The sequence below is a fragment of the Rhipicephalus sanguineus genome, chromosome 4, assembly GCF_013339695.2.
Source record: "Rhipicephalus sanguineus isolate Rsan-2018 chromosome 4, BIME_Rsan_1.4, whole genome shotgun sequence".
NCBI lineage: Eukaryota > Metazoa > Arthropoda > Arachnida > Ixodida > Ixodidae > Rhipicephalus > Rhipicephalus sanguineus.
Genome location: NC_051179.1, coordinates 105,523,991 through 105,594,998, shown reverse-complemented (window position 1 = coordinate 105,594,998; position 71,008 = coordinate 105,523,991). Strand labels below are relative to the sequence as shown.

General features: G+C 46.6%; 4 protein-coding genes and 4 non-coding genes across 8 annotated transcripts in view; 5 read left to right on the top strand and 3 right to left on the bottom strand.

The window, feature by feature from the left end:
* Window positions 1–732, top strand: part of LOC119391477 (uncharacterized) — a 1,318-nt gene extending 586 nt beyond the window's left edge. Inside the window, exon 1 of the mRNA XM_037659155.2 lies at window positions 1–732. This exon is cut by the window's left edge and continues 586 nt beyond it. Within this exon, the coding sequence (XP_037515083.1) occupies window positions 1–608 (608 nt within the window). The 3' untranslated portion in view covers window positions 609–732.
* A 3,796-nt stretch (window positions 733–4,528) lies between these two features.
* Window positions 4,529–4,600, top strand: Trnae-cuc (transfer RNA glutamic acid (anticodon CUC)). Its single transcript has one exon. It is a non-coding gene; the product is annotated as a tRNA-Glu (tRNA).
* A 108-nt stretch (window positions 4,601–4,708) lies between these two features.
* Trnae-cuc (transfer RNA glutamic acid (anticodon CUC)) lies at window positions 4,709–4,780 on the top strand. Its single transcript has one exon. It is a non-coding gene; the product is annotated as a tRNA-Glu (tRNA).
* Window positions 4,781–4,886: 106 nt separating this feature from the next.
* On the top strand, window positions 4,887–4,958 carry Trnae-cuc (transfer RNA glutamic acid (anticodon CUC)). Its single transcript has one exon. It is a non-coding gene; the product is annotated as a tRNA-Glu (tRNA).
* A 2,819-nt stretch (window positions 4,959–7,777) lies between these two features.
* Trnae-cuc (transfer RNA glutamic acid (anticodon CUC)) lies at window positions 7,778–7,849 on the top strand. The gene has a single exon. It is a non-coding gene; the product is annotated as a tRNA-Glu (tRNA).
* A 28,718-nt stretch (window positions 7,850–36,567) lies between these two features.
* On the bottom strand, window positions 36,568–41,267 carry LOC125758085 (uncharacterized). Its single transcript, XM_049414852.1, has 2 exons — window positions 41,027–41,267; window positions 36,568–36,863 (listed from the first exon to the last, which is right to left on the bottom strand). The coding sequence occupies exons 1-2, from the start codon at window positions 41,252–41,254 to the stop codon at window positions 36,570–36,572; spliced, it is 522 nt and encodes a 173-aa protein (XP_049270809.1). The 5' UTR covers window positions 41,255–41,267; the 3' UTR covers window positions 36,568–36,569.
* Window positions 41,268–41,998: 731 nt separating this feature from the next.
* On the bottom strand, window positions 41,999–48,844 carry LOC119391476 (uncharacterized). Its single transcript, XM_049415295.1, has 4 exons — window positions 48,791–48,844; window positions 45,676–45,905; window positions 43,111–43,240; window positions 41,999–42,088 (listed from the first exon to the last, which is right to left on the bottom strand). The coding sequence occupies exons 1-4, from the start codon at window positions 48,842–48,844 to the stop codon at window positions 41,999–42,001; spliced, it is 504 nt and encodes a 167-aa protein (XP_049271252.1).
* An 8,799-nt stretch (window positions 48,845–57,643) lies between these two features.
* LOC119388913 (uncharacterized) lies at window positions 57,644–60,680 on the bottom strand. The gene is made up of 2 exons (XM_037656272.2): window positions 60,349–60,680; window positions 57,644–57,962 (listed from the first exon to the last, which is right to left on the bottom strand). The coding sequence occupies exons 1-2, from the start codon at window positions 60,678–60,680 to the stop codon at window positions 57,659–57,661; spliced, it is 636 nt and encodes a 211-aa protein (XP_037512200.1). The 3' UTR covers window positions 57,644–57,658.
* Window positions 60,681–71,008: the final 10,328 nt, after the last annotated feature.

The following is a 71,008-nucleotide window of genomic DNA, read 5'->3' as shown; positions in this document are numbered from 1 at the left end:
CACTCGTGCACGTTCCTGGCAGACCACCGCTCTGCCTCCGGTGCCGCGGCACCGGACACATAAGGCGCGAGTGCCGAGTACCACGCTGTGGGCTCTGTCGTCGCTATGGCCACGACGAGACCCAGTGCGTGCGTAGCTACGCCAATGTGACAGGGTCTGGACGAAACGACGCCGTTGACGAGCACCTCATGGACCAGGCTGACGCGGAGGCGACCGTGTCGGGGGGTGGAGACTCAGCGAAACCTGATAGCGAGCCACAGACGGAACTTTCTGAAAAGAAGGTGGGCCGTAAAGACGACGACGCGGCCGCACCCGCCTATGACACGAAGGAAATTGCAGACGCTGACACGGACACCAACAAGACAAGTACCACCGCGAGCACCGCAACTAACAGAGAAGAAAGCCATCAGGAAAGCACCGACATGGATTGCGACCAAAAGACGGTCGTAAAGAGACCGCGTGAACAAACCGAGGAAGACGGCACACCAGACGGAGGCTGCGCAGAAGAACCACTCCCGAAAACGCCGGTTTTCAGGCGACTTCCAATGAAATTCAAACCCAAGGTGCCGCTAGACAAGAGGACGGCACCGCCAGCAGACCCGCCTTAGCGGGGATGCTGACTGCAGACTTCGCGACAGAGCCTGGAACGGACGGGTAGCACAGTGAACTCTGAAAATGTGTGCTGCTGGAGGAGACGCTTGGTCTTCGCCTGAAAAGACGAGACCACCTGACGTGGAGAGTCCGTTGGCCGCAAGTCTTCTTCCTGACGTGATAGGCCCTTCAAACGGTGTGAGTTTTGACCCCCTGCAGTCGGCATTAACGAATTCTGCTGTGGCCCTGAAAGTAGCCACCTTAAATATTCGCGGATTAACTTCTCAAAAACGACAAGCGCAGTTAAAACGAATACTGACTGATAATGACATTGATATTCTAGCGGTGCAAGAATCAAAAATTGACAGCGAAGAACTAACTGAACGGCTGGCGAATAATTACAAAACAAACTATAACATATGTGTGTGTCATGCCAATGGCAGGTCTGGGGGGTGTCTGTTATTTTTAAAACAGTCTATCGGTATTAGTGAGGAAAAAGTCATTACTTCCGATAATGGGCGACTTGTACTTTGCGATTTTACTTTTTGTAAAAAAAAAATGGCGAATAATTTGTGTGTACGCGCCTAATATAGCTTGTGAAAGAAAATGTTTTTTTGACTACGTAGACACTTTTCTAAGATGCGATCGTGCTGTTGTGTTGCTCGATGATTTCAACTGTGTGTGCATGCCCGAAGACAGTGTGAAAAATGTTCCAGTACGCGACAAAAGCGCATTACAGCTTGCTGCAATAACTGATGAATATGGCTTGGTAGATGTAGGGTATGTATTCCGTGGCAGTCATGTGCAGTTTACACATTACCAGCAGCAAAGTCACGCCAGACTGGATAGAATGTATATATCTGGATGTATTGTACCTCTGTGCACAAACTATGCCGTGAAAAACCTTAGTTTCACTGATCACTCTCTCGTAACGATCGAAATTGGCAAGAAAAGAAAAACTACGAAGTTTAACTGGGATTTATGGAAGTTGAATGAAAAACTCTTGGAGGACGAGATGTTTGTGAAAGTAGTAGGCAAGAAAGCTGAAGATGCACTTCGTAATGGAAGCACAAGTTACATAAGCGTCTGGGAGCAATTTAAAAATGAAGTTAAAATGTACGCAATTGAAAGGTCAAGTGTCATAAGATACAAGGAAAAGCAAAAAGAAAAAGAGCTGCAGAGCACACTGGAATATCTACTGAATGCAGATAGCACTATTCCCGGATTGTTTAGCAAAGAAATAAAGGAAGTTAAAAGACAGATGGAATGCATTACGGAAGAACGATATAAAGGGGCAGTAATAAGGGCACGTGCTGAACGTTTCACAATGGGCGAAGTGCCCACAAAACGAGTGCTTGCGGAAGAAAAACGATATGCAACAAAAAAAGAGATTAAAGAAATACGCTACGAAGGCGAGCTTTCTTCGGAGCAGCAAGTTATCGAAAAAGCTTTCCTTGAAACGTACCGAAGACTGTTGGGCGGTAAAACGGAAGTGAAAGACGAATTCATGGAAGCATTTTTGTCACTTATGCCGAAATTGGAAGATGACGTCAGAGATGCGCTGGAAACGCCCATAACGATAGAAGAAGTTGGGCAAGCAATCGATGACCTTAGTAAAGGCAAGTCGCCAGGACCTGATGGCATAGGGGCAGGGTTTTATAAAACTTTCAAAAGTGAAACTACGGTAATGCTTTATCACGTTATTACTGAAGCATATGAAGTTAAGCAACTGCCTCTGTCCTTTAGGGCGAGTCACGTCATACTCATACTAAAAACTGAAGACGCAGAAAAGTTGCAGTGTGTGGAAAACTATAGGCCCATAAGTCTTACGAATGTTGACTATAAAGTTTACATGAAAGTTCTGGCAAAGAGACTACAATCAGTAATTACGAGTATTGTTGGTGCGCACCAGACGTGCGGTATAAAAGGACGAACCATTTTTAACAATATTCACACGGCGAGAACCATTTTAGAATGTTGTGATGCAACTAATGGCCACATAGCGATGATACAATTAGACTTGCAGAAAGCCTTCGACAAAGTGAGTCATGAAATATTATTTGCGCTATTGGATCACACTAATGTTGGTGGAGTAATACGAGAGGGTGTGAGAATGGCATATCAGAACTGCTATGCTAAACTCGTGATCAACAAAAAACTTAGCGCTAGCATAGCTGTGACATCTAGTGTGCGGCAAGGATGCCCTTGTTCCGCTCTGTTATTTGCCATGTACTTAGAACCCTTTTGTTTAAAATTGATGAGCAACACAAAAATAACAGGATACCAGTTCTTGACACATGAGGTAAAAGTTTTAGCGTACGCAGAAGATATCGCGATATTTTGTGAAAATAAGAACAGCATACAGGAGGCGATAAGAGAAGCCAGAACATTTTGTGCCTATACTGGAAGCGCTATCAGCTGGCAAAAGTGTTTGGGTTTTTGGCATGGTGAGTGGAATTCCAAACCAGAGTACTTTGAAGGGATCACATTCACCACCACGCCGTCCAAGTATCTCGGAGTGCCTTTAAAATATTATCAAGAAACCACTGAACAATGGGCTGATGAAACTGAAAACATTCGGACAAAGGCAACCAAGTGGGGAGGATGTGACCTTTCGATCTTTAAGCGCGCAACAGTGTGCAACGTGTTTCTTGTAGCAAAAGTTTTTTACATGCTACAGGTATTATGTATGTCTCGAATATGTGTACAAAGGTTGCACAGAATATTTGCAGTGTTTATTTGGAAGTCTACTTGGGAACGAACTGGCCGAATTAATCTTTTTCACAAGCTTAAGAAAGGGGGAGTGGGATTGTCGCACTTGTTCCTCAAGCAGGTTATTCTAAGATTTTATTACTTAAGGGATCAAAATGATGGATTCTTGCGTGCGGTGATGCAAGTGAGACTACGTGATAAGCTACCACAGTACATTGTATCATCGTATTCTCCAACGCAGGTAGTGGTGAGATGTTTTTTAAAAGAAGTTGTTTATGCCTTTCAGTTCCTCCAAGTGCACTTTTCGTTAGAGTATTTGTCATCGGTAACCAAAAAACAACTGTATAAGGATTTAGTGAATATCATGTGCCCAGTGCCTGTATACCGTAATAGGTATGTATTAGGATCTGAGAAAGATGTGTTTAAACGTATTAACAGAATGCCTGTAAGAGCGTCAACTAAAACCTTCTTCTTTTTGCTACAAACTGGCACGCTCCCCGTTAAACCATGGCTAAAAGATAAGGGATTCTATCTACCATGGGGTGTAAATTGCTTGATATGCAATAAGCCGGAAACAATCGAACACATTTTCTTAGATTGCTTTGATTCTGTGTTCATGTGGGACATCCTCCAGAGAACTTTAAAAAAAGATTTTCCACTTACGCCATTCGGAATACGCTTTTTGCCTTGGGAACAAACAGGGGATGTGCCATGTGATATGATAATGCTAGTAACCATGCACAGTGTCTGGAAAACCAGAATGGATATCAGGCATGAAAATGAAGCACCAAAAGCCGCCAAGGTATACCTTCATGAATACTTGTTGTACATTAGAGATGTGTTATACGAACTTCCTGAGCCACCTGACTGGCTACCCATGATAGAAAAACTGCTCACAGTGAAATATTATTAAATTAGGTACAAGGGACAAGATGTCAGTCCCGTTTTTAAAATGTATATTTGAACATGTTGTGAAGTGTTGAATTCAAAGATAAGAATTCCTATGTAAAGTGTGTCTTGACAAAAGCAGGAAATAAAGAAAAAAAAATAGGCATGGTCTAGTGGCTAGGATACCTGGCTCTCATCCAGGAGGCCCGGGTTCGATTCCCGGTGTCGGAAATTATTTTTAATCTCTTTTCGTCTTTCCCTCTATTTGTGGATGTGGTTTCAACATTTCCTCACATGATTTCGTTTAAGAAGCGCGTTGTTTTGGCCCACCTCCGTCTCCGGCATGGTCTAGTGGCTAGGATACCTGGCTCTCACCCAGGAGGCCCGGGTTCGATTCCCGGTGTCGGAAATAATTTTTTTAATCTCTTTTTGTCTTTCCCTCTATTTGTGGGTGTGGTTTTAACATTTCCTCACATGGTTTCGTTTAAGAAGCGCGTTGTTTTAGCCCACCTCCGTCTCCGGCATGGTCTAGTGGCTAGGATACCTGGCTCTCACCCAGGAGGCCCGGGTTCGATTCCCGGTGCCGGAAATTATCTTTAATATCTTTTTGTCTTTCCCGCTATTTGTGGGTGTGGTTTTAACATTTACTCACTTGGTTTCGTTTGAGAAGCGTGTTGTTTTGGCCCACCTCCGTCTCCGGCATGGTCTAGTGGCTAGGATACCTGGCTCTCACCCAGGAGGCCCGGGTTCGATTCCCAGTGTCGGAAATTATTTTTAATATCTTTGTCTTTCCCTCTATTTGTGGGTGCGGTTTTAATACAGTGAAACCTCGGTCATACGATCACGGCTCATACGAATTTTTCTTTAGTCCCGGCCAACGCCAACGCTTAGCGGAACGCTATTCGAGTAGCTCTTGCCTTTTTTGAGCAATAATATGTGCACCCCGTGAAGGCTAATATACTGTGCCCATCGGCGATGAACGCGGACCAGTTCGGATACCTGCCAAGTCCTGCGGCGTCAGCGGCGGCCGCGTCCAGGAAGCGGACGGGCCCTTACTGCGACTATGACAGCGAGGATGTCCACTCACTGACAGGTGAGGGGTCATCTGATGACGACTTCGAACTTGTATTAAGCCAAGAGGCAAAGAGGCGCAACACCAGGCCCTCTTCATCCCCGAACGTTCCAAATGAAGAAGCGCCGCGAAGGCCCGAGGCCAACACCATCATCTTCATTCCTGCTGTCCCCAACGGCAACATGAAGCGCCTCGACAGGCAATCTGTTTCGGCGCTGCTCGAGGGACTGGTGCCAGATGAAATCATCGACATCAGAGTGAACCCGCGTAAGAATGTCATGGCGATTGATGTTTCGCATGCCGCCGCTCTGAACGTACTACGCAACGTGACAGAGCTGGATGGAATCAACGTCCGCTCCTACATCCCTGTGGGCTCCAACGTCATTGCCGGCGTCTTCTACGACGTTGACGCTACCATGCCCAGCTCCGACTTGTCTGCCCTTGTCAAGCCAGCTAATGAAGCTAGCGTTATCACTAAGGTTACCCGTTTGGGTACCTCACGCTGCGTGAAAATAGATTTTCAAGGCAACTCTCTACCTTCGTACGTAAAGGTGGGTCACTTCCGACACCCTGTGAGACCGTTTGTGCCGAAGCCACTACAATGTCACAACTGCATGAAGCTAGGTCACGTGACAGGCGTATGCGAAAATGAGCGAGTATGTTCTCGCTGCGCTGAAACCCATTCTGCGGACACTTGTATAGTCAATGTTCTCAAGTGTTCGAATTGTAATGGACCTCATGAAGCTTCCTCAAAACAGTGCCCAAAAATGAAAAGAGAAATCTTTGTATTGAAACAAATGGCAAGGAACCATACATCGCATCGCGAGGCTGCCAAAACAGTCAGAAAGCGGCGAAATCGGCGCCGACGTGCATCCAAGAAAACCAATACTTGTGCATCTGCAGCGCCCCTTGAACGCCCTGCTTCACCAACTCCCTTGTCATCCGGACCCTTCGCGGCCGGCACGAAACGAACTGCAGTAAAACGCGCAGTTCCTGGAGATTCCACTTGGCCTCCATTGCCGAAGCCACAGTCACAGAGATTGTCGATGGCCGGTGCAAAGCAGAACAACAAAGAAGGCATGGACACAACTGATGCAGCTTGGCCTACGTTGCCGAAGTCGCAGCAACATGCAGATTCACACTGTACATCGGCAACAGTGCGCACTGAATCTCCGACTGACCAGGTGCCTGAAGAAGACAAACCAATCATCATCGTGCTTCAGTCATTGTTGGACACACTGCGCGTGTTCGTCGGCAAGCTGAAATCCCCCTACGCTCAGTCTGTACAACAAGTACTGGATGTTCTGTGTACAGTACTTGCAAGCCTTCAACAGGCACCATGACACGACTTTCTACAGCGGAACGTATATGCCTGAGATCCTGAGTCCAGTACCATGGAACGCAGCTGTGTTCTTTAAGCTCGCGTGCATTGTTTCTTTTTTGTATGCTCCCTTCTTTCTATCTCCCTTCTTTCTCTCCCTTAATCCCCATTCCCCAGCGTAGGATAGCAAACCGGACGCGCGTCTGGTTAACCTTCCTACCTTTCCTTCCTCTTTCTTCTCCTCCAGTACGGTTGTTTCGAACAGATTTTCACCCCGCGATGTTTGGTACGAACATACGCTGCCGCGCAGGTACGAAGAGGTGCTCTCCGCGCTGTCGCAGAAAACGCGCCTAGCACGTGCGGGCGCAGAAACGCAAGCACCGGCATGCGCGCCGCGCCGCCAATTGGTCAGAAAAATACTTTTCTTACACAGCGATCGGAATAAAGCTTTAGTGACGCGTTGTAGCCTCCGAGATTGTGTGCGCGAATCTTGGAGGCCGTAATGCGCCTTCGTATGCCTTCGCGTTTAGATTACAAGCCATGTCCTCCATGCAAGCGATGTGCTGGTGCATCAGACACCCTATGAAATGTGGACGAGGACCGAACGAAGACACGGGCGACCTTGGCGAAGGAGCTAGGTCTCACAACGTCAACATGCACGACTGTTGGGGACGCACTTGTGCGTGCACGGCCGTAAATCTCTCGAAAAACATCCCCAACACCACCGCGATAAGAAAATAACAACGTAGGACAGCGGTTGTGAAATTTTCTGGCCTCCATCTATCGCACCAATGAGCTCCATAAGTCACTTTCGCCGCAGTACTACAGTGTCATGCGGAAAAGCATACTAGGATTCGGACGGGGCTAATAGCTGTCGCGGGTCTGGTTCAATAATCACACATGCGCGCACGGCCGTATATTTGAGAGTGCAGGTATGATTGTTAAAGTCTAAAAACTTCACTGGCAATCATTCAGAGCTGTTCGTGACTTTACTGCGGCGCTGAAAAAGAATAAATGAAAACGTACACCGGCTTTCTTTTGTCGAATGCAAATTTCTCATACTTTCTGGTGATACGAATTTCGGATTATACGAATATTTTAGGTGACCCCGCGAGATTCGCATCACCGAGGTTTTACTGTATTTCCTCACTTGGTTTCGTATAAGAAGCGCGTTGTTTGAGCCCACCTCAGTCTCCGGCATGGTCTAGTGGCTAGGATACCTGGCTCTCACCCAGGAGGCCCGGGATCGATTCCCGGTGTCGGAATTAATTTTTTATCTCATTTTGTCTTTCCCTCTATTTGCGGGTGTGGTTTTAATATTTCCTCACTTGGTTTCATATAAGAAGCGCGTTTAAACGCTTTTATGTTTCCCTCTATTGTAGGCTTTTAAAAATATTTTTGCACTCCGTTATATATAAAGAGGCGAGGTGTTTAGCTTTTATATTGATATACTTGTTGATGCGGTAGCACAATTAAATAAGGTATCAATTGTACAGATGAAACGTTCAAAAACTCAGGCCTGTGGCTTGGGTCATGCGGGTCTAAACCTAATCTGATCGCTGGCACTGAGGAGTGATGTGTGCCAGCAAAATATCTTTGTTTCCCATTTAGTGCACACATCTCTAATGTATACACTATTTGAAAGAGTGGCCTACAGGCCTTCAGCGCTATGCTAAACCTTGTATGCCAAATGACCTTTTTATTATTGGTAAAGCTGAAGCCTGTAAATAGTTTTCGGCTACAAAATGTTTCTCCGTATTACAAGTGCTCCGCTATGCTAGATCGTACATTCAACTTTTCCCTCCAAAACTTGCAACACGTGTATGTTCATCGCGTTATATATACATGACACGAGACAATCCCGACAGGTCGGTTGGTGCTGGTGAGCTGGGTCTCAAACATCCACACATGTAGCGAATTGCATCTCGCGACTTCTTTTTTCTCAACTGATTCCACTGCATTGTTCGAGCCTTCTTGCGGTGAAACTGGGGAATGTGTTACCTTACCTAGCAGTCGCCTCCAAATTTCCTTGATGACAGTGGCTGTGGGGACTTATAGGATTAGTGTATTTCTCTGTTCCCTTTTTAACAGCGCGGTTCTCGAATGAATATTTGTACCGTGTGTCACGGAAACGTCATTATAAGGATTTAACATGCGTGCTGTTCCTTCCAGCACTATATACTGCAAAATACTTCGGACACTCAGAGTATGATGAGTGCGCAATGAGATCAAGTGCGTGAAATGCTGCTGCCACAACCGACAAAAATGTTTTTCCTTAAGCCTCTGAAGACCTGGCAACATTCGAGAGACATTTTGGTGTCGTCCAATTATTCTCCCCTGTGGGACGTGCCTGAAGCAATTGAGCGTTATTCCATAAGCTGAAGCTTCTTCATTATATCGCGGAAGCCCAGCCTCAAAAGTGGGTTGTCTTTTGCGACTCTAAGGCATCCCTTCAGAGTCTGCAATCAGCATTACGACGAAGGGTGCACGAGCAGTTAGTGAACGAAATGAGAGAAGCTCTTCACCAAGCTTTATCGAAGTGACATGACGTTGTGTTCCAATGGCTGCCGGGACATTGTGGTATTGTGGGTAACAACCTCGCTGATGATGCTGCTCGGTCAGCTCACGAGGATGCCCAGACAACCCCAATACCCTTGTCGAGGACAGACGCTGCAAAGGGTCTACGCTCGTTCGCTGACACCATGACGCAAACTTGGTTGAGTGACCCCAGTGTCTGGAACCGACGCCTGCATGAACTAGACCCATCGAGGAAGCTCCAAGTTCCATCGCACCTCCCCCGCCGTGATGCAACTTTACTGTGCCGCCTGTGGTTAGGAGTAGCTTTCACGAAGGCGTACTCTTTTCGCATTGGAATGGCAGACACCTCAAAATGTGACTCGTGCAATAGCAACGAAACGATAGAACATCTACTGTGTTTCTGTGGACGTTTTGTGAACGAACGAAACGTTCTGCGCGATGCGCTGAACAAGTTAGACAACAGACCGTTTTCCGAAGAGAAGATCCTCGGATCGTGGCCCTACGCATCGCAGGCCAGCAAAGCGACGCGAGCATTACTGCTGTTTTTAAAATCGACCGGCTTAAACGACCGCTTGTAGGCATTCAATGGACAGGTGCATATGTACCCTGACAGTGCCTTCTTCCCTCTTCTTTCTTTCTTTTAATCCCTTCATCGCTTCCCCCCAGAGTAGAGTAGCAAACCGGACGCGCGTCTGGTTAACCTCCCTGCCTTTCCTTCATTTCCTTCCTCCTCCTCCTCATAAGCTGAAGAGATGCAGTCTTGTTTCGGGGTGCGCTCCAATGAACTCTAAAAAAAAAAAAAAGACTTCGTCATAAATAACCATTTCGTGTTCTGCCTCGTGCCAGTTGCACTCTAAAAAAAAGAGTCAAAAGAGGGTCATGGAACCGTGACTCTCTTCGGGTGTCCATATGACCCCTTTTGGAAGGTACAGGCAGAGAAAAAGAGTTATCATTTGGGAAGGAGTCACTGGACCCTCCTGAAGCGCGTTTCGATTGGCTTCGGTATACGGAAGAGCCGCCGTATACGCCGTACATATCGCACGCTCGCCCTTTGGCGCCGTTGTGGCGCCTTGCTCGGCAACGTAGACGGGGTTGGCGCCGGGGTGGCGCGCCGCTCTCCTCTCTCAGTCGTCTCAGTCTCCTGGTCTATTGGAATGCGTTGCGTGGTTGCGTAGGTTGCGCGTCTTTGGTGGTGTTGACGCCGGCTCGAGCCGTGCACGAAGTGACGCTTGAAGGGCGGAATATTCATGGAGCTGCGGACACCGACAACGGGCGCTCACTCCAGTGGCTAGCGTTTGAGGCCTCCTCCTGAAGAGGGGGAGAGCTCACTAGCCGATTGTGCCCCTTCTGCTCCGCCGGACTATTGTGAGCGGCTGCAGTTCCAACGGCTTTTGCGGAAGTGGCACCGGTACAGGCGTCGGTGCTGTAGAAGTGTGACAGTGACTGTGCGGACATCCTCTCTCAAGGGACGGGATGATGTGGTATAGTGGTTTTGGTTCCGGTTTAGGGCAGGTTTTCTTGCCCGGGAAGTACAAGAGTAGGTCTGAAAATTAATAGGCATAAAACAAAAGTAATGTGGAGCAATCTTTGCAGAGAACAGCGCTTTGCGATAGGTGGCGAGACAATGGAAGTTGTAAAGGAGTACGTCTACTTAGGACAGGTAGTAACCGCGGAGCCGAACCATGAGAGTGAAATAACTAGAAGAATAAGGATGGGATGGAGCTCATTCGGCAAGCATTATCAAATCATGAATGGTAATCTACCACTATCCCTCAAGAGGAAGGTATATAACAGCTGCATCTTACCGGTACTTACCTACGGATCAGAAACCTGGAGACTTGCAAAGAGGGTTCAACTTAAATTGAGGACGACGCAGCGAGCGATGGAAAGGAAAATGATAGCTGTAACCTTAAGAGACAGGAAGAGAGCAGAGTGGGTCAGGGAACAAACGTAAGGACATCATAGTTGAAATCATGAAGAAGAAATGGATGTGGGCCGGGCACGTAGCACGTCGGCAGGATAACCGGTGGTCATTAAGGGTAACTGACTGGATTCCAAGAGAGGGCAAACGCGTGAGGGGGAGACAGAAAATTAGGTGGGTAGATGAGATTAAGAAGTTTGTAGGTATAACGTGGCAGCAGAAAGCACAGGACCGGGTTGATTGGCGGAACATGGGAGAGGCCTTTGCCCTGCATTGGGCGTAGACAGGCTGATGATGATCTTTCCCCCAGGGGGCGCCTTGCGAATGCATATGCTAGAGTTACTGTATATGCTACCTTTAGGTAGCAGAGTTGCGCATCTGTCTTCCAAACGCCGCTATTAACTATAGTTCGTAGTCTTGACACGCCAAACATGTCGGTCGCTGACATGGTAATCATGTCGCCTGCAAAAAAACCCAGGCCTGCGCGGAAATCGCAGCACAGTCACAGCGAAAGCTGGATGAGCGGCATTTCTAGGGCCCGTTGTAAACTCTCTTGGGGCTACTAATACAAGTACACTAGCAACGTACCCGCTGAGCCACAAATCATAATTTTTGTGAAGGTGGGAAGCACCAACCACGACATTATTCGTAATTCTGCGTAGAAGCAAGGTACCATCTGCAAGGCATCTTGTGCACTTTGTTGATGCGATGGTTGATGACAATGAAGAATTATGGCTGAGCCCTTTGTAATGGGTTGGAAGCTTTAAACGACCCACTAGTTACGTAATTCGCATTGGGTGAAGCCCGGTCGTTATTTAACTCTCCCCACCACGCTATACATATAACATACGTTAACGTGAGAAGGAGAGAGAGAGGGAATTAACTTTATTGAGACCCTGAGGAAATGGATTATGTGAGCCTTATTGGCTTCCTTGGCAACCAATAGAAGTGAACTTTAGAGGAACCCACTACGCTATAAATCATCACAATTTTTGTGAAGTAGGGAAGCAGCCACTATGCAATTTTTCGTCATTGCATCTTCGAGTTGCCTCGGTATTCCAACACACGTGACTACGACTTTGTTTCCTGTCACGACCGGAACTAGCTGGCGTAGCTCCGGCTGCGAGCGAACTGCCAGAAGTCAGAAAATCGAAGATCCCCACCGATCACAACAATTAATCAAACTAGTTATGAGAAATTTCTGCACTCGCATTTCACTCCTTATCGAAATGATTCATAACCTTTCACAGGCAAACTATGCAATTCGTAATCAGCAACTTTCACACTCTTCTTCCGTCGTAGCATGTACATAACATTGTCATCTACGCTGCTGACTAGTTAGTTTCAATTCACACAAAAGTCCTTTGGGAGTTTCATAATATAATTGCAATTTTAAGGGATAATTTCGTCTGTCGAAGGTTTCAATGTAGGCAACGGAACTACATAAGCGAAGCCACCTGCTAAAGCGCGCTTGTTTGAGTTTGTTCGTACACGCATAAACAGGAAAAACAGCATTGTTATTGGTGAAAGAAAGGACACCAAATGCGATGGCCTTTTTTATCGCAACACTGCCGACGGCATACCGATAAGTAAATATTGGAGCTTTTCATTGAGGCTGTTTATAGGGCTTTATTTTTCCCAACACCTGATACACAAAAACGCTGAATATACTCCATTGGTAACACACGTGCATAGAGCAAAAACAACAACAGCTCGTGGAATGAATTCACAAGAATGCTATTGCACATGTGTTCACTGGCAGGGTGAAGTCTACACGCCTCCTAGAATCTTAAGCTTCAGCCAGTGCACTGCGGGACATAAAATTGTTCGAAGTGCGAGGTAAATCTTTGTGAGCGCTCGACTTGCAAACGCTGATCACACACTCGCCGAAACTCAGCTTTATACAGCACTTGGTCGTCGCAATAAGCAGATATATATTGGTGGTCTCGGTTGCGTAGCAGGACAGATCAAACGCACGATTGCAACGTTACGAGTTTCTCTCGTTGACACTAAGGTGCAATTCGCAAAACAACAACCTGTGGGTGCAGACACGATTGGACAAGAAAAAAATGGTTGGTTCTCCCTTAAGCTAGAGCAGATGTAAGCAAGCTTGCTGTTTTTAGTATCGTTAAAGCGTCATTTACTAATAGAAGGAAAATTGCTATTTCTCTTTAGTGTCGCCTTAATTCCCCTAGTGGACACAAGATAGACTGAATATGACGATGATTTCTATTTTGTCCAGTAGAACACAATTATTAAATGCGAAGCATTTTCTAGCGAACCTCTGGCACTTTGAGCGTTTCTATCTACGTATCTATCTATCTGTCTATCTAGCCGCCTACGTCTGGGTGCTCTCATGATCGCCTCCTTAACTTGGTGTAGACCAAAATTTGCATGGGAGGGTAAGAGGATTTGACGAATATGACTGCCGGATCATGACATGAATAACGTTAAAATCTTGTCGCGTACGTCGTCAAACCCTTTCCACTAGACGCGTGTGGCACATACCCGTTTACCACGGGCCGCGGTGTACGGGTATGCGCCACAGGTGATAGTTTATATCTACCCAGGAGCGGCGAGAACAGACATTGTTAACTTAAATGCTAGAACGTTAAGGAAAACCAACACAGGCAGCGTTGTCTCAACGAATGCAAAGAATGAAAATTAGGATTCAAGCAGGAACCGAACCCAAGCATTCTGCGTTGCAATCAGGTATTCTACCACTGAGCCACGCCAGGTCTATAAATTGCTTTGGAAAAACAGCTTATGCAGGCGTAATAGTGGTGCAACGTCAATTGTGGTTGTGGTGCTGGCTATCTAATTTTACAAGAAAGCATTAAACACTACATGAGACTCCTACGATGTCTACTCCTACGATACAGGCGTCATATCAGATTAACGTCTGTAGTTCCAGTGTTGGCTCCGCTTTTATAGCAGTCTAATAAACATTACGTTTGTATTCCTATGATTCAGCAAGCTATATTGAAGCGTTGCTCGACCCCGGAGTAATTCACTAACGAAAGTTACATATGATATCCACATCACTGCACCGTAAAGTGCACTTAGTCAGCCAGAATGACGCATTGTCCTCTTCATTTCTTTCGAGGCTGGGCGATGGCCTCATGCTGATCGAGGATGATGCCAGATTTATTGACAGCCACTTTGTAGACTAGGCTACGTAGGCCACATACGCCCAGGTAGTCTACAAATACGACAAACACCATCCACTGATGTTGGTCTACGTAGCACTATCCAGGCCTACCAGCCTCGACGGAGTATACCTCACCAACGCGAAGGGTGGCTTCAGGTTCCGACATGTGGCCGGCTCTGTCGACAGACAATTTGTCGACGAAATGACCGAGGCATCCACGAATTCCAACAGCTCTACTATACCACATACTTCACTACACATGGACCCCTCGTCACCACAATCACGACCGGATCCTAAAACATGCCATGACCAGCTGCTGGTGCTCACTGATTACGGTGATGATGTCCTTGTTCAAGAACTGTCAAGAACTTCTTGCACACATGCACGCGGGTTCGTGAAACGTGCGTGCGTACTCGGGACACGTATAAGCACTACATATCACCTTACCGCTTCTGGTGTTGGTAATACCCACGTCGCCATTGGCAGGTTACCCAACCGTAAACAACTGGTTATATAACACATATGCGGCTCTTCAACACATATAAGTGTGCGTATAAAATTTATACAAATCTTTAGCGTCATTTTGTGACGTGTCGCTCAGTAAAAAAAGTTACGCCACAGTCACCTACCCGCCGCATGCTTCGCATAACATCGACTCCCACGGTACGTGGGATCTGCCGAATTTTTGACGACAACCTTCTTTTAAATGCAAGAGTAGGAAGGAAACCCGTTTGGTCTGAAAGAGACATTGTAATGGGAACGGTGAGGTTTTTGAAATTTTTAGGTTGGGAACGCGTACGGTTCCACCTATAGACGAGGCTACTTGCCGGTTTCGAACACACTTTATACACAGATGGAAACAAAAAGCACACACACAGAGCAAACAACGCTAACATAGAACACGGACTGGTTAATAAGTGTCTTTACAGTATCAAGCAGTCAGATAGTCCGACGCAGGATCACCCACTGCATGATAGGTCGTGCTTCATGAGCGAGGCGAGGAGACGCACGCCGACAATTGGAACGACGGCTTCGTCGAGGGCGGCGCTGGCTTGCGAAGGCTGCCGAAGACACCGGAGCCTTGATGCGAAGGGTTGAAGGTGGGTAGAGTGCACACGTCCAGGTGAAGCCCTTAGCTTCAACTTCTGGAACGCGTTGCACAAGTCCGACGCTTGGGCCCGGTCACCCGACTCCGTCACACACCGAACACCATCTGCCCTTCACTCTTCTTCTCCTCTCCCGGACGAGACTCTTCGTGTTCGCGCCTCTTTTGCGCGTGCACCACAGTCGCCGTCCTCTTCGCCTTCTCGCATCTTACGCGGAGGAACCCATTCGCGCGCACGAGGGGCGTAGCCAGAAATTGTTTTTAGTGGGGGTTCAACCATACTTTATGTATGCTCGTGCGTGCGTTTGTATGTGTGCGTGTATGTATACTCAAGCAAAATTCAAAAATTTCGGGGGGGGGGGGGGTGGGGTTTGAATCCCCAACCCCCTCCCTGGCTACGTCCCTGGCGCGCACATCACAGACATGAGGACAATTCAAAACGGGCACGAAGCGCGAAAATTCAATTTAAAAATTGAGATACAATCAAACGTTCTGGCTCCCGCACGGGAGCCTTTTTCACATTGAAATAAGGCGGAAATGTTCGGGTTATATTTGCCTTACGATGTGATGTAGGCAACGTGTGTACACATGTGGGAAGTCTGCTGTGAAGTCTACGGAAACAGCGGAGTTGGTGGCCTCGCCTGGCATGTCTGCAGCCTCCAGCCCGCCTCCCTCCTCGAATCGGCTCCGCTAAACTTTGCTATAACCTTCCTCCTCCTTTCCCTCGTACTGACCCTCATTGCTCCTCAGCCTCGCGTCCTTTCCTACCGCTTGATACACTGCATTATACATATCTATGCTTTACACTACGCACTCAACCTTTGACACCTTCTCACTTTCACATACCTCCTCACCCTCGCTTCCCTCTCCCACCCCTTTATATTCTATACTACACATGGCCATGCCTTACGCACTCCCCTCCTCTTTTACCTCCTCCTCACCCTGACATCTATTTCCAACCCCCTTGCCATAGTATATTATAAATGGCTATGCTATACTTTACCCTATCCCCCTGTTTTCCATTCTCCCCATCCTCGCATTACTGGTCCTCAACCTTATTTCGCTTCTCCACCCCTTCGCTATACTATAGACCTTTTCACAGACGGCTCCCTGGACGCCGCCATAACCCTCTCTGGGCTGCGCTAAACAGGCGTGATCCCCCAAAAATGCACTGTCGAGGCTGTGACGTCAGCCTTTGTACTCCCGTGCGCAGCCCAGCATGGCGGCGTTTTTTTCTCTCCCGTGAAAAGGTCTATACTTTGCTTGAGTACGCATTTATTCACTCTTCTCCAGCCCTCCTACCGTTGCATTGCGTAGCTGTACTCGGCTTTCCTCCTCTCTTAGCGTCTCTCTCCCCTCCTTCGCCAGTTTTTCGCGTTCGGCAGACGGTTTTGCCCCACACTTAAACAGCTCCGCTGTTAAGCGTCATCATCCAGATGCTGTTCTTTCCTTTGGAACGGTGGTGCTGAGAGAGAGAGAGAGAGAGAGCGATGAAAAAAGGAAGGCCGGGAGGTTAACCAGATATTAGCATCTGGTTTGCTACCCGGCACTGGGTGAGGGGAAATAGGGGCAAGAAAGAGGGTCTAGAGAGAGGGAGAGGGGAAAAAAGAGGAGAAAAAAACGCGCGTACACACACAAGATAAAAAACAACAACACACACAGGGACGGCGTTCTGGTTACAATCGCTCAAAAAGGCCGGTCGACCGCAAGAAGAGCAGTAGCGCTTGCATGGCCTTCTTCTGCGACGTTGCGTCTCGTCGATGGCGTAGAATTCTTTCCTCCGACAAAGGTCGGTAATCCAACTTGCTGAGTTTTCCTGTTATGGCTTAGCAGGCGACAACACATCGACCAAAGCTAAGATCTAGGCCAGTGGTTCTCAAATGAGCTTCCAAGAGCCTACTGGTTCCGCGGAGCCCTCTTAAGGGTTCCGCGACGCCATCGCCCGCGCAAAAAAAAAAACAGCTTTTGGAGGCGAGTTTTCAACTATTCTCAGTTCCAGGTCCTGCTCGAGGAACTGCAGCAACATTCTGAACAAGATCACCTCGGCTGCCCCAACGCCTCAATTAAAGCTAAGCCTGCTACATCAGCCTCAATAGCGCTGCATTTTCTTCGCCTGTTCTGGCTTCCTTTTAATGCTGGAGCGAGCGCGTATTAATACGAAGCCCGGGCCGGGCCGTCCGAAGCGTTTTCCGGCGGGCCCGGGCTTGAGGCTGCGGGCCGGGCCGGACTCGGGCCCGCTTATTAAAAGGCCTAAGTCGGGCCTTCGAGCATACGCGAGCGTTATGCATGGCATGGTCAAAGGCATTCCGTGCCACGCTGAAGTGACACGTGCAAAGAGCTGGCTCTTAGTAAAGCTTTATATTTCATCTGCTTTTCGTGGCTGTTCACCGTATATAACGTTAACGCTTTTTATCTTGCTGCAACAAATGATTAATCAGGAGCCTCTTTTAAAAAATTGTGTAATAAATGTTTCCAACGCGAGTGTAGAAAATAGCATTAAAGAAAATGTCCCGGGTTTGCTTCTATCCGCTTTTTCATGTTAGTTGTACACTTCTTTTAAATAAATTTTGTTGTTATGTTTTATTCTCACTATACTGGTATTGTAATGAGTTGCCATGTGCCATATAGGCAACATTTCATCTATATTCCGTGGTACTACGCGCCAAAACCACGATATGATTACGAGGCACGCCGTAGTGGGGACCGGATTAATTTCGACCACCTGGAGTTCTTTAACGTGCTCTTAAAGATAAGTACACGGGTGTTCTTACATTTCGCCCCCATCAAAATGCGGCCGCCATGGCCGCGGGGATCGCACCCGCGTCCGAGGACTTAACAGGAAAACAGCTTAACCGCTGAGCTACCACCGCGGGCAAAGCAACATTTCGGTGCATGTGCACACAGAATTTTCCGTCCGATCGCCCGCTACAAAGCGTCAGACATCATTCTTAATCGTCATCAACAACTAATATCCTCTAGCGGGCCCGGGCCGGACCTGGTCATCAACACGCGCGTCCTGGATAAGTTTAGTAATGAACACACGGGCCCGGGCTTGGAACCATGGGCCCGGGCCGAGCTCGGGCTGGGTTTCGTTATGTACGCCCGGGCCCGGGCCGGGCTCGGGCTTGGGACCACGGGCCCGGGCTGGGTTCGGGCTTTATAAAGCGGGCCCGTGCAGTGCTCTACTGAGAATCACTGATCTAGGTGATGGTGAGCAGAGGTGAACGAGTGATCGGTGTCCTGTGTGTGGGAACGTCTGGCCGTTCTTCGTGCAGAGGACTTCGGGTACAGTGACACGTGCGAATGAAGCTCGAAGGTCTGGCAGAAGCACGGCACGCGGCGAAAGGAAAGTCACGTGGTGTGTCCACGTACACTACAGAAAACATACACTGGGTTATTGCCGGCAGCTGTATGCCCATCTCGGGCTGAGAAAACGGACGAGCATGCTGGACGCAAGAGTAAAGCTGACACTTGCCATGCCTGTGCATCAGATTTGGATTTTCCATAGAAACATCTCTGGTGTATAACGCCGCAATCTTCGCATTATTCTTAGGCCGATCAGCAACTCGAACAATAGGACGATAAAAGAGACACCCAGTAGAGCAGTGACGACTAGTAAAAACGAGGCGAACTCGCTTAATTCAAGAGGACGTGGTTCCACAACATTTTTGTCGTCATAGGCACGCAGATGTTCCATTTTAGCGAAGTCCTCGGGTGTGCGCAGTAGTGACGTTTCAAGTACTCTTCTGATAAACTTGTGCAAAGCATTCTTGCACGGATAACTTTTCTGAACGAGTAGGGACATATATAGTGTACTCAAAGTTTCTGTACATTCCAAAAGTCCACGCTTATAGTACATAAGATACCAATGTGGCAGTCTATACGCAAAGCAGATTCGGTTTGTGAGATGAGCACAGAGGAGGCACTCGGGAAAGTTGGGAACAGTTAAACCCATAGCGTCGTTGTTCCGCACAAACGTGGCGTGCAGCTTTCGGTGAAGGCTGTCCGCCGAGAAGCTGTCTAGCAAGCGCCCATGCAAATACGTCGTTCCCACGACACATGGCGACACTGTGCCTTCGTCAAGAGCGCGTTCGAGTTTTTCAGTGTTGTCAAGCTGCTCCGGAATCGTACGCAGCGTCACTCTGGATGTCAGCTGTCCTCGGAAGTAGTTTGAAAAAGGGAGGATACCCATGAGCCACAGGCCGCACACGAAACCACACACAGTGGCGAAGCGGCCCATACGGGGAACAGTTGAGGACGTCGCATAGAATGCGGCCAGAAGAAAGGAAAACGATACAGTGAGAGAATCGAATGACGACGCTCCAATACGATCCATGTCCGCGGCGACAAGTACGAAGAGTGTTAGTAAGAGTGTCGCCGCTACAAGCAGCAGGGCCACCTTTGATTCCTTCAGTATGGCATAGAAGGACAGCGGTAAAGGAGGCAGGCGTTTTGCGTAAAAGGTTTCGAACCAGAATGTTATTATCGGAGGGATCGCGAAATTATGGTAATTTGCCGCGTTTACTAAGGATATGCTTCCAAACACGTCGACGCTACCGTCAAACATTTGTTGGATGATATCGATTCTACGTCTGTAGAACGTTTTCCTTACTGTAACATTGAGCATGGCTGCAGCTTCAAAAATTATGTCGGCCTGCCATGAATGACAATCTGGCTTAGAACCAAGGTTTAGCGCCACGTGATTGACACACGCAACGTGAATCGCCGTGTTTCTCAGTGCCGTCGATTTCTGAGTATGCTGCGCACTTTCAATTTTGTGCATTTCATTTGGCTTGAAGTAAGAGATGGACAGCCTGAATGTCTTCTGATATCCTTGACCAGCACGACACTGAATGATTACAACAGGAGCTTGACCGCCGAATGTGTGCAGTATTTCACCTTCGTCGCTACTCTTCATGACCATCCAGTTGAACAAGTAGTAAGATTTCCCGAAGCGAAGTAGTGGGCAAAGACATCTTGGTGCATCCTGACCAAGCTTTGACGTCAGGATGTTAGTTGTAATGCTTTGGTTTGTATTTTTTCTCAGAAATGACGCCACTTCTGTGCTTTGCATATTCCACGTTGTCACGGCTTGCGAGGAGTTCTTTAACCACGCGTAGTCGAAGGGTTGCCAGTATTTGTTACACGTCGCAAGCGAAACCTCTTCGTATATTTTTACATGTGAACGAAGCATGCTTGCATTCACATTTTCTTTCTTTAAACCTACTTGTTCAGCAGCACAGTTTCCAAGTACCACCAGCACTTTCACAGCTAACGCACTGCTGTAAAATGCCATGATTTTATGTGCAGCAACTCCAAAACACATGATAGTTGCCGTATATAACGGAACTTACTCACAAATATGCTTGTGATTTTGTTTCCTGAAGTATTTTTGCCTAAATGCACCGCTTGTAACGGCGTTCGTTCCTCAGCAGTGCTAGAGACAACCGTCAGGGTCCGTCAGGGAACAGAGCTCGAGCACGAGCGGTGCTCTACCAAGCAATGCACAGGAGAGGCAGACCCACAAGACAGCGCTGGCGAGAATGCCTCTTCGCAACAGTACTCAGAGCTCACACATAGAAATGTGCCGTGTGATTGCAATACGTTTAGCTAATGATCATGCACAGGTGACGTAGATCTGCATTACAGATACCCATAAAGGCAAGTGAATTTTCGACTCAGAGCGGTGTAATGGGAATACACGTTGAAATATTGTTGTTTTGCGTAGAGTCGTTACACTGCAGGGTAATATCAACTAATAAAGTAAAAATATTATCATACAATTAAAGCTGAATAAAGTTTACGGCGCACTGGCCTTTGCACATAACATAAATTTACATATCAACCAAGGTATGCAACCATAGACACCACGTTTTTTTATAGTTTACGCTTGGATAACATGCACATTAAAATATCAGCACACTCTTCAAAAATGACTATACTGCAAGCGCTTCTGAACAATAGAACCACAATGAAACAGTAACGCTACGGCATTCCTCTAAAATGGTGTCAAAGTTTCGTTCGCTGGCGATGGCGTCAGTCTAGGCTGATCAAACCGAAGACGGTTGCTTCGTGGGATGCATTGAGAAAACGTTCAACAACGCCCAGGCTTTGCACTTCCCCAGAAGCAAGTCAATCGATTTGTCACTGTTGCACTTACGATGGTTTCAGCAAGTGCCTCCACAACTTGGAAACTGAAATATTTCGATGCGAGAAGCACGGTCTCCGATTGATCCGACGGTGGTCCGACTGATTCTGGAGTGCGAGTGCCACGCTGACGCAGGACTTACAGCCGGCTCTAGCAAGCCAGCAGAGTGACGACATGCCAGGTCAACGTTGATGTTCTATAAGCGCGAATTTAATCGACTCATTAATTGTAAAGCAGTAAACTCGCTTAGAATGGTCGTGCACGTTAGTGCGCGCGTATGGAACAATATGCTTCCCGAAACATTTAAGCGCCAATTATCGCAAGAGCGTCGAGAAATTAACGATGACATCTTTTCAGCATACTTTTTTTATTTACTCCGCGTTCCTTCAAAAGATACTTTCGCAATATGAAACGAATCAACAATCCGTTCTGCTTGTGCCAAATCACCTTGAACTACGCATATGAAAGAACTTTTGTCAGAGGCGAAGCACCGTTCGCCCATTTAATAGATTTATCTCCTGGCACCGGGAAAGACACGCTTCAGCGGAATCAATTGTTACGGCTTCACAATTATCCCGCATTATGCATCAGCTTCATCTTGCTATTAATTTAATTGTGTTCCACAAAAGTACAATAAGGCACAAAGCTGCATGACATGTTTAATTGCTTAGCTAAACAGGTCGCTCGGTGTTGTGTCATCATATGCAAAATCAATATCTGTCTTAGAAACGAGGGAAGGCTAGGAGAGCAGCTTTGTGCTGAGTGGACGCAGCTTTCGGCAACACGTCCCAATGATTGATGGCTGCTGCCTGGTACCGGGCGAGATGATTACGTGAGTCTTCGGTGACGTGAATCGGCGTTTTTTTTTTCCACCTGCGAGTGTGCGTTGTACTTCCAACGGGTTTTAGAAGTGGCCTTGGTGAGATGTGGCTTAATAAGCATCTTTTTGCGCTGCGTAGCAACGAAGGCTAAAGCATATCTGTACGAGCGAGATATAAAACGAACAAAATCGTTGTTTCAGTTTCCAAGTAAGGTTTTGCCGGTTTCATGGGGTTTCTATGGCCTGAATTATTGCTTCTTCTTACTTCGTGCAGAAAGCAGGCCACACAGTTTATGTAGAGCAGATGCCCGAGGAAAATTGCGCGCCTGTATTTAGTTGGAATTAACATATACAGCGCTCCTGGCTAGCGGTGTGCGAATAGTCAATTCAAGAACCGAATCGAATACGAATCGAATAGCGATGGCACCGAATCGATAACGAATATGAGCCGAATACAATTCGGATAGTTTTCGGATAATAAGCAACCATTTTTGAACCATGCCTACATGGTAATTTAACCATTTCAAAAAGAGCCAAATAACTCCAAATTTTCTTTGAAACGAATATTCACAAGATTTAACAAAGGAACATTACCACAATTATGCAAACTGAGGCAAGCTCGTTTTCCCCGCGCTATTTGTTTTTCTGACTTCTATGAAAGAGTTTCTACTGTATTTAGAAATCGTGAGTTATGCCACTGTGCGTACAGAAGCTTGCTCTAGAATAATGTTTCTCGGATGTCGGACATGTGTGAGCGCATTTGGGAAGCAATAGTAAACTAATCTTGTATCGGAAGAAGATGACGTCACGCGCGTCGCAAGAAAGTTGTTGCTTCTAAAATGTCGATGACTGCTTTGAAAATCCTTGCACACAAACCTGTTGCCGGCTACGTTGCTCACTAAATTACACAACAAAAAAAACGCGTTGGGAGAAATATGTAGGCCTTCGGACGCATCACTGCTTTCAAAACCGACTGCACTCTTTTCCGTAATCGCTATCAGAACCATTTTAGAGGCAAATATTCATTTGGCTCTTCTACCGGTTTTCGTATTCAATGAACATGTTCATCGCCGAACGGCAAGTATCTTTAAAATACGCATTAACATAGCTGCGTCTGTAGTGAATGATGGCGCCTTGAAGTACTTCTTCAGCGTTAAATATAACGTTTTTCTTTTGAAAATTGCTGTGTTAGTTGTTGTCTTCCCCAATTGGCACAGGCATTTCAGAGCAACATGCTTGTTAGCCTACTTTTCACTAGTTACGCTGCTGCTAAGGTTCTAGGCGGTCGAAGCATTAGTGCTAGCTTAGTTTCCACTTAGAAATAAAAAGTATCTAATTAAGAGAACATGAAATGCATACAGGACATGACCTGCATACCGTTCGTAAAAGAGTTCAACCGCTTGCTGAAGGAAGGGTGATAGATTAGTTTCCACTTAGAAATGAAACGTATCTAATTAAGAGAACATGAAAAGCATACAGGACATGTCCTGCATACCGTTCGTAAACGAGTTCAATCGCTTGCTGACGGAAGAGTGCTAGCTTAGTCTCCACTTAGAAATAAAACGCATCTAATTAAGAGAACATGAAATGCATACAGGACAGGTCCTGCATACCGTTCGTAAAGGACTTCCACCGCTTGCTGACGGAAGAGTGCTGGCTTAGTTTCCACTTAGAAATAAAACGTATCTAATTAAGAGAACATGAAATGCATACAGGACATGATCTGCATACCGTTCGTAAAAGAGTTCAACCGCTTGCTGACGGAAGAGTGCTAGCTTAGTCTCCACTTAGAAATAAAACGTATCTAATTAAGAGAACGTGAAATGCATACAGGACATGACCTGCATACCGTTCGTAAAAGAGTTCAACCGCTTGCTGACGGAAGAGATGCACGGCTCTGTTCCGGGTTGCATGGCCATCTCGTACGACGCCGTCGCTCGAACCGGCAAGTGTGCTAGACACACTACTGGGATCTACTCAATCAACCAATTCCGTGCCAAAGAGGTCCATTGTAGAGCGACGCGTCCTCTAGTTAGTGGGCAACATTTTTTAATGCACTAACTTTGCTATCAGCCCGAACTTTCTGCCACATGCGAGAAACGAAGCTAATTTGGCATGCCGAGACTGGTTATGGAGCTACAGTTTTTGCAAGTCTATTCGTACTCACTGTCAGAAAGCGAACCTGGACCTGCATAACTGCAACCCGGTAAGTGCCCTCGGCACCGCTCCTAACTTAATTTCGGCGCTATTTAGCCTTATAGCAATGACCTAGTGTAATAGTTTACGTAACACGCATAGCCATGTTATATTTATCAGCATACAGCTCCTTTAGGACGTCCGTCGCAAGTGACCCTACAAAATTCCCGCGCACCAAGTGTTGCAGAAGTTAGGGATCAGCACAGAATAAGTTAGAAAAAGGAGATATATCGATTCGGCCTAAATCCCCAAAACCCCATTTGACACACTACACGCAAGAGCCCACATTCATATGATCAATGAGGTAGTCTAGGAAATCTCCCGATTACAACAAAACATTTTATATAGCCTTCAGAGACTACGAGAAGGCATTCGGCTCAATAGCGATGAATAAATAACGTGGTCATGAGAGGTATCATTCATTAATGTCGTCTCGAATCAGAGGTAATAAAACAAAAGCACTTTCATTTTGGTCATTCCCTGCGAGCCGCCTGTTGAATGGAACGGAAATTAATGTCAGCCAAATTTGAAGGCAAGAGAAAACGACGCCGGTTATGCCAAATGTGATTAGATGGGATTCTGAAGGGCATAGCGAGAGGTTTAAAAGCGCTCAAATTACTTGTAATAATAATTGATAGGGTTTAAGACCCCAAAACCACGATATGATTATCAGAGACGCCATAGTGGAGGGCTTCGGAAATTTTGACCATCTGGCGTTCAGTAACGTGCACCTAAATCTAAGCACACGGGCTTCTAGCATTTTCGCCTTCATCGAAAATACGGCCGCCGCGGCTGGGATTCAATCCCGTGACCTGCGGGTCAGCAGTCGAGCACCATAACCACTAGACCACCATGGCGGGTTACGAATTACTTGTAGTAAATACGTTCCAATGGCGGTCACACAGTCGTGGTATCACCAGGATTCACCAGCGACTTGACAGTAGTTACCAACATACGTACTCTCGCTATTCCTCTGCAGGCTCTTCGGCTGCGACCTCCGCTTGGCTGCCCTTCGTGTTACGTAGGTGATGCAGCAGCACGGTGCAGACTACGCTGCGTGAGACCTCGCGATTGTGCTGACGGTATGCGGCGCGGAGGGTGAGAGAGCGAAGATCAGACTTGGTCTCAACCTCACCGCGCCAGACGAGCAACGGTATGCAGTGGTGCGACACCACGCGTACAGTCTCGAACAAGACGCGCGCGGATTTGGCTGGGTCATCAGGTACGCATGAGCATGATTCCATGCTCTAAATTATTGCTCGAGTGAGTGCTGCACAAAAGTGTCCGTGGAAATTCACAACTGCATCAAGCAGGGAATCGCGAGACGAGATGTCCGCAGTAAATCAATGTCGGTGTTCGATAGCCTTACTGGCCAGATCAGTGTCCGCATTGTCGGTGACGCCGTATTGCCGTGTAGTCCAAGTATATCTTATTTAGCGGGGTTTCACTGTCATGCACCATGTGCACGGTACGCGGGCTTCATAGCGCTCGGCCGCCATCTGTAGGTTGTGACAAGCGAAACTTGCACAGTGATCACATGAGGGCTGTAGAGGAAAGGGCAATACCAACAAAGGGCAATACCAACACAGAGGGCTAAAACTTGTAGACTAACCATGAAACTCGAGACAAAGTGAACGACCGTGCAGCGTGCGACGAAAGGTAAAATTACAGGAGTAATATTAAAAGACAAAAAGGGGGCAGAGTGGATTAGAAAACAAACAGGCGTAACCGACGTTCTAGCTGTCATTGAACGAAAAGAAATGAACCTGACAGGGCCACGCAATACGTAGGACAGACATCCGGTGGGCGGGTCTGTCCCAACCAGGCATGGGATACGCATCCGAGGACAGCAGTGTGTTAGATGTGGTGATGTGATCGAGAACATAGCAGGAATAAAATGCAAGCAACTTGCACCAGAAGGGGTTGAAGATCATTGAAAGAGGCATTCGCCCTGCATTAGTCATTAGAGCAGGCTGAGGATGATGACAGTCACAACTGGAATATACCAGGATGTTATGTTTTCACTCACGAGATACTATCACAAAAAGAAGGCTTTCATGAGAGCGTGTTCACATCGCCACGCCTCAATGGAAGGCACGTTATTAATATTGTTACGAATCATTTGTATGACGACTCACTGGAAAAAAGTTTGCGGTCGTTGAAGGACGTGTTCATCACTATGGGTGCTGCTCTTTACTGTAGGGAACACAAAATAAAATGTTTTACATGAAATATGTACACCATACGGGACCTCGGTGGTGACGCGAAGCTCCAAGAGATCGACGCCGTCCAGTGCTGCCACCTGTTACCTACTGGGTGAGAACGTGGTGGAAAGGCTGACCGACGTCAAAGATAACGTAGAAGAAGATTCTGACGAGGGCCCCGATATGGGGAGTGACGACGAAGTATGGGAACCAAGAGCGAAGATGATGCGCTTGTGAACCCCTGTATTCGAGGACCGTGAGGCAGTGCGAGCTACCGTGCGAAAAAAGCTCACCTCACCATGTTGTCTCGGAGCCCCTGCTAAATGTGGCAATCGGTAGTAGCTTCAAGAGCAGTGGCATAGAAGTGTAAGCGGCTGTAATGATCAAAATTTAATTAAAGGTACAAGTACCAGGATTGCTGGGCACACACCTCCCTTTACCTCGTTCATATAAGACACGTGAGGTGCACAACACCGAAATTTCAGACACCTACCAAATAAGAAAATTGACTCATGTATGCCCATATTGGCTTTTGTAAGGATCGGAACCGCGTAGTGGTCAAACGTCAAAGTTGTCAGCCGAGAATTTCGAGGAAAAGCTTCCATACGGGAAAGAAAATCGAGAAATATAGGTTCTACCGACGTATTCCATCTATCTACGTATTCCTATCGCCGAATTTCAAATAATTACTACGAGCTACCACGAGGAATTGTCTACCATTCGAGCTGTGGTGGGGGTCGTCGCGTCGTACACATTATTGGGTATTTATGTGCGTGCAAACCTGGGAGTGTTAGTCAGCGCCACTCGTAACCATGACTGAAAGTGTGCAACACTGTTTGGCAGCTGGCCTCACATAGCATGTGATCCTTTACTGATCGGTTACTGGTGTCAAACAAAGAAACGAGCCCCAAATATACCACCCTTCTTTCATTCATTCATGGCGAGGGCGTCGTTCCGGCAGACTTGATGCCTTCAGGTAGTATGCCAGGGCTTGCTGGTCAGCTGTCCGCTCGCTAAAGTATCACGTGGGACGTGACGCCAGCTCGCAAGCAAATAGTGTTCCGCACTCGCTGTCATGGCGGCGAGCGGCGCTGACTATCTCTCCCTGGTTTGCATGCACATCAATGCCCAATAAATTGAACGAGGCGACGACCGCCTCCGTAGCTCAATTGGTAGCTGGGTTGGGAGAGCGAAGGCTTGGAAGGAAGGACAAGACCACACAGAAGAACAGACGCTCAACTTGCACCTGAGTTTATTTCGAAAGGCATCTCACCACGAAAACGTATGCGCAAGCACGTCACAGCAGATTGTCACACACCCGATAACAAATTCCTGGGAAAGCGCGCGTTTACAAACTACGATAACGTGGAAGGGTTGTGTTTGATCAACTTTTACACTTATCCGCTTTTAAGGAACTCTATTTCTTTCATTGTCAGATGCACCGAAGGTGCACTGATGCACGTGTCTACGGCAGCATTTATCTGGTCAGCCTCTACGATCTCCCTTTCTCGCCTGCCTTTTAAACTCTGCTGATGACGTCAGTCTCCTCGAACGTCAGTCTCAATTGGTAGAGCATCGGGCGCGCTATCGGAAGGTAGCAGGTTCGGTCCCTGCCGGCGGCAAGTTGTCTTTTGGCCCCCTTTTGCTTTCTTCACAGCTATATCGCAATTATTACAACACACTTAAGACCATACCATTAACGTCCCCTATATCTGCTGGTTGATTGTCTGCTGGTTTTCATCGAGAATGTGTCAAACAAAAGAAACGAGCCCTCAATATTCCCACCTTTCATTCATCCGGATTATTATGTTGCTTGAATAGAAGGTATTTCGCAGCATTCGCCTCTTGCTTGTTCAATCTAGGAGAGCGATTTTATGGCTTCATACTATTGTATTGTTCCCGCTTTAGGCCTCGTTTATGTTGTTTCAGAGTGCAGACGTATCGAAGAGATCCAAACTAGACTTTACATGCGGGTGTCGACGTTTTTGCACGTGTCTTATTCTACCGAAAACTCACGGGGTCTCTTCTGCGTCCGCCTCAGTCGACTAGACGACGAAAGCCATCTTCTCCGCAGCTCATTGCTGGACTAAATATCGCCACACGATCGTATGGTATGGTCAAAAATATTCGATCTAACAATCACTTGGAACAGTGCATTTGGGCACAGAATAGCGTAGGAGCTATGAGGTGACTTATGGTTGGGTGTGGGAATGTGTGGACCTGTAGGGCGCGGAGTAACCTCTCCTGTTCACTAGGTAGCGACTTGCGTGTGGGGGGCATGTGCTGGAGGAGAGCTAATAATCTTGAGTCACATACCATGACCATCATACCATGCGGAGATTATACCCGCGAGTCCTTACGATTATAGTAACGGCCTCAGTAAACTCGCAAGAAATCCCGGTTGTGTCTGGGACTACATTGCATTGGATATTATCCGTGGAGCGGGCTTTACCACCATGCCTTAGCCGTACGAGGGTCTCGACAGGTATTTGAAGCACCACTTCCCGAAATACGGTAGTTTGCATTGTCCTCATAAGACGATAACTCCACGACGACATCCCGGCTAACGAAGGCCATGCGATTCTGTTCACTGCTATTGAGGACACGGAAGCATGCACTCGCACTCGCAGGACTTTGCTTCTAGGCCATTCACAGGGAATCGTAACATAGATTGTAATGAATGGTTACCCTCAAAATGCCCTCGTTAGGCAGGCCGTAGCGAAAGCTATATGCGTGCCGTGGATGAATTGTGGCACAGCCATAAGTGTCGCTTCAAAGCGCCCAACCATTACAAAATTATCTGGGCAGTGCCCGAGTTTTACTAGGGAATTTAATAGAAATGTTATTAGGGTGAAAGTGTTAGATTCCTCACCAAGCGCGAAAACATTTGTGTTGGCGCCTTGGCCACCGTCGGCGGCCTATGCGTCAACACAAATGTTACAAAAAGTCACGTGATCACAGATGACGTCATGAAGGCGTCATGTGTGAGGTCGTCATGATAATCACAATCTAGTGAGAAGGAAAATAAGAGCAAGAAAAAGTTATTATTTGTAATAGAGCTTTGTATTTCTTCTACATTTTACCGTGAACTTGAATTTCTTCTGAAAAATTGTTATTCTACAAGCTACCCTATTCTTAAGGCCTATATAAGGTTATAAAAGCACAAATTCTTCGTCAATCTCCCACAGTGAGTGTGAGTCACAGAGTTTAGGTGAAACAGGACTGTGTGGTATTTTCATGCTTCCGGAGGTGGCATTGTAGTTCAATGATCGCTGAGGGGTTTTTAATATGTGTTCAACTTAAGACACCCGCTTTTTAGGAAGGTAACACGGCGCGTCACCTGATGCATTCGGCAACATTCCTTGACTCCTCGGACGATAGAATGCCGCTGTGCTAGTGTTGCTGATGACGATAACGAACTGTGGCTTAGCTGCATGCAATGTGTTGATTGCTTGAACGGATCAGTAAGTTACACAGCTGACTTGGCGTGAGAGCGGGTGCAAAAATGCGCAACTACAATATGTCCCCCTACGTAGCTGCGCATGCGACTCGTCGACTCCTTGTGGAATTGAAGGCCACTCTTGCTGCTGCCACAACCATCTGATGACGGATGAATTTTGATGCAGCGCGTTGTGCTGTCTGGGCAGCATTACAACTCCCACCCATTGAACAATTCATGTGGCGTGACGACTGGATCAACTTATCGATGTGGGCAGTCACGTTGTTGCGCATATCGAGCCTGAGGCTGACGATGGTGAACCGTGACTCAGTCCATTGTAATGGGTGAGCAGCTTTAAAGCCCCCACTGATTGCGCAATCCACATGGCGTGACGCCTGGCACCATTCTACGCTTCTGCCGCGCAATATTACATCTGTTAACGTGACTCCTCGCCTCCTCGCACTACATGACACCTACATGTGTTTTCTTTTTCGAAGGAATTGCAAGCGCGGGCGTGGCTCCGTGGTTGAACACCTGACTGCTACGCAAGATGCTTTCGTTCGATTCTGCCTGAATCCCCTGTTTTATTTTTTGCATCCATAGCGATCTTTCACTGACGGTTTCATTCTTCGCTCGCAACCAACACCGCTGACACCGATATCAGAATTTTAGTGACACGGGCTCCCTAAGGCTCTCGCGTTAATACTACTCCTCTGCAATGCATTTTGTGCATAGGTATACGTGTACCTTTTCTCGGTAAGCAAACTCAAAAGGGTGTTTTGAATATGAAACATTTATTTGCGAACGAAAGAAACTTTGATCCATCCATCCATCCATCCATCCATCCGTCCGTCCGTCCGTCCGTCCGTCCGTCTGTCTGTCTGTCTGTCTGTCTGTCTGTCTGTCTGTCTGTCTGTCTGTCTGTCTGTCTGTCTGTCTGTCTGTCGCTAGATAGCCAGCCAGCCGCCTACGTGTGGGTGTTCTCATGGCCGTCTGCTTAACTCTGTATTCACAAAAAACGCCAGGCCTGCGCTGAAACCGCAGCACGGTCACAGCGAAAGCTTGAAGAGCGGCGTTTCTAGAGCCCGTTGTATGCTCTCTTGGGGCTACTAACACAGGTACACGAGCAAGGTACCCACTACGCCATAAATCACAATTTTTGTGAAGTTGGGAAGCACTATACTAAGCCAATATTCGTCATTCTGCGGAGAAGCGAGGCACCAGCTATACGTCTGTAAGGGATTATGTGCACTTTGTTGAAGCGACGACTGATGACGATGAAGAATTATGGCTCAGCCCTCCGTAATGGGTTGGAAGCTTTAAACGGCCCACCAGTTACGTAATTCGCATTGGGTGACGCCCGGTCGCTGTTTCCCTCTCCCGCCATGCTGTATAACATACGTTGACGTGCGAGATGAGGTGGGGGGGGGGGCGAAGAACTTTATTGAGACCCCGAGGAAATGGATCATGCGCTTATCGGCTTCCTTGGCAACCAATACAAGTGCACTTGCGAGGAACCCACTACGCTATAAATCATTGTAATTTTTGAGAAGTAGGGAAGCAGGTACTATGCCATTTTTCGTCATCGTACGGAGAGCCGTGGTACCTGCTAAACGCATGTAAGGCATTATGCGCATTATGGCATTACGATGAAGAATTATGGCAGAACCCTTTGTAATGGGTTGGAAGCATTCAACAACCTACTCGTTGCGCAATTCGCATTGTGTGACGCCTGGTTACAGAATTTGCGTTGTGCGACGCTTGGTGCTTATTTCACTCTTCTACCACGCTTTATTACATATGTTAATGCGGTTTCTTCCCGACATCAAGCCTGTATAGGGTCTTTTTCCAAAGCAGCTTCAAGCACCGGCATGGCTCAGAGGTTGAATACTGGGCTCCCACGCAGAGGGCCCAGGTTCGAACCTCGTTCCATCCTGGAATTTTTTTTTTATTTCGTTTTTGTTTCTTAATTCGAGCGATAGTGGTTACGGACACCGGCGGCGGCGGCGTCAGAGGACAACTACGGCGCCAAAAACGGCCGCTGAAATGATCTCATAACACCTTTCGCTGTAAAAGTGGCATATGAGTGCCTGACGAGCACGAATCACAGTTCATGACGCGAATAACGAGACATAACTTACGCGTACTTCATGAAACTTTTTTCCGTAGTCGCGTTTGGCGGATAACCGCATACCACTGCCAATGGCATGTGGTAATGTGCCACATGTTATTCACGGTTAATATCAAACCAGGACAGCGAAAATAGACACTTTGGTGGATTATGTAAGAGAAAGACAAACCGTTCTTTATAGTTGGCGGTTGTAATGTAGCATACAAACTTCTTACATGCAGACGCAACACTATTTATTCCAGCGTTGCTTGTCCCCGTAGGAATTAATACACCAATGAACGCTGCTTACACTTCGTTTGGATAAATGTGTCGTCTATGTGGTATAACGTGAGTAGCAGCGTTGCGACAGATTATGATTCCATATTTCACAGCGCAAGACGACAACACAGTAAGGAACACAAGACACACGGAGCGCCGATTCTCAGCGATATGTTTCTGGCCATACGTGATAAAAGGTTGCAAGGCCATTTAGAAAAGCTAGATGTGTGCCGCACTTTCAGGTTTGTTGACGATTATTTTGTATTTTTACACTGTGACAACCTCAAGTTTGAGCGGCTGTTTTCAGATGTTCACCCCATCTTTCTTGAGCACCTTCAACCATTGGTTCTAACACATGAAACACCAGTTCATGACACCATTAGATTTTTAGACCTTTCACTTCACTTCACGCCCTCTCATGTTTGCTGGTCATACGAGCCCCGAGCTCAAAAACCCATCCTTCCTTACGCTTCAGCCCATTCGAAACTTGTTAAGAGAGCCATTATTCATTCTGTTTTTAATAATGTTTTAAAGAAGTGTTGTGAACACACCATGCAACAAAGCCTTAAGGAACAAGTCAGTCGCCTCACGAAAGCTGGCTACCCTTCCGAGCTTATGGTCGCTGTTGCACAGAAACTGAAGCATAGCCTTAGAACTCGCGATGGCAGCGAGCCATTCCAACTGAGAGAAAAAAGAAAAAAAGTTGTTGCCATGCCCTACCTCCATCAGGTATCACACAACCTCAAGAGAATTGGAAAACGCGCGGGTGTGGAAGTTGTCTTCTCGGCTCCCAAAAAATTGGCTGGCATGTGCAAAAAGGTTAACCGTATGAATGGAGAATCACGTGGATGTACTGTCAGGCATGTCAAGCAGTTTGTCGAGTGCAAGAAAGGTGTAATTTATTCCCTGCCGTTATCGTGTGGCAAAGAATACGTGGGACAAACCGGACGATGCATAAACCAACGGCTAAAAGAGCACCATGACAATGTCGCACGCGTAGCCACTTGTGGTCACGTTGCCAAACACTGCAGAGATTGTCGATCCGACGAGAATGACAGCAAACCATGTGAACCGATGTAAAAACAGCGCTTCGTGTGTCTTGTGTTCCTTACTGTGTTGTCGTCTTGCGCTGTGAAATATGGAAGCTAGAAACCAACTCGCCCAACATATTTGAATGAGTTGAGCGCATACGAGGACACGGACAGAAGGAAGAGACGTACACACACTGGCACACACAAGCGCCAGTGTGTGTACGTCTCTTCCTTCTGTCCGTGTCCTCGTATGCGCTCAACTCATTCAAGTATGACCAACCAACAAGCCCGCATCGCCACCCTCGTCGCCCAACATATTACCTTGTGGACAGATTATGAGCTACCCTTTAAACGCCAGTGTACCGACGTACCTGGTGAGCACACTATATGCATACAACTGCTAATGTTACACAAAGACGTCGATCTATTTCGTAAGGCTTGGTTCAAAGCGTTCCGTATAAACGGACTCGTGAGCTGCTCCGCATCAAATCTACTCTTACACTGCAAGGGATCTACCGGTATTTTTTCGAAGCGTTTTCAAGCACAGGCGTGGCTCAGTGGTAGGACCATATGTCGGCAAACTCACTCATGAGTCGACTCACTCAGACTCAGATCGAGCCGTTAGTCTGAGTCTGAGTGAGTCCGAGTGAATTATATTTTGGTGAGTCTGAGTCCTTGTGAGTCCGGTTGAGAAAAATTATGACGAGTCTGAGTCCAAGTGAGTCCGGTTGAGGAAAATTTGGTGAGTCTGAGTCCGAGTGAGCCCTAAGGGCGAAATATATTTCATGAGTGAGTCTGAGTGAGCTCCACACTTTTTAGCCGACCTATGGGTAGGAGAGTTGACTTCACCGGACAATGCCCGAGGTCGATTTCGGCAAGAATTCTCTTTTTCCCAGCACAGCTCTTAAGGCCGGGATTGGCCGTGTGTCGTAGACAGAAAATGACCGTCATCATGAACCGGCACGCGCTCAACCACCGCCAAACCGCTGAGTACACGCGGGTAACAAGACAAGCCGCAACGTGCGGCCCCTAATCGGTGTTCGCCGCCCGTGTGTTCCCTTGCGCCAGTTCTTTCGTGGGCCAGTGTGGTGAGTAGTGGGACTTGCCGAACTTCTGTGGCACTAAAATTCTATAGGAGTTTTACAGCAGAGCTGTTATAGTCGAGGTTTGCCTACAGGTATAGAGAGAAAGATATAAAAGAAACAGATTATAAAAAAAGATGAAACAGAGAGCAAGCATAGCCCCGTATAGTACTGTATAGCAAGGGGTGGGAAAGAGACGGGTGGGAGGGTAAAACTTAGCAGAGTCCGTTCGAGCTAGGTGCTGACCAGCTCTGCCGTGACACAGCCTTGCGCGGCTTAGTGCAGGCTATGTCGTTTTTTTTTTATTATACCGCATAGCAGCGGCGGCATCGGTGGGCAACGTGGCCTCCAAAATTGTTTATTGAAATCAGCCACGAAGAGCTTGTCATGTAAAACGGCAGGTGCAATCGCTGTGACAAATACAAGACCGCCTCAACGTGACTCTAGTAGCTAATGAGCACATCGAAATTTCCGGAGCCCTCCACTATACGTCGTCCCTTAATCATATTGCGATTGTGTGATGTAAAACCGAAGTTATTATTATTACATGATTAGCAGCTAGGGCCCAAAGTCACACGCATGGCCTGATCATATTTTTTTTCTTCGTACGGTTCGCACAAATGTAGAACGCATTGCGTCGTGAAGTTTTGTAATATATTTGCGTACACTTAAACACTCACAAAATATCATTCGTTGCAAGTCTTATAATGTGCAATTGCTGGTACCTTCAATATTTGTTTTATTTAAGTATTCCGCAGCACTTCTGCTGGGCTAAGCAGTGGGACTGGATGATGTATGCAAAAATAGAATGCCTAGTTTAGTTTAAAGAAGCAAGTTGATGAAACAGACAATTCTAAACCAAACAGGGGTGTAGCGAGAGGGGGGGGGGGGGGGGAAACCCCACCGAAATTTTTCAGTTTTGCTTGCGTATATATACACTCGCACATACAAACGCTCGCACGAACATACATAAAGTATGGTTGAGCCCCCCCCCCCCCCCCCGAAAAAAGTTTCTGGCTACGCCCCTGAAATCAAATATTCTAGTCTCCCTGCTAGATGAAGTTCTTGTAACAGCTTTAACGAAAAATGAATGCACTGAATTGCCTGCACGTAACGGTTGTCTCCATACATAAAATGACAAGTTTATTCGTATAAGTGCATAAAGTATGGTCTTTCAGAGTCTGCCACTGCCAGGGAACATATTGGACGTGTCGCGCAGGATGTAATACGGCTTTCGCGGTGCACTTCACGAGTCCAGTTCCGCTGATTCGACGATGTCCAGAACTGCCTGCCGTCGTTGTTTGTGGGACGGGTGAAGGTAGTGATAACGCGAAAATTCGCGCGACTCCGATATTTCTTACCCTTGTATAATTAGGTAAAAAAAAGGAGTGCTCTGTAAAAGAAACGTTCCAAAGCTCTTGGTTTATTCTGATGTGCGCACCACAGCTTAAATAAATTTGGCACTAGACTACTGCAGAGACGTTCACAGTGGTTCGTGTTAAACGGACGCCGGCTCCACAACTATGAGCATCGTAATTATTACATCATTGCACAATTGCAGAGAAGAATACAAAGCTGCAAGCAATCTTAGCTACGCAACTTGAGCTATCGTTTACTGGCATCAAGGCTGTTTGGCGCTCGCCGCTGCCTGCCATTCCTCATTCCTTTGTTAATAAATCACGTTACGTCTGCTGAAGGTGTTCGGTATTGACAGTGCCTGTCGTTACACACTGAATTATATATTAATATGTAGACTGAAATTACATCTTGCCACATTTCGAAATTCAAACGGACTTAATGAAATAAGATGAGCTCTAATGCCAACCGGACACATGCGAGGTTCAGAGCGAATGATCAACAACCCCTGCGTTTCGCGAAGGTTCCAGAGGCTAAAAGATGAGAAGACGCTTCAATGTAATTAATTGCAAATACATAAAACAAGGGACACGAAACTGCACGTTTCACATGAAGAAGCGCATAATGACTTTTGCGCCAGGTGGTGGTCGAGGAGTGTAGGAGAGCCGCTGCACCTCGGCCGTCACGACTGCGCACAGCACGAACAGGGCGGCTGCGTAGCTGGCAAGTGGTACGACGTCGTCGGGCAGGAACGTCCACGTGAGCGCACACACCATGAGCACGTCCAGGGAGTACTTGTACATGTTGGCCAGTCCCTGGTCGCCCTCTCGAGCCTTGGACACGAAGAAGACGTACGCGAACGCCGTCTGGCTGGCCACGCTCATTTCACCCATGTCCACCTGGGCGCGCAGTGTGCAACACTAAAGCGTTCGGCTATGCTCCAACACCACCTGCCAGATATTTGGAGGTATATATGCACGTAATCACAGAGGACACGTAGGCGTCAACCGCCTGATTCGAGTCGGGCTTCCCGAAGCCACATTGTCGCCAACATCGAATGCAGAAACGCTTCTGCCTAGAAGAGACACGAAGTTATTCGAAGGCTCCGTGGATATACTACCAATAGTGGAGCCTCTATCGGAATATCAATGACAAATGACAAGTCGTATTGCTAGCTCATATTAAGCACAAAATGAAGAGACGTAACGCACGTTCAATCAGTACCTCACAATGTTGGCGATGTTTTCCTGGCTGTCACGAGATTAAACGCATTGAATACAACCGATGTTTTTTTTTTTTTTTTTGTGAAACGCGCGTTAATTCTAAGCATGAATATGGGAAAATCACATTTTGAATTCTTAGGCCGCTCTACAACGTCTTAGCTTTAGGCACGGATACGAGAAATTTACATAGTGAATTTTAAAGCGCGGTAGAATGCAGATGAAATTCGATCTAACGAAACTCGGCTTCAAGAAGTTCTTGATTTAACGTAGAAATTTCCGTTACCCGGAAACCACCTAGCGGGTACAGTGCTGTCATGAACCGTAACTAACGAACTTGGCCACCAAACCCGGCCGATTTAGCGATGTTTCTCCTCAAATAACTAAGTAAAAAAGTGGACATTTGCATTTAATGAAAGAGGCGCGATTTTCTTCGAACGTGCGTTGTAACGCCATTGCGTTCAAACTCTAGGCAGCTTAGTCAAGGCCATAGCTTAATTTTCACGAGGCTGCAATCCGCGCCCATACACGGAACAACTGAATCGGCAGTCGGTAGCGTTCTTACCAACCGGCTTGTGCTAGCGGCGGCGGCGGCTGCTTTCGGTATTTCATGGTTCGTGCGACAGATAGCGCTGGTCGTCTCCTTGCAATTTTCTCGGTCGGCCTGCTCACACAACCACTGCATTCTATCTCTGCGTCTTCCGATGTCGGTAGCCGGTCATCGTTTCACGCGACCTGGCCTGCATCGCCTTGACACGGTGCTTCCCACGTGTGGGCGACACGACAGACTTCGGGCCTCCCTGGGTCCGTCCTCGCGGACGTTTCGCACGCGCTGGCGTCGATTGGCGGCAGAAACAAAGTAGCGTTTGGCCGCCCCTACGTTGCATTGTGAGATATCGAAGGACCCAAAAGTCTCGTCCTCAACTTTATGAATTTTCCGATATATCTAAATCACTTGAGCATGGTCATCAGATAATGAAATCGAATTTCAACGGTACTTAATTTCAGTGGGAAAAAAAATATTGGTGCAGTGATGCCTCAGCAGTACGAAAAAGTCAGTTTCGCTAAAAGGGCGAAACAGTAGGGATGGGCGAATAGCAAATTTGAGGTTCGAAGCGAATCCGAAGCGAATAGTGATTTGGTCAAATAATTTCGAATCGAATAGTTCGAATAGTATATAGCGCATATTATTATGAAAAATGAGCGTTTTTGTCATGACCCTTGCACAATATTTTTAAGAATTGGAACTAGGTATGAGCGAATGTCACTTTTTGGTTTGAAATGAAGTGGAAGCAACCTTGAATAGTATGAAGATTTGAATAGCAGTAGGGTGCAAGTTAGAAGTGGTACAATATGTTACAATTAAAAAATTGCTATACTTAGCGCATATAAGCCCAAATAACACGATTTAGTCTTTAAAAAAAATGTACACTTAACCTTGAAGTGTGGCTTTGCGGCAGTGCAGATTTCTCCTGTAAAGGTGGTGAAACGCTGCAGTGAAACCACCTTTACAGGGCGTTATGTGCGGTTAAACATACATATATTCGTTCATTTCGAATACTCCGAAATTTCGAATAATATAAGTTTGTATCGAAGCGAATTCGAATAATGTAATATTCGTTCGAATATTCGAAACACCCCAATATTCGCCCATCTCTACGAAACAGTGAACGCGAAAACAACAAAAAATTGTAATGCTGTACGAAGTAAGACTACCAGCTCACTGCTTTAGCATCCGACCTGGCGTAACTCAACAAAACGCAGGCGCAAGGAAACGCGGCTGCTGCAGCGAGCGAGTTGAACAACGTGCTGTCTATTGCGTCAACGCAAACTGAGTGGTGAGAACACAGCACGTACAAAGGTATGAATCACCTGCTCAGTCCTGTCACCCCACCCATGAATACCGGCATGTTTCCTCCCTGCCTGAGCCGCGATTGTCGGCCGCCCTCGCACGCTTTTCGTCGCACACAGAACATACGACACGCAGGGCAATGCTATCGCTCTTGGATTTCATGCGGCGCCTCACGATAGCGGCGATGGGAAAAAACCGCGCCACTCGCTATCGAAGTATCAGCAAGCAAGTAAAGCATTGGAAATGAGTGCCATCTGTACGCCGTAGCGTAGTCTTAAGGAGTATCACTTGTTTGACTAGAACTGACTGTCAATTTAACGAGGATTTCGTGCTGCAGAGATTGTATGAACAAGTACTAAGTGCCTAAGACAGGTTGGCCAGCGTTTCGATAGGCGGAGTTATCTTTCAAAAGTGCATTGCCATGTTAGTTTTAAATGATTTAGTAGTTGACGTCACGGCACATGGTGTCGCTGTCGATATTTGTTACGTAGAGTTACTGTATATGCTACCTCTATGTAGCAGAGTTTCGCGGAAGCCCGCCATCTTGCCTGGCTATGAACCAGAGGTATGCGGCAGAGCCAAATCCCGCTCTTGCAGATGACATGGCTATAGGGTGTCGCCGATCGATATGCCTGGGCCTGACGCCGAGCGGCGATGAACTCGACTAGCGATGACTAGTGTGAATCAAGTCCACTACAGCGGGAGCGTCGAAGACAGCAAAATTTACCTATCAATAGCTGGCTCGAACGATTACTGCTTAAGTAAAGCGTCAAACCCGCCCAGAGACATGACTGTTGTTTCGCAGCATAATCTGTTTGTCGCACGTATTTAGTGCTGTATAAAAAGTTGCTGTGCGTCATAGTGTCATGAAATATCGTGATGTCTTATGTAACGGCGGTAAATTATGTGTTCTCACAGTGAAATTGGTGTATTTACATTTGTCTAACAAAGAAAATTTTGGGTTGTAGTAAACGTTGTGAATAAAAAAGTTTTTACGGTAAAAGTGAGCAAGTCTCGCGGGTGGGATTTCTTGTTTTTTGTTTACGCAAATGAGTTTTTCTATATTTGAAAGCTCGCACTTCGTAGCACTCACTTTTAAGCATTGAAAAAGCCAGGCTCTTGCACATTTGTTGCTTCAAATTCAAGTGATTCTTATCGAGAGTTCGGGTTTAAAAGTACTCGAAATATCAGAAACGCCATACCGTACGACTCGTCGTTTCAAAAGCGACGTCGATCGTTTTATGTCCTAGCGATATACTTCAGTAACAAAGCAGGTCTTTCGTTCCGTAGGCTTTTTCCCTGCTTAAAGATTTGTATATTTGACAGTAAGTAGGCAGCACATTATGCAATGAAGGTATACACTAGATTGTTCGACCGAATCTGGCCGAGTAACTGTAATGTTGGCTGAGATCCTTACAGCTACTTCTGAACATGTGCTCACATTTGGTACCACTTGGTCTATGTGTAACCTACTGCGAGTCACACATCGTTGGTAATAGAAAGGACCAAATCAAACCTATTTGCACGATATCCTGCATGTTGGTGAGCACAACCTTCACATATACTGGATAGAGTTGTAGTTTATAGTTTTCTATATTTGTCTGCTAAAGTTGTGGCCGGCCTACCACTTTAGAAGCCACTTTTACCTCAAAGGTGGATGATTTTAAGCCCGCACCAATGGGCACACGCTCTCGACTAACGACATATGCCGGACGGAGAAGACCGCCGAGTGTATGAGCGGGGCTGTTTCTTTAGTTGCGGAGGCAATCGGCTACCGTGCTTCAGTCATCTAAGCGGGGCCTTTCCTGCCTTCTTAAGTTCCACCCGACTACAGTAGGATTTCCCGAGTGTTCGGGCACTTTGCTGCAGCAAAGGAAGCCACTACAGACTATGATTGACCCTGATAGCTACGGCATGTGTTTTCTTCTTCTTTTCGTGCACTTCAAACAGCAGCGGCACTTAGAGCAAGTTCGTTGGAGTGTCCGCTTACCTTGGTGAGCAGATCCTTGGGACATTCAAGCACGTTGCCAGCGAACAACGTTGAGAGTATGAGCGATGTGAAGGACGAATGCAGGAGAAGTACGCCTTGGGGAACGTCTTTCGTGGTCTGCGTGAAAACCTGCTGGCCGGCAACCAGGCAGGCCGACAGAAAGGCCCAACCAAAACTCTGCAGCCTCTGGGGACGCATCCCTTCCACCTGGTACAGCAGCAGTCCCATGGCCGCTCCCAGGCATGTCTGCAGATTGGCCAAGCTCAGTCGGCTGCTCGAGGAACATTGCTCTACTATGAGTGTAGAAGCAAGTTATTCAGAACACACAAGGATGAACACACACAAGGATGAACACGCACACATACATATGCTGAGCCCCAGAACGCTGGAGGGGAATACCCAGCATCTCCACGAAAAAAAATGCAAGAAATCTGCTTTCCTAGAGGTAGTTGGTGTCGCAGTTGACGAAGCGTAGGTTAAGCAAGCGGGCTCAGGCAGAAAACTGATCGACCACACGAATGTGAGCGTCTTCTTTCACCACACTTTCACACTGGCACAGAGCTGCAACCGATGTGCCCCGGTACAATATATTTAGTGCAGATATAGACTTATTGGTCTTTTTCACGAAGCCTCTATAAATGTATAGCACTTCCCAGCAATAACCAGTGGTTGTTAGTTCAGCGCCCTGCCTGCTGTCGTTCCATGACCGACCCGTGTCTTGCGCTGTTTCTTCCCCTTGAAGGATCCACACATATATATATATATATATATATATATATATATATATATATATATATATATATAATATACATCTGTGTGTGTGTGTGTTGTTAAGGCAAACAAATAAAATAATAGGTACGCAAAATTAAGGCGTCAAGAATTTACTCATGATATCCCAGGCCAGCATATAACATCCATCCAAACAATCTACGTGCTGAATAATTGTCCGAATGTAGCTTCAAACACTCTCCTTTAGGTGCGAACACCAAACTCCCAGCAGCAAGAGCCTGTGTTGCCCTTATATATAATCTTCGCAACTGTCGCCTGCAGACAATGCTCAGCCTAGACACAGGAATATGAGTGAGGTCAGCCTCGGGTCAAAGGCGTCTAAACACATAGCAAAGCCTTCGATGCATCGCGTAAACGCAAAGATAGGAAGTATTAAGTCTTGCCTACTGTTGAATCGATTCTCATCAGTTTAGCTCACTATAAGAGAAAGCGCTAACTTGCGACTGTTTGAATTACATACTTATTTCTGCCATTAGAAAACTTGCAGAAATATGATGGGAACGAAAAGAAATAACAAGCAAAATTTCAAATATCGACACGAAGAACAAAGTGCGCAGTCTACTAGATTGACAAAAATGCGTAAACTGTCCCACGTGGAGGTCACTCTATCATATACCAAGCATTTTATTATGGTACTCTTAAAGAAAATATAAAAGAGAGCGGAAACCCACAAATGCTACGCACACTGAACTCGTCAAGCTGCACATCTTGCTCAACGTATTTGGCGATGTTGCACTGATTGTGATCGCAGAGCCTTACAGCGTTTTATCATTTCTACGCCTACGTGAATTGAAGTTCAGTGTCGATCTGATCACTTACTGGCATTTACATTTCAAGCTAAATGCGAGCAATTCTATCGAAATTGGTTTCCTGCAGTTTATAGTGTTGTGACATACAAACAACTATTAGTGAGGGGCAGGCCCGCAGCCAGGAATTTTTTTCGAGGGTGAGGCTGCTTGGTGAAAGCCTTGAAAAACACCTATTATCATTTTTTTCTGTAAAACACCTCCCTCTATCAGAACTTAGGGAGGGGGTGCCTCCCCCCCCCCCCCCCCCCCACAGCTACAAGCCTGGTGAGGGGGCTCGTCGCGGTAACATAACCAATGATTAGCAAGGGGCCGTCGCGTAATCTAACTGCGTATCTGACTGTCCTGGGCCCCGGCGTTAAATGTAAAATACGTTGAATGAGTACTCTCGCATATGGTCATTTAGTTCACGCTTTTCTGGATAAGCCGAAACTTGATGTGAGTAGAAGTGTAGCTAACGCAAAACGACGAAAGCATGGGCGTCCTCACCAACGAGAAGACCAACCATGCGGGTTTACGGGTCGTCGACCTCGCCATGGATGGTAAATCTGCTAGAACGGGCGCCATACTCGTCAGCGCTGCCGAGTCCACGATGCGCAGATGTATCAGGGACATGAACCTGCGATATTAAACGTACTTTGAACGGGAAACAACAACCATGTAGATATAGAACACCGATTTGCGCTGGCATTGCTGGATTTTCAATCTCAAACCATCCCTATTAACACATTTCGTGGGATCACTACATTGTACTCCATAAGTTTATTGTTTTCCTGGAAGCTGATGTTGAGGTACTATGCTGTTCACAGGCAATATTGCGACGCAAATACGCGATCGTGCGGTACTTATATTTCTACGTACAGAAACCTATGACACACATCTGAAGACATCTGTTCCTCCTAAGCACCTTCTGCCGCTTAAGCACCTGGCCATAGTAAATAAGTGGCCAACATCGAGCCCACACACAATGTCATATGCAACAATTATTATAAGCCTCTGCAGTGCCAAATTTCATGAAGATTAACGAAAGCGTTAAGTGCGACGTGTTATCTTAACTCAAGGGCTCGTTCTCAAAATTTTCGGCGTACATTAAACCAAACGATAAAAGCCCGCTGAGGGGGGGCGTCCGAATATTCAGAACTTCAAATATTATTTTCGTCTAGCTTGGTGTTCGCTTCATTTCGAAAGACACTATTACTCTTCGGAATATCTCACCAAACCAAAATTAGGAGCACGTTTTTATAGCGCGGAAGTAGCTTTAAAAAGGCTCTATCAGCCAAGGTTGGAGAATCATTTCGCAGAAACAACGCGAAAAGGTTTGTTTTTTATTTAGTTACATCTGCCATAACGGCCCACACAATCCGCAAAACTTCCGCAACGCCCTTCCGAACAAGCCCAGTCCTCAACTGCAGTGGTTAGGGACTAGGCTGGTTAGATTAACATGATTAAGAGTACAATGCGAAAAAACACACGCACAGGAACATATAGGTACGAACACAGCGCTGATTTCCAACTGGAACTTTGTTACAACGGGACAACTCTTACATACAAATAATAAAAACACAAAGAGCCGTAATCTGTCCGCCGTTCTCACAGGACGCTAACGCGTGCTAATAATATTATTTTCATGCTAAGTATCACTTAACTATTAACTGTTAATAATGATTAACTATTATTTTCATGCCGACAGCTCTCATATATGTCCGTCATACTGTCACGTCGCGCAATGCAAACTTTGGTGTATAAGCAAGCCACCGAAACGGCCACGAGCTTACGATGAGCGTGGCATATAAGTCATCGCGTACGTGACGTGCATATCATTATTTTCATGCTAACACCTGTAATTTATGTTGGTGATACAGTCACGCCACGCAATACCAATTTTAGTGAATATCGATTGAACAAAACGGCCGCTAGCTCACACGTGCTTGGCCTAGAAGCACGGAAGCTTGGGCGAGTTGGTAAGACATCATGGAACAACTTCAAAGCGCCAAAAACCAGGGCTTTTGAGAGCAGTCTGCGCAAGTGTGCACGCATGTGCGCCATTTAATGGGGTTTACCTTTTCACCTCTTTTTTGTAATCAACTTTAGGGAGTTTTCGAATAGGGGCAAAAAAGAAATAGCGTCGAGGCCACTGCGCATGCGCAAGACCCGGACAGCGTTTGAGTTTTCCGTTGGGGACGCTATTTCTCGAGTTTAGCGGGAGCCCCAAAGGCACTGCGGCAAACAAACTTCACGGCACCCACTGACGCGACGGTACGTGGCCAAGACTAGAGTGACCTAGAGCAGGGGGAGTGTCCAAAGCGCCGCAGGCCCTATTCGAAAGCTCATGGCTCCTGCTTGACCCAAAGCGAGCACACGCAAAGGGCTTTGGGGCCCAGAACTTCTGGGGCCCCTATTCGAAAACTCCCTCTTCTCTTTTGAGGTGCTTGAAACGCCACTCGTGTAAGTGGCGCGCACTTGTTTCACATGCTGCCACGTAATGCGGTTGAGATCGTCGCTCCCAGTTATCACACGCTGACCAGCACACAAATCATTCGGAGTGGCGCGGCGAAGGCGCAAGATTTGAGACAATCAAACACAGACAATCGAAGTGAGGCCGCTGCCCGGCGTCGCCGCCAGTCGGCCCCACGATGACAACACGGAGGTCGTTCACGTAATCGTTACTAGTACATCGTCACTCATTTGAGCGCCTGGGGGCCTGCTGAACGCGTCATAGTACTATCGATGGTAGCAGGGTGCTGAACGCCCCGTTGAGCCTTCGTATTCTGCTTGCTCTCGAAACAAAACTTTTACGTAACGGACGCAATTCGTACTTTGCTCAAGAAACTTATGCATACCAAGCTATCAAGTGAAGGCCACATCTCAAGCTTGGAGTTCGGTGTAACTGCTCCTTTAAGCTGTTTTAATCTTGAATAAAAGCGCAAGGGCTTCCATTCAAGTGCGTTAATTCGTTGTTCCAAAGCGTTTCACACCCATGCTTACAGTATAACCAGAGCGATAGAAAATCTTGGCCTACGTGTTAAAACAACTGGGCAGCGCGCTATAACGTACCTGGCTGCGAACGCGAAGGCCATGGTGAAGCCACGCAGGACGACGGAAGCGTTGACGGCGAAGGATCCCTGAGGGCGCGTCATGCGCAACGTGCAGCTGAGGACGCCCACGAAAGCGCCGAAGCTTACGTAGAACAGAAGGCGCGCCGTGTGCTCCAGCGAGTGCCTGCGCCGGCCGAGCACTGCCAGCATGGTCCACATCAGGCTGGAGCCTAGCATCAGCGTAATGCGCTGAGCGGCAATGAAAAAGAAGTGTTGATAGGAAAGAAAACTAGAGCAAATGAAAATAGCCAGCCCTCAAATCTCATTGTGCATTCTTAAAGCGAAAGGTAACCACAACTTGACTGTGAACTGAGTATATTCTGAATGGGCATAGACTGTGGTGTTTTTTTTAGAAGCGAAGCATGTTATGGCGGAGTTAAAACCGGTGGTGTGCGGCGTGACCACCCTTACTACGCATGCGCAAACCCTCTCCACACACCTCCACTCCCCCTCTCCACTCCTCTCCTCTTCTCCTCTCCAATTCCCCTCTCCCGTCCCGCTCCCTTTCTTCCTTTCCCTCTCCCCTTTCTCTCTCTGCTCTCCCTCTCCCCTCCTTTCACCACTTCCCCTCTCCACCTCCACTTCCCCTCTCCTCTCCCCTTCTCTCCCTTTCCCCCTCTGCAACGCAAGCTCGACATGCCGAAACGCTGCTTCGCATCACCTCATGGTCCCCTTTAGCGGGAGATGGTGTGATTTTTTTCTAAAAGAGCCAAATCCAGATACCGAAACTGGGCTAAATTTCTTGGGAGCGTAAAGCGCGCCTAAGTATCTTTCACTTTTGAAACAATTGTAATTAAATGGGGCAATCCGTGACTGTAAGTTATGTTCACAAAAGGCAGATTTGAATCGAAAATGAGTCAAATCCTGTACCTGTTTCAATCAAACTGAGCAAGGTCCATTAAACCAGTTTTGCGTCAACAATCGTGACGAAAACAGCCAACGTGGCCGCATCCAATCGGTTTCATATGTTTTGCAGTTGCTTTGCTATCGTGTTTCCGTTCCACAATTAGTTTTTCTTGGGCGAGTTCGCACTTACTGAAGGACATAATGTTGTAGGGCAAAACTCCAATATAAAAAGTAAGAGGCCGACTTTCCCACTTATTTCTGCCCCTTACTGATTCTTCACAAGTTTTGCGCTGCAGTATCATGTCCTACTTTCGCTCCAGGATGGTATATTTGAAACAGAAGACAACTGAAATGAAGACGTTGGGCACCAATCTATTCCTTGAAGAAGTGGTCCAAACGGGTTGGGCATAAAACGAGCTCAGAAGAACAAAAAGAGCAGGAGCATTTTTGAAGGCCTTCAATATATGCCAAGAACAAGAAAACACTACCGACAGTCCAGCATGGTGTTCTTTTTGCCAGGAAGAACCACTCGCTCTCCAAATCTAGTCAACGCCGTTGTGCCCACGCATCAAAGTACAGCACTGACGGAAACACAAGGATGGTGCTAATTTCATCGCGAAATATTGCTATATCGTTCGTTCACTGTGATTTAGCTTCTTTCACAAGCTAATCTAAGCCCGAGCGAAATGTTTCAATCTGTAAGAGACAAATCCAAAGTTTACTCCAGAACACCGATGATAGCAGGCTATATAGATTTTGCCGCAATATAGATTTCAGGTACTTTGGTGACATGAGCACAAGCACATTGCGAAAAATTGTTAGAGTAGGCCCGAGCGTAATGTCAGTAACAAAATAAGTTTCAGTTATAGTGGGCTTGGCTTTCTTAGAAAAAACGAAACGCCACAACTAAAACACGAAACCAGCACTCCGTGAGAAGTTATGGCTCGAAACTTCACGCACTGCGTCTGACTGCGAAGTTCCCTTGAATCCAACTCTGGAAACGTTCCGGTTTTCTTTTTTTTCTAGCATAGGACCGACGAAATTTACCAGCATTAAACTTGATGTGCTCCGTTTCGCGGCACATGTTAGTGGACCAGTGGCGTGTAGTGGAGTTTGCCCAATTTCTGAGGTACATACCTGCGCTCGCAGTTTTCTGTTCGCCGGGTTACCTTTCGCGGAGTTACGACTGGCCTAGTTAATATGCAGCTTCCCTTTAAAACGGAGTAACCTACTCGGGGGCTTTGCATGAGAGTTATTAAACGTGACAACTGTGGTGGTGCAGGCTTTGTGCCTCTATGTGAACCCGTCGGCGCTGTGAAAGTGCAGCAAGATTCCATACGTGTTTTCCTAAATGAGTCCTATTACGCCTGAGGACGCTCGCGACTGTGGCCCAGTGGTTAGAGCAACGTGCTTCAAGGGTCAAAACATTAAACGAAGCCTTTGGAACACACTTACTTACTCATTTAAAAACCCCAGTTCACGGCCGTTGCCCTTTTCATCAAGTTCTTATTCGCAGCTGCCCACACACTACCGGCTTCAGATCGACTCAATGAGCAATTTTTCCGAGCTTACAGTCATATTTCTAACAGAGCAAAATATCCCTCTCAGTCGCAATTTATGATGGACCGTCTGAAAGTGTATCTAATCAGCACAAGATACTTCCCAGGCACTCGATAATACATTGCTCGATAGAAAATGAAGGAATAAGTTTTTTTTTGTTTGTGCGAGTTACAGTAATTAAGTATTTATATATCCTGCAGTCAGTCATAATTGCTTTTTACGCAAGAATAATCAAGTCGTAGGCTCCAAATGTGTGCGCAACTTCTTTTTGACGGCACTCATTTCGAGCAAAGAAAATTATACCTTTGGCGTTGTTCCTGGAAAGCGGCACTTCAAACGACCTGTCGAGCAACGTAGTCCCTTCAAAAAAGTGACTGGCTACAGTCACATGCAGCACAGTGAGGTTAAGTCAAAGCAAACTGACTTCGCAGAATGTTCAATTCAAGCTCTGATCAATGTATGTTCCTCTTTATAGGCCACTAGCCCAAAGAACTGGCAAAAAGGTGTTGCGTTCACATATGTGGACATTACGCCTCAAAGGTGTCGTTTATCTGTGAGGGGCACAAACTTTACAAATAGTCACAAGGAATATCTTTATTCCTGGTAGATACGGCGTTTAGTGTATGTTCCCTGGTCATTTATACCGCTGGTAAGGATGAGCGGTTCACCTGTATGGACGAGCTGTCCATGACGGCGGTCACCGCGGCCGGCATGCTCGTCATCGTTGTGGGCTCATGAGTACGTGGCCGAAACGTGGAGAGCAGTCGTAACCAGCGACGCCACGCTGGCTCCGGCGCCGGAGACCCCGTGGGCGCTGGGGGCGAGGAGGACCATGGGCTTTGTACGCGATCCGCGCCTTGCTCGGGTCCCATGCTCTACTGTATTCGATTCTTTTTCTTGACGATCCTCTGACACCAATGGCACGTGCCCACAGTGGGAGCTTCTTCTTCCTCTTCGCGATTTACAGAAGGCAGTCCATCACATGGATTCGCGCCATAATTGCTGTATTGGCTGCTGTGTCGTATCCTGTGTTACGCAATGCGCAAGCGTCAAGTTTTTTTTTTTCGATTTCATTTCCTTTCCCCTCGCAGCGATCATTAGACTGACGCCCTGCAGCAGATAATAAAGTTAATCAAAGTTGTTTTTTGCCTGTCACGTTCAACGCATGCATGTGCGGTTCTTCCTGCCGTGTCCTGTCGGCCATGGCTAGAAAACAATAGTGATGAAAGAAAAAAAAATCCGGCAGATCCCACGCACTGTGGGAATCGATGGAATGCGAAGCAGCCAGCAAAGAGCTGCATACATCGCGTTGTTTGTCTTTGAGCCAAATGAAATCATTCATACCGTGGCATCTAGTTCACCACATATCGCATGTTTGCCATGCACGCATGCAGGCACAACCTGGTATATACCATGGTAATGAAACGTATATTCTGGTATGTACAATGCATGACCTGTCATTTATGTCCATCACGCACTCGTGTCATGTCATACCAATTTTGGTATATATCCAGTTAACAAAACGGTCGGATGCGCACCATAACAGTGTCATGTAAATCATACCGTACATGACATGCAAAACATGATTCGCATGTCGTGACTTGCCATTTGTGTTCGTCATACAGTCACATCGCGCAATACCAATTTTGGTGTACATCAAGCGAGCGAAACGGCCGCGAGTGCACCATGAGCGTGGAATGTAAATCATGCCATGCATGACAGGCATGTCATGGTTTTCACGTTACCACCTGTTATTCATGTTCTTCTTACAGTCACATCGCGCAATACCAATTTTGGTGTATATCAATCTAGCGAAACGGCCACGAATGCGCCATGAGCGTGGCATGTAAATCATGTCGTACATGTCATGCATCTCATGATTTTAATGTCACCACCTCTCATTTACGTTCGTCATACAGTAGCGTCGCGCAATACCAATTCTGGTGTATATCAAGCTAGCGAAACGGCCGCGAATGCACCATGAGCGTGGCATGTAAATCATGACATACATGACATGCATATCATGGTTTTCATGTTACCACCTGTTATTTATGTTCTTCATACGGTCACGTCACACAATACCAATTTTGGTGTATATCAAGTGATCTAAGCGGACGCGGGTGTGCCATGAGGGTGGCATGTAAATCATGTCGTACATGACATGCATGTCATGATTTTCATGTTACCACGTGTCAGTTATGTTCGTCATACAGAAATGTCTCGTTATACCAGTTTTCGTAAATATCCATTCATTTAAACGGCCGCGAGCGCCCCGAGACCACGTCATTTAAATCATGCTGCACGTGACATGCGCGTCATGATTTGTACGTTAGGACCTGTCATTATGTTCGTCATTAACTCTTGTCACGCCATACTAGTTTTGGTGCATATAAAATTAACGGACCGGCCGCAAGAACCCCAAGGCCGTGGAATGTAAATCATGCTGTTCATGACATGCACGTAATGATTTTCATGTTATGACCAGTCATAAATGACCAGTCATTTATGTTCGTTTACGGTCATGTTATGCCATATCAAGTTTGGTATAAATGCGATTAACGAAACGGCCAGGAGAGCACGATGTCGTAGGCGGCTAGATAGATACGCTCAATGCCGCAGAAGTTCGCTAAGAAATGCTTCGCATTTAAAAACATGGCTGATCCCTCCGTCATAGGAATCGGTATAACACGAAAGTTAACCGTGTCCACAGAAGTAGTGCTTATTGCGTAGTGATGTATGGTAGCTTGTACAATGTCTATTGGCGTTTGGCAGCTATAGCACCGTTTGACGTGGATGCACCCGCGTTGACGCCTAGTCGCGCATCTTCATCGCGACTACTAACGCCCACGATGATTTTTTAATTCTTGTGGTATTTGAAATTGTTAACATATACCTGGATTAAGCGTATCGTGAATCCCGCGCAAGGATGACATCAACAAGCGCATACGAAACACTGGTACTCGATATACACTTCTTCAAAACGTCGTCAGTTAAGGAGAGAGACTGCAGGCCCAGTTCTTGATGTCCTTCCAGTTACGGCGTTCGTCGCTGCGGCCAGATTTAGAAAGCAGGCTTTCTCATTGCTTACTCCAAGTCTCGCATTACCACCGGATGTTCAGCACCTTCAGTTTCCTTGGAGCAGAAAATTTTGTAAAACACGCCAGACAGAAGTAGCAATGACAAGATTGCGATGTCGAATCCCAACTCTTAATTTGTACATGCGCTGATGCATTCTGGCGATCTCTCCTACATGCTCCGTTTGCAATGAGGTAGAAACACTCGCACATTTTTTGCTGGACTGCCGACGTTTTTCCTCTCTCGGAAAACGAACTATTAAAACTGTAATGCGGCGCCTTGGTCTGCCAGTTACTTCAACTGTACTGTTGTCATTTGGGTTTTCTGTGCTGGGGCACTCGGACGAATTAAATCATTTTATTGAAAACATCAACTGCTAATGATTTTTAAATTATGACATAATCACATAACGATTTCTGGTCATTTGTGAGATTATGCAACATAGTCTAGGCTAAAACTGGTATTCTTCAAAATAACTCTTCATTCTAATTGACTCTGTAACCTCTATTATCTATAGAACCTAAAAATTTTCAGACTGTATCATGCCGTGACTCACATCTCACAGTTTTCATCTCATCTCATCCCACAGTTTACACAGTGCTTCGTTCCTTTCAGCGCGCAGGATTCTTGTTCAAGCGCGCCCCTAAGTGTAAGTTTGAAAGAGCGGGATCATATGGCAGATCGGTCGTGTCTGCGGCGCTGGGTTTCCGGTGCTTGTGATTTTGAGCCGGAGCATTAAAAAAGGAAAGAATCGATCATACTTAATGGCGCAAGGTAGCGTTAATTACGCATCACTATGTAGCATTTATGGCGAATACATTTAGCTGTTTTCAGGCACGGACTTCCTCCGTAAAGCGCAGAAGACATAGATAAGCGCTTTGCTGTCTGCGGTCTCCACAGGTGCATGTGGTCATTTTTCAAAGGGGCCCTGACACAAAAGTTTCGGGTTCGAATTATTTAGTGCACTACGCAATGCGCGTTCCGCAGTAGCTGGTTGACAGCGTTTGGACGCATTCCTTCGCAGGAAAATTCGTCCAAATATTTGAATTTTTAATGACGCAGAATAATGTTTCAGGTCGCATTTCATTTATTTATTTTACCCTCAGGGCCAAATGGCATTACAAAGGGGGGGGGGGTTATTACAAAAAAAGGTAATTGAACAAAAAACAGTGAATACGGTTAGATCATAGAAATAAATTTCTTATAATACAATGTTAGCAAAACTTTGAATTACGAACACATCAAGGAACCTAACTACACAATTTTAGCTAATTCATTACGGAACAAGTGGTTATCACTAATACTAACAATGTCACCGGCAAGTATATTCCACTCCTTTGATGTACGAGACAAAAATGAATTGAAGAAAGTTTTTGTGTTGCATGAAGGGGTGCCTATATTGTGACGGTGATCAATGCGGCGGGATATTTATTTATTTATTCAAAATACCTCACAGACCCAACGGGGCATTGTGTAAGGGGAACATGAAATTATTATCTACATGGCTATAAACAACTTCAATAATAATAAAAAAAAATGTCGATGATTATATAATGTTGAACAGTTACAACGGTAAAGAAAATGCAATGGAAACTGTATACAGAATATGAAACATGCGAGATAGGGACTATACAACAGCAGGCTACAAAAAATAAATACAAATTCTAAAAAGGCACGGCGTTCTACAAGTCATAAAAACAAAAATCATCGCTCAAGATTTCACAATAAATATGAAGTCCATGTTATAGTCAAACATAATGAAAATCACTAAGAAAATGAAACAAGAAAGCACTGATAGTTAAATGCATAAATACCAAACTAGGTGTGAAAAACGTGAAAAAGTTAGTTCTGGAGATGCGTGTTGAGGTGGTTGGTTGGTTGGTTGAAAAACTTTATTTGGGTCCTGCAAGGCGCGCGTCAGCGCGCAGCGGGCGACTCCCACGTCGGGACCGTCAGACCAAGGTGGTGCCGAATCTTATCTATGTTGCCCTCAGCTACTATGTCATCTGGAAGGTCATTCCACATGCGGATGACGCGTGGTAGGGCAGGTGGGTTGAAGATTGTTTTTGTTTCGTAGATGCGCGTGAAGAAAAGATGATTATGTAGTCTTTTTGACGTGAATACAGACTTGCAACGTTATTGGTGATGGCCTTGCTCAATGCACGTACTTATGAAACGATGGCAGGAGGGTTATGTCACGACGACTGCTCAAAGGGAAAATTGATAAGTTCTTCTTAATTTGGTTTATGCTTGTGCTATGAATCGAAGAAGATATGCTGTGGGCAAAGAAATAGTTGGTCACGCAGGAAGGGATTGTGCTAAATCTTGTGAAATAGTGTTAAACGGGAAGCTTTTCTACGAGATGTTAAAGAAGGGAGTGCAAGGGAAGTTATCATGGTTCAAATGCTCGTGCTTCTGTTATAATTAGACAATATAAAACGAACGGAGTTATTGTGGACAAGTTCAAGGGAAGTTACTAGATTATCATAGGTGGGTTCCCACACGGCTGTAGCATATTCTAGTTTAGAGCGTATTAGTGTATTTGTAAAGCTGCAGTTTTAAGCCATATGGAGCATTAAAAAAAAACATGGCTGATCCCTCCGTCATAGGAATCGGTATAACACGAAGGTGAAACGTGTCTTCATAGAAGTAGTGCTTATTGTGTAGTGATATATGAGAGCTTGTACAATGTCTATTCGTGTTTGGCAGCTACAGCACCGTTTTGACGTGGATGCACCCATGTTGACGACATGTCTCTATTGCGACGACTAACGCCCCTGATCATGATTAAACCGTTGTGGTAGCTGACGTTGCGAACATATATTTGGACACAGCAAATCGTGAATCCCGCGTAAGGATGATATCAACAAGCTCATAATCAACATTGGTACCCGGTATGCACTTCTTTAAAGCGTCGTCAATTAAGGAGAGAAACGGCACGGTGTGCGCTTTCTAGCAATGGGTGACCGACGCCTGCGTTCATGCATACACTACCACACTCTACGCTTCAGCAACACGGGAGGTAGAGGTTCGTAGCCTGAGCCGCAAACGCGCGCGTCCCGCTGGCCTCTCGCTCCACCAAGGCACGACATTCGCCCGTCGAAATCGCGTCCTTTCTGCAATGCATATTGCAGCAGTTTTGTTAGTTGGTGCTCTCGCAATCGAAGCAGTCGGCGGCGGAGAAATCCCGTTGGTGCACGTGGAAGCTGCACTACTCCGATGAGCTGACGCACGCTAACACGAAGCGAAAGGCAAAGAACGTAACCAACGTAACTGCGTCAAGGGTGCCTCGGCGACGCCAGCGTGGCCAGTGTACCTTGCTGGTATCGAGACGCTTTAACTGTTTAACCATGACCTCCGATACCGCGCGCAATCTCGGAGTAAGCGCTAGTAGGTGTCGATCGTGAAGCATTACTTCTTTTCACTTCTCACAGACGGCGGCACCGCACCGCCTACCTACGCAGCCAACAGAGAGCACCGTGCGAAAGAGAATGTGCGAAAGATATAAGGCGCGTTCGCGCCGTGTCCAGCCTATGCCGAGTTAGTTTAGTCGGTAGGGCGTCGGGCGCTTGCCGTCGCGGCCGCAACGTCGTGGGTTCGATTCCCAGCGTGGGATTTTTTCTTGGTTTTTTTCTTTCTCGCCCGTTGGCGTCCATTTTATCAACGTCATATTCGTGACGGATGTACTTGGTGGACCCCGGCATAAAGCACTTTCGTGTTAAAAAGTTATGTCTTAAATGGCCAAGCATGCAGTTAGCATTTTTAATGATGTATTCAATATGAGGTGACCAGTTGAGATTCGTCGCTATGTGAGCTCCAAGATACTTATAAGAGTTAAGAGAATCCAGATGAATGTTATTAAGATACTAAAGAGGTGAGGTAGTGGAAGTTATGGATACACGCATGATTTTGCTCTTCTTAATGTTTAGGTCCATTAGCCATTTTTCACAACAGTTAGATATAGCGTTAAGGTCAGACTGGAATATGTTAATATGATTATCGTTAGTAACTTCTCAAAAAATAACTAACACAGTCGTCAGCAAAGAGATTAATGTCAGACGATATAACTGATGAGAGGTCATTAATATATATGAGAAACAACAGGGGGCCTAAGACAGAGCCTTGCGGAACGCCGGAATGAACTTTGCAAAAAGAATAATTGTGACCGTTTGCAGTAACGAATTGTGATCTGTTAGTGAGAAAACATTCAATCCACATTAATGGGTTACTGTCAACATTTAGTTGGTGTAGTTTCTAGAGGAGCAGTCTATGGCATACCTTGTCAAAAGCTTTTGAAAAATGCAGAAAAATGCAGTCGGCATGCGATGATTTATCAAGAATCTGGTGTAAGCGATGAGTGAAGGATATTAACTGCGTTTCACATGAATATATTTTACGGAAGCCATGTTGTGCAGACGTGAAGAATGAATTTGGTTCTAAAAATTTACTATGTCAGTAAATATTATATGCTCGAGCAGTTTACAACTACTAGGTAAAGAAATAGAAGGATAATTGGGCGAACAGTTTTTATTACCACATTTATGGAGTGAAACGACTTCCCCGATTTTCCATTTACTAGGAATCGCAGAAGTATCCAATGAATGTTGAAGAATTTATTTTAATGAAACTGCAAGCACTAATACTTTTCAAAAATTTTGTGTTAATACCATCGCAACCGGGAGACGAATCGTTCTTAAGTGATTCAATGAGGCGTACAACTCCAAGAGGTTGAATAATCACTGATGACATCGGTGAGCAATTGTGTAAAATCGCGCTAGGTAATTCATTACAGCTCTCTACAGAAAAAAGTTATATGAAAGATTCGTTAAGAACAGGAGCGCAATGGGCTTCACTAATATGATTACCGGATGAGTCAATCAAGGAAATATGGTTGTCGCACGGGGAATTAATGCCTCGCCAAAATTTTTTTGCGTCACTTTGTAACATAGACGGCAAAACGTTAGTAAGAAAGTTATCTTTAGCGGACTTCAGTGCACATATGTAGATGGACGATGCAGATTTGTAAGCAGCCCAGCGTGGGTGGTCTGTATAGGTCATCATCTTGCGGCACGATAAAAAAGTTTGTTTTGATTAGATAAACGTTTGAACATTTGAACAGAACCGTAATGTGGGAACTCTGGCTGGTGATAAAAAGAAGCATTTCAACCCATCAAAACGACTCCCCCAGGTAAGAGAAGCCGATCTTCAAGGCCATGATTTAGTACACTGCGATAAAAGAAGCGATTTGGCATGTCACGTGGTGCATTTTTTTTATTTCGCGGGCATCTTCAGTAAGCAGAAAAACGCTAATACTTAATAAATAGAAGGTTGCAAACTGTCAAGTCGGACGTTTTGCAGAACCGGTCTACATCTTTCAAAACCGCAATTTTTCGCGCATGTTCCCACGAAACACGAAGCCTCTAAAGAAAGTTCTATAGAGTTTGCTGAAGGTTTTAAACGTTTTAATGACGTTTTATAGAGGTCTTGTGTTTCATGGGTTCGTTGCTTCAAGAGTTGATTAATTAAGCAACTAAATGGTACACAACAAATAATGTGACATACTCCTTGCAACAGTCAACATGCATATGGTGGCGTCAGCATAGGGCGCGTTAATATAATTTGAAATTCTGGCCAAAGCTAGCTGGGGCACCCTGTATATTCATTGAAGCCCAGCAGGAAAGACAGATTGAGATAGCGGTAAATAAAAGAAAAAAAAGAAGGAAAACAGAAAAAAATTGCAATCGCAATGCGGAGTACAGAATGGTGAAAGCGAAATCTTCGTCATGCAGGAAGTAGAACGCCGCGTCGCGATAACATGGAAGCAGCCAGATTTTTGGTAAAGAACGCCTTTCTCAGCCACCTTGGTGCATCTTGCAAAGAAAGCAGAAGCTTTAGTCAGTACCAGGACAGCGCGCTGGACTTATATACAAGCGTACCTGATAGTTATAGCATGGCTTCTTTCTTCATACATTTAAGCCAAACACCAGCACGCTTCTACAGCCTTAGTGTACTTATGTCGGGCAGGAAAAATAATTGCGTCTTTCAGGTCATTGCAGAATATGACCAGTCGTAACAGCTTGCCAAGGAAAGATGAATTGTGAATGGGAAGCGAGAGACTTGAGATAATAGGGCCCTTTCCTCTCTATCGTATCTTTGACCGAATGCAAGCACTCTTAATTTTCATCACGCTCAAGGACAAAAATATGTTGCTGTCTAAAGCCCTGTATGTACGACCTGCGTGTGGACGACCTGTGTAACGACCTGTATGAAAAACTGTCTATATGGCCTCGTCTGTCAAGTTACATACACTACATGGTACCGCAGCCAATCAACCAACGTGTGGACTGTCGGCAACGGAGCGTACCGACCAGGAGCCGTACACGCCGGACCTGATAAAGCGTAGCCTGCATCAACAACTCTCGTTGAAAGACGTACAAACATTTATTCTCAGGAATCAGGGTCTACATCAATCCGGCAGCCGTGAGGATGTGAGGGAGGTTGGCATTGCACTCTGGGAAGGCCTGCGCACATCCGGCGATGCCTCGCGATCGGCCAGTCTTGGCGGCGTCGACAAACACCGAGGCGGCTCCAGTGTCGACACCAACGTTGGTGCTGAAGAAATTCTTGGTCGCGTTACCCACTTTGCCGAAGCGTATTGCGTCGGCGACGCTCTCGCAAACCATGCGGGAGACGCACCCTCGGTCGTCGATCTCCTTCAGGAAGGTGAATAGCAGGTCTAGCTGGCGCTTCCGCTCATCGTCCACGCTGCAAGTGTAGAGACGAAATGAAATACCATGTCCCGCACTTCGAATTGTTCCACGTTTCATCCTATGTGACACAGCGTAGGCTATGAAAACGAACAGGTAAAATAAATTCTGGGGTTCTAGGAGGCTAAATCAATATACGACTGAGCAAACAATATACTCTGCATATAGTAGCGGTAGTCTCGATTAATGGCCTTTTCCGAGTAGGTAGTCTGCGCATGCGCGCCGGCATCGATAAGGCACGCGGCCATGATTTTTGGTGGCCAAATTGTGACGACAGGTGCGGACCAAGCGTCATCTGGTGTCACAAACTTGGAAATGTCCCTCCCCCCCCCTCCCCCCCCCCCAAAAAAAAAGGTGCGAATGCAGGCCTCCGAGATTGCCTAACGGCGCACGGCGGCCAATTTCGGAGGCCAAGGGCCACCAGTTTCGATTTAGGTGATCAATGCTGTGCGGACCCGGAAAGGCCCATTATGACCGCCTTGGTTTCTATAAACAATTATATCGGGCAAGTTGGTATGGATCCACCTTGGTAGGAAGCGCACAACTCTTACAAGACACGAAAGACGAGCGAGGACAGGAAAGACAAGCGCTTAACTTCAACTAAGCGTTTATTGCAAAACGTCAGATTATATAGGGGGGGGGGGGAGAAAAAAAACAGGAACGAAGAACAACCCACCAAAACCCACGTGTCATGCCATACAGTAGTCATCCATTATTGTCAACCACACCATCCAAAAAACGAAGTTATAATGGATGACTACTGTATGGCACGACACGTGGGTTTTGGTGGGTTGTTTTTCGTTCCTGTTTTTCTTCCCCCCCCCCCCCCCATATAATGTGACGTTTTGCAATAAACGCTTAGTTGAAGTTAAGCACTTGTGTCTTTCGTGTCCTCGCTCGTCTTTCGTGTCTTGTAAGAGCTGTGCACTTCCTACAAAGTTGGTTTCTATAACGCAGATATATGTAACCACACGGCGGTTTCTGCCTCTCGGCCTCATCTCATCTCGGCCTCATCTAAGTGTGGCCGCCATGAGCGGCTATCGAACCCGTGTCCCCGGGCATAGCAGCTACACACCTGAGCTAAAAAATAAAACGACGTGTGGGAAATTTAAGTGTATTGCCTTAAAGAAGCAAATCTTTCGTAGATTTTCACGCCATTTGCCGTTTGTTTCCAGCCGCTGCCGACTGAGCTAATGCACATTGAGGACAAAGTACCCCACGCCGGCCCATAGATGACAAATATTATGGCACAGGATGCGATGGAGGTAACACCAGTGGCTCAGAGGGCCTAATCCGGACCACACATTGCGCCTCCTTTGAGCACTCGTAACTCTACAGTTATCTTATCGGTCAGTATCACCTTTAGCGCACTCGAGTGAAGGCCGTGCGCTGTCTGTATGCTAAGGAATCCTAAATGACACTAATACAGGATGACACACGCAACAAGGTATGCATCTCGAACGCAGTGTTCCATTAAATAAGAAGCGCACGGATCGACTGTAATGAAGGCGTTCCCACATCTCGGAGTCAACTCGCACTGTGAACACAAGAACAAAACGCAAAATGACTACTGCTATGTGTGCGGGCGCGTGCCTGTCGTCGAACGCTCGTGTTCAACCATCCGCAGCAACAAACTGAATAATCAAGACGCCCAATTATTAGACAGCTTCGGTTTATCTGGATACTACATTGCCTTTGCAGATTACCAGGGTGCTAGCCTGGACACTCAAAATGCGCCATCTTGTCAAAGTTCGAAATGGCGGCATCGTAAGGCAATCGGAGAGGCCGTAGCGGCCCTCCAGGCCAATCAGACTGGACCAATGGCGGAACTCGACAACATGGCAGAAGCTGAACATGAAGCGTAAACATGAGCGGCCGAAGCGGCGGCGCCACATTGACTGCGCAGAACACCGAAAAAAACAAATCCACTGTTGCAGGTAGCCAAGCAGTATAGCTAATTCACACAAGTAGCGCAAAGAATCTTACGGACGGGACACAGCGCAAGACGGGATAGCGCTGTGTCCAGTCTTAATCTTTCGTCGTCTGTGTGATCCTTTGCGCTGTTGTCTGAATTATGCACTGCTAACTAACCCATCAGTCTGCCCTTTTGAACCAAGCAGTACTTCACTGCTGGTGCAAATTTTGAGCAGCGGCGTAGTTGTGGGCATATGGCCTTTGGTTGTGTACATTCTTGGGCAAATAACGCTCGTCGAATATACAAACACACATTTGTCATTAAGTGTGCTTGGAAGAAGCCTTAATTAAAGGATTTGGCTAGTCAGGTAACTGGTTTTTCCTCAAGTGCCTTTGCTAATGCAGACATAACTGATATGCTAAAACTGTCTAACGTTAGCGCTTATGCTACCGCAAGGATTCCCTCTTACTTGAGTACGTTTTGGAGCGCCGACACAGGAACCTTAATTTCCGTCTTCTCGGTGGTTGTAGTCATCCCGTCGGGGCCGAGAAGACCACTCCGTCCGCTGAGCTCTTCGGACGGAGAATCCACGAAGTCAGTGCCGGCCCTGAGGTTGAACGTACCGGTGAATGCTTGGCTGAGCATGGACAACAAAGAACCGGCCATGGAGATCTTGAAGCCGATGATGCCGTTCGCAGCGGACGCGATGCCACCGAACGGCAGAAACAGGCTGCCCACGAACACGCTCTGCACGACAAGAAGCGCGGCGACGAACAGGAGGGACGTAGCGGAAGACCCCATGACCACACGCTTAGAAAGGCAGCTTACAGTAAATGGACGCTTGTGCGCGTGTTGGTTCTTATATAGCTGCCGAATCGACGCATGACGACTTAATTCAGACGTGGTGGCGCTGAAGCTGACGGGCATCACTGACGCATCTCGATTATTGTAATCACCACCTGACCATAGATCTGAAATTAGGAGGAAGCGAGAAAGGAAAGTGGCTTTTTCTATCTCTGTAGGCAAGTTTAACCAACGGCTACATAAAATCGGCCGAGGCGCGTGGGAGGGTGAGTGTAACGCTGCTTTCCTTCTCTCATTGAATAGGTTGCCAGAGGAACAGTTGGCTGTCGGTACTGTTCGAATAGAATTGGAGTTTAGGTTTAAAGGGCCCCTCACAAGGCCACCTAGCAAACTTTAGTTATGCACTGGACGTTGTTACGTGCCCAATAGAGACCCGCCGCGGCGGTCTAGTATTTGTGGTGCTCGACTGCTGGCCCGAAGGTCGCGGGATCGAATCCCGACTGCGGGCGCAGCAATTTCGACGGGGGCGGAAATGCTTGAGGCCCACGTACTTAGATTTAGGTGCACTTTTAAGCACCCCAGGTGGGCGAAATTTCCGGAGCCCTGCACTAGGGCGTCCCTCATAATCCTATCGTGGTTTTGGGACGTTAAACCCCAACAATTATTATATGTCCCCAATAAAGAGCATTCTACCGCAAATAATTTTTTTAATTGGTTCATTACAAGCAGAGATAAGAAACGTTTTGAACCGGCGCGATGCCACAATGTGAGGAGGCGACTTTCGCACCCTTGCCCCTTGCCCTGTCTAGCCTTCGCGAGCCAAGCACTTTCCTTGCATTTTCCGATACCAGTGCCGGAGGATCACGTGATCCACACGTATCACCACGTCACGCACGCGTCACGATGCGTGGGCGAGACGCGCCCTCCTCGTTCCTCTGCAGTTTATTCTACGCTTTGGTGCACGGCGAAGCACCTTTAACTACGTAACGCACTCGGTGTCGTACGTCATCGCCCCATCTTGGAGCGCGGCACCCGCGAGAAGAGCTGACGACGTTCGGTTTGAAATTTCAGCCTTTGTCGCGACGCTTAGCTACCTAACTCTTGGCAGAGACGAGCGTGAGCCTACAATGAAGTTTCAAAATAATTAATTGTTGGGCTAGTTGGTTCAACATATCTGGGTTGGGAGAGCGAAGGCTTGGAAGGAAGGACAGGACGACACAGAAGAACAGACGCTCGGCGTCTGTTCTTCTGTGTCGTCCTGTCCTTCCTTCCAAGCCTTCGCTCTCCCAACCCAGATATGCAATGAAGTATTGCGCTTGTCAGCTCAAATTGGCGAGATCTGGTGAGGGGCCCTTTGAAGACTACTCCCCCACTACCTTTTTATCAAACACACATAAGCGATTCCGTATGCCTGCATTTTTTGTTCTACGGGCCTCCGCTTTGCGCTTGTTTAGTCGTCTCATAAAACGGCGCGATCAAAGGCTGCCATTCCGCGACCTCCATTCCAGCAGCACGAGGCCGTAGCCACCATGACGAGTTCCTTTTTGCATGTCATGATGCCTCGGCGATAGAAAGGCTAGATCAGTTCCTTGTATTAATGCGTAGCCTACGTTTCCTACGTACCGCCAGTTTTCAGGGACATTTTCGCTTCGGCATTTGTCAGGTAAACGTGCTGCACTACTTATGTTCCAGTAAATCGATCTTAAATACTATTCATGAAGACGACACTTCTAAGCTCTTCCACCACCTGTCTGACGACAATTCAAGAGTCTCAGAATAACCTGTTGCGTTATCTGTGCGGAAGTACGTGAACCTTATTAGTGCGTTAAGTTTCATGTAAAAAAAAAAGAGCGCATTTGCGGGCACGTGGTTTTTCTAAGAAGGTACCCCGCGCTCAACAACCGAAAGTTTTACCGAACAGTCCAAGTTTTCAATAACTCAATGAGTGAATACATTAACAACTTAATTCAGTGGCGTTCAATTTCGCCTGGTGAGGCACACCTCTGTGCCGTAGCGGTTAATAGCGGTTAGAGCATCATGCTTTGGATACTAGAGGCTGAGAGCTGAAGCGCCCGCATTGAAGTATTACTATACATTGCTGGGTTTTACGCGCCAAACCACCTTGTGTTATGAGGCTCGTCGTAGTGGAGGGTTCCAGATAGTTTCGACCACCTGGAGTTCTTTAATGAACATTGACATCGCACAGTACACGGGCCTCTAGCATTTCACTCTATCGAAATGCAGTCGCCGCAACCGGGATCGAATTGGCGGTTTTCGTGTCAGCAGCTGAGAACCGTGGCTGCTATGGCACCGCAGTGACTGGTATCGAAATGTTGCCAGCATCTATAGTTTTGTTTATCCGGTGATCATGCGCGATGCGTGGACGTCACTTGTGCGTGTGCGCGTAGATTCGGATCGGTGGCCTGTGACGTCACACTGGAAGCTGAGTCGTCGACCCATTTGGAACCTGTCATGCTACCTAAAGAAACGCTATCCACGTTTAAAAGCAAAAGGTATGCCAAGCTGGCGTAGTGGAACCAGTAGAACTTCCAGAAACCTTCCCTCATTCCAACGATATGGCGTTAGTGCACCGCTGCTGCGATAGTCGGATATTAGGCAGTTTTAGAATAGCGTACGCAAAGCTTAGCGTTGGGTTTTCACGCAACCGCGCATGCGTCATACGCTAACCGCTTGCGGGCTCCCGTTAAGTGACGAAAATAGCGGGCCGCAAACGCTAACGCTAACTTGGCGTACGCTATTCTAAAACTCCCTATTAAGTTCGACGGCTTCAGGATGGGCTCATGTTTTGGGACTGTGTTGGAAATACAGCGGATGTTTGGTGATTCACTCTCGCCGTGCCATTTTGTTAGGTGAAGGATTTTTCGGTAGCCCTGTCAATCAAAACTTCATTTCGCCGTAACTGCAGTTCAGTTGGTTTTACGGCCTTGTCATTGTCGATGCAGGTTTTCTTTTTTTTTCTCAAAGTTCGCTTTTTTTTTTCTTTTGCCTCTATTGTATGGTCCATACAACGCACTCGCCTTCTCCTTCTCGGCAACGTCAGATTCCTCGTGGACATTAACCTAATTGATAAACTGTAATGTAAGTTACATCACAACCATTACGTTGTGACATGCACATACCACGGTCGTAATATTTTCTTCTTTTTGTTTTCCCTTTCGTTTCCTGCCCTCTTCCTCCGAGGGCCATTTTGTCCTCAATCTCCTTTCCCTATACAGAGTAGAATGCAGACGCCGGCAAAATTCTTTGTTTTTCATTGAAGCGCCTTCTCTCTCTCTTGTCAAGAATAAAGGTGCCGGGGTTCAAACCGGGAACTTCTCACATGCGAAGCGAGCGCTCTGTACCACTCAACTAAACCCCCAACACAGCAATCACAGCCCCCGATTCTCGTTATGAATATATATAAAGGCCGAGTACTGTATATTACCGGTTCTGCCAACATTACGTGCAGTATTCCGTTCGTTTGTTGAAACGCAGTGCACGTGCAATGCGTACCAGGCGCGTGGCATCCGAGACTGCCGAGGTTGACACGGGTATGGGCATCTCTGAGGCTCTGAGGTAACAGAGGCTGCTGTTGCCAAAACTTGGCAAGTGTGAATAGCGCATCACAAGGCTTCATTGATGCACACGTAACGTTTTTAAGACGATTATCCTTCTTAGTACACTTCGGGCGCCTCTTGGCCTTTCGGTGTCGAAGTTACGTGCGGTGCTTTCAAATAAAGGCTACTTCACCACTCAGTGTGCATGTCTGACTGATAAACGGGCCAAGTTGCGCTGTCCTTGCTTAGAATGAACGCGCATTGCACGCCTGAAATTGGAGCCTATGCAACCGCGTGTCGATGTAATATAGAAGAGCAGTTAGATCGAAGTACTCACGCCTGCATTAATCCTCGGCGAAGCTTTCACTCTTGTCGTAGCCTGTATACAGGCTACGACAAGAGTGAAATTGGCGTTGCGGCGCCAATGTTAGCATGCTCTTTTCAAAACATGCTGTAAGTAGTCATTATTGTTTGGTGTGGCTCGTTGCAGATTCGAGCATTAAGCCTTCCTTGCTTGAAGAGGCGGTACAATGACAGCGCCTTCCGGGGAAAACAATATCAAAAACCTAAAGACAGTGCTGTTAACTGCATGACGGTGGACGTGACTGTGGAAGCCCGAAAAAAGTCGTCGATGGCGAATTTCTAATATAAGACATTCATTCCTATCATAGGCACACACCCAGACTGCTCAATTGCCAGGAAATTTGTAGCTTCTATTAATATAACAAATATTTCAGAAGTAGACCACCACTCGATTTGGTTGATAGAATCAATAGGACAGGGACCTGGCGGGTGTATGTTGATGTAAAGAAACAATAAATCGCTAAGAGTATTAAACGAGTGTTACTAAACGAAATCCGGTAGATCACACTCCTTGTGGAGTTGTATGAGAGAGCTTCTAAGGTCTTTCATGACTTTTACTGAGGGCCGCACTTCAGCGCAGATAATTAAAGCTGTAACCCTCCACGACCAAACATGTGGCGTCACTCGATAATGATTATGCAGAAGCTGTCCGTGCAATTCAACTTAAAGGGCCAGTAAACAACCCCGATGTCCAAAAATTGTAATGAAAAGAAATATGCGCACGTTTGCTATGTGAACATGCTGCCGCAAGAATTTTGCGAGTACGTGCTATAATAAGGAAGTTACAGGGGTTAGAACATCCGTTTCAGCTGGTTTCAAATTTTCGCGCGGCCTCACCACCCTTCTCCGCCACATGGAGGAAAAGGCGTAGCCCGTCGTCGTGACTCCGCCCACTTCGGCAACGTGACACGACGTCAACAATTGACGTCATGGGCGAGCTCGATCAGTCGCAATGCACTTCCGCTTGCTGCGGCTCCTGGTTGTTTATTGTTTATATTGTCGCACGTGGTCCGTAACTTGACGCAGTTTTCGGCTCTTCACTATTTTTAAACTTTTGTGACAGTTCACAATGCAGCAGGAATGCGTGCTTGCTTTCCGAGACGTCGAAGGGGCGCGAGAGAAAAGCCTGGAGAACCCCGCTTGCCGCGCGAGCAAGCGCGACCCGTCCGAGCTACCGGAGATTCCCCTCTCCCCGCTCGATTTGCAGCCGGCAACTGAACAGCGCTTCGCCGAAGTGCGTGCAGGTGCTATGCAGTGCGAGGAATATACGCGCGACAACTGCGTGGCCGAAACCGCATCACCGCAGGGCCAAAAAACAAGGCGCAGTTTCGTAGCGGTGGGTGGGAACAGGAACTGACGTTAACTTGACAATTGTTTGTTGAGACCTGGTTTAGACCAATCGACGAGCTCAGTGCTACGTCAACTCGGCGATCGCCGAGTTGACGTCACTGCGCGTACGAGGAGGATTGGTGAGGCGTAGGAAAGAAGCGCGGGAATTGTTTTTCGAAATGAAGGGTCTGCGCGGCGCGCAGCGCTGTAATATTCGGAAAACGTGATCGCCGCGGTCTACTGTACGGATTAGCGAGCTTGTTTGGCGGGTGTAAAAAAAAAGTCGCAGCCTGTTTACGGGCCCTTTAAGGCTGTCACGGGCGTGCAATGCAAAGTGAATTTGAAGCATTAATTAGGACGCATCTATTGCGTTTGTGGCGCAGGCAGGACGTTCTGTTCAGTTGGTGGTACTTCGAGGACCGGAATGCGTCCTTTGGAACTTCCCTTCGGGATGATGTCCCTCCAACGAAAGCACCGTCTCCCATACGGCACACGAGTGCAGTTCGCACTGTTTAAAAGGGACACAGCGGGACTCACAGTGCAGGGGCGTAGCCAGAAATTTTTTTCGGGGGGGGGGGGGGGTTCAACCATACTTTATGTATGTTCGTGCGTGCGTTTGTATGTGTGCGTGCCTATATACGCAAGCAAAACTGAAAAATTTCGGGGGGGGGGGGTTTGAACCCCCCAACCCCCCCCCCTTGGCTACGCCCTTGTCACAGTGCCTTCCCACCCGAGCGGTTGCCTGTAATAGCCGCCATCTGAAGTATCCCTTCTTCACTAACTTGTCCATGGGGGATGGCCGCGTGCGGTGCCTCCGCTCATCGCCCGATGTGCTGCAACACCGACGGTGCTGACTGGAGCGACCAGGTTTCGCACTAGCAAAGCGTGCAGGGCGACATGCAAGCACCGGCCGCTGGGCTAAGCAGCGCTTAGTTTTGTTTCGAATATCATATATGTAGCTCTTACATGTCTCAAGCGTTTGTACTGTGAGTTTTACTTGTCTTATCTTTGTTGCCTTTGTTAGGGAATGGTGGCTAGATATATACTCGTGAAAATCAAATCCGCGGTTACTCAAAAAAAAAAAAAAGTTGAACCGTGAAGGCCCGTACATGCTAAAATAAGGTGTTTTGCTTCGTCTCTTCCTCTCACTACAACCACGGCAATCGTCATCACGTCATAGCCGTACGGCGTCATTTATTTGCTCTGACACGAGTAAGAAAGTTCAATAAAACTTGCTGCTGGGCGAGTTGGTTCATACTTGCAAGGAAAGAATACTGATGCGCACACACATAAAAACACGGAGTCCGTGTTTTTATGTGTGTGCGCATCAGCATTCTTTCCTTGTAAGAAAGTTCACCCATCAATGTTGCAGCACTCCTTTCCCCGCAGCCACTGTTACCGGCAGAAAGCTTCATACAGCAAGATATTTTCATGAAAAAGGTGGCGCCACCTAAGACATAATTTTTCTGCAGTGTTACCAACAAATAATCATCTCTGGGGTTTCACGTGCCAAAAGCACGATGTGGTTATGAAGCACGCCATAGTGGAGGGCTCCGGAAATTTCTACAGTCTGGTGTTCTTAACGTGCCTGGCATCGCACAGTACAGAGGCCTCGTATTTCTCCTCCAACGAAATGCGACCACCGCGGCCGAGATCGAACCCGGGACTTTCGGGTTAGCACGCGAGCCCCGTAACCACTGCACCAGTGCGGCGAGCAATCTAACCAAACAAAAGCTGGCAATATTGGAACTATTTGTTGACAATATTTCCACGTGTGCCTTGTTGGCTCTTCGTGTGGGAGCCTCGGCGACGACCTCGTAGACGTTGCATACCTACAAGAAGCGCATGAAGTGCTTAGTGCCCGCGAAATTTGTCACATTGCATGACAATCGAAATAAGCGTCGCCAGGCTGATGAGGCGGAGGATAACATAAAGGCAAGTATATGGCAGCCATCACAGCTAGTCACGTGGCTACAACCGCTTAAGAATGTTAACAAGGGCCTGAGCCCGGTTTGCGACTGCGTACTGGGAAAGCAGGAAGAGAAGCGATAGTTTGGGAGTAGAAAATAAAAAGACCACTGCCGGTGTCTCTGCCGTAGCAACAGTTCTGTGATTGATGCCACAGACGGTCAGTCAGCCGTGGAGCCTTGAAAACTCACAGGGTTCCTTCTTCGTTCGCTTAAACCGACTGGACGGCGAAAGCCATTTTTTTTCTTTCTATTCTCAGTGGATGTATTGATCAATAGGTCACTTTGTAGTGTTGAATTGATGTATTGGTCAATTTTCGCGTTTGATGAGGCATCGAAGGCCCTCGCCTTAATAATTCCGGTAGTGTTTTCATTGTCGGGCGTACCGTTGCGTTACAAGAGATTGCTATTCACTTTAGGACAGCCGGAAATGAACAGGCTGACACAGAAGCGAGTTTGAGACACATTAAGAAACAGGTGACGTCAACGAACTTTTCCTTGTATGTAATCGACGACTTGATGCATAGCCCCACCAAAGCCTCTTTGATATGGCTATGGGATGACGCTGGCCATCGGCAAGAATGCCTCCAGAGACTCGATGCTCACTTGCGTTGCCAGCTTGCAATTAGGCTCTGCACGAGCGCATCGACTACTGCTGGGTGTTGCATATACTCACCGGTGTGTCTTCGTAAGATCCCGTGGGCACAAAATCCTGACTGTTACGAATGGCACTCTCCAGATACTATGAAACGCATCATCTACACCTGTCCTCATTATGCGGCTGAACGGAGCAGACCTAAATGCGTGGTAGACTGACGAACAGGCCGTTTCGGAGAAATTTTCGGTGCGCAGAGGTGTCTTGGCCCGTTGTCTTGATTATGCCTGAACGCACATTAAAGGCACACTAAAGAGCAAAACGATTTGCCTCGTATTAGTAAACTACTCTTTCACGATACCAAACACACCACGCTTGCTGCTAGCAGACGCTTAGTAAGTGAGAAACCACGCAAAAAGAAAAGTGGGTGGCGACGCCACCCTGAGTTTTCCCACCATTCGCCGTGACGTCACATATTTTGACGGCGCCTACTAGGGCCTACGTAGTTCCTTAACGGCAAAATGAAGTACACCGTCCTCTGAGAGGGCCATAGAGTTAACATACCAAGTTTGGGGTAATTTTGTTGAGCCAATGGCGCCAAAATACGATACATACACTTTGAAATCCGTGACGTCACGCGTGGAGATTTTCGCGCGGGATTTGAATATGAAACTTTCAACTTCATTTTCTCCTTTATTAATGCACCTTTAATGGTGAACTTAACGACATTATAGTTCTCAAAGTACAATTTATCAATCTAAACGGATTCATTGTTTCTCTTTAGTGTCCCTTTAATATCAGTGTTGAACAGAACAGTTGCCTACATTCTCGTCTCTAGGGCACATGCTGCGTGAACACACGTGCCCATAGCGCAAAGTGCAAAACCATGCGTGAGAAAACGAGATGTGTGTGCAGTAGTTTTTCCCACTATATCATAGTCACCTGCATGTAATTCTCTTTATTGTTCCTTTCTCATCCGCCTTACCCTATGAGAAGTAACACGCCCCACCGTCTTCTTCTTCTTCTATCTGTGCTCTAGTCTCAAGCCATCTTACCCTATATAATGCTTGCGGATTTCATAATTTCACCACGCCGCCTCCTTTTTCTTCTATCCCCGAGCGGCGCTTTCCTTCTGTCTCCGCCTATTCTCTTCGGTAGTTTGACCGAATGCACGTGTTGTTTTTGTTGAGCATTACCTTGGTGAATATTATGCATACAGCATTGAAAGCAAGCTAGTGCCCATGTGATTCTTCTAGGTGTTAGCGCCTCCGTTGTCGTGAATTCGTACAATGGCGATTTTTTTACAACTCTGCATTCCACGGTTATTCGGGGCGTTTCGTGCCGAGGCCGTTCCAGCCGGGTCGTTTGTTACAGAGGGAGCTCATGTATTATGTAACAAGTTCTTCTATTCAGTTTTATTCTTTTTTACCCCCTACTTCTGCGCAATTCACGGCCGATCTCCCATAGTTGGTCTAGCCAAAGCAGGCTGAAGCACAACCAACGAGCTCGATGATGATCATGTTCCCTTCCTGATGGCGCTCACCCACAAGCGGGATGAGCCAAGAACCGGGAGGCATGATGTTTAAGGTAAAGACCTATGAAGCTAAAGGAAATTGGTAATTTAGATTAAAAATAAAACGTCGAATAAATGAAAATGCTTAACGAGCGAGTTGTGAGACTACCATCTGGTCTTTCTGACGGAGATAAGGGGGGATTTCGAAAGAAAGATATGAAGAGATAAAAATGAATTGTCATGGTAATCTTTTTGTTTCATTTAGGTAATCGAGTACAGCAGAACAGACATCCCTGTGACTATGAACTAATGAAATACCGCCGAATGATGAAATTACTACAACATTTATTGCTAATCATAAATTCTTCTACAAGTACCCTTTTTCTCTGATTAGAATATCGGCGACAGAATGAAAAGAAATGGTCTATTGTTTTGATTTCGTCACAAAACATGCATAACGGGGACGCCTTGAGTCCACCTTTATGTAAGTAATTATTCAAGTGCGGAATTCTACAGCGTAATCTGGTGAAAGAAACTTCTAACTGGCGAGATACTCACCACTTTTTATTCCAGCAATATCTTAGATGTGCGAAGTCTTTAAATATATACAATGATAATTTGCCTTTTTCACTGTGCAAAAAGCATTTCTAAATTTTAATGCTGTCGCGTAAGCCGTATCTGGCGAAATTGGCACAAGGGGTTCACTCAGGGATACTGTGGCCAGTGAGTCCGCCATTTCGTTCAAATATATTCCACAGTGTCCTGGTACCCATAGCAGATAAATTTTGTGTAAGTTTGCCGGTATTAATTGACGATACATGCTAATGAGTGTTAAATTTGTTGCCGCAGAAAGTGCTGCACATACTGAGAAAGAATCTCACTGCTGCTGATTCGCTTGAGGGAAGTTTGCATAGGGCTAGAACAGTAGTCAATAAATCTGCAGTGAATATAGGCGTATAATCTGGAATTCTAAAGCAAAAAAGACCAGTCAAGAGAAGGAG

Bases quoted from the DNA above. Each gene is read 5' to 3' on its own strand.
- LOC119391476 (XM_049415295.1), bottom strand. From the start codon at position 48,844: ATGACGAGCATGCCGGCCGCGGTGACCGCCGTCATGGACAGCTCGTCC. The intron at 45,906-48,790 runs GTGAACCGCTCA...ATTGCCGCTCAG, and splicing joins TGGACAGCTCGTCCATACAG to CGCATTACGCTGATGCTAGG. The intron at 43,241-45,675 runs GTACGTTATAGC...TTAATATCGCAG, and splicing joins GCCTTCGCGTTCGCAGCCAG to GTTCATGTCCCTGATACATC.
- LOC125758085 (XM_049414852.1), bottom strand. From the start codon at position 41,254: ATGGGACTGCTGCTGTACCAGGTGGAAGGGATGCGTCCCCAGAGGCTG. The intron at 36,864-41,026 runs GTAAGCGGACAC...CTGCGCGCCCAG, and splicing joins CCAAGGATCTGCTCACCAAG to GTGGACATGGGTGAAATGAG.
- LOC119388913 (XM_037656272.2), bottom strand. From the start codon at position 60,680: ATGGGGTCTTCCGCTACGTCCCTCCTGTTCGTCGCCGCGCTTCTTGTC. The intron at 57,963-60,348 runs GTAAGAGGGAAT...CTACACTTGCAG, and splicing joins GCGCTCCAAAACGTACTCAA to CGTGGACGATGAGCGGAAGC.